Source organism: Culex quinquefasciatus, chromosome 3 (genome assembly GCF_015732765.1).
Source record: "Culex quinquefasciatus strain JHB chromosome 3, VPISU_Cqui_1.0_pri_paternal, whole genome shotgun sequence".
NCBI classification, from domain to species: domain Eukaryota; kingdom Metazoa; phylum Arthropoda; class Insecta; order Diptera; family Culicidae; genus Culex; species Culex quinquefasciatus.
Genome location: NC_051863.1, coordinates 120,016,546 through 120,083,914, shown reverse-complemented (window position 1 = coordinate 120,083,914; position 67,369 = coordinate 120,016,546). Strand labels below are relative to the sequence as shown.

The window sequence follows — 67,369 nt, the reverse complement described above, 5'->3', positions numbered from 1 at the left end:
AAATACAAAACATTTTTGTCTACGTATTTTACGCTTTCTGCGACCTGAATTAAAGTTGGTGATTGCCTGTTACAATATCAAATGCACTTTCTCAATTTTTCATCATCTTCTTATTACCGGATTTAGTTCTTTTATGATGTTAGAAAAAAAAAATTACTGGAAAAGTTACATAACATCAAGATAGTGATAAAATTACAAATTTTAATAGGTAAATAACACTTTTTTTTTTACTTAAAGGCTGTACCAACATCTAGGGTGAAACGAAACATATGGGGTGAATTGGGACAGCTATATCAGCCTTGTTACTGCAAATTTTTGGATATGTTTGATTAGCTTCGGATAGAACAGATACAGACCAACATAGACATGTTCATCGTTTTCAAATTTTCAAGCTTTTAAGTGCTCTAAAAACATCGCTAGACTGTAGTCCCGATTCATCCCAGATGACGGTACGCCTTCCCAGATGTAATATTACCATAGTTTTTTTTTACTGTGAACCATAAATAAGGCAGCAAAAAATATTTTTTCGTGATTCAATAATCTGTAGATTCGATTGTCCGAAGTATTTTTGCAGTGGGACTCATCTCATCTTCGTTCGTCGGTTTTCACTAAGGATGAACTCAAATACATGGAAAATAAACACAAAAAATGACATTTTGGAGGGAAAGAAAAACCACTTTTTTTTCTTTAGATCTCTCTGAGATTTCTAAGAAAAATATTTTATGCATGTTTTCAAAGCTACATGAAAAGCAGAATATCTATATGGATTAATCCACCTCAATCGTACAAGTTCAAGTTCAAAATAAAAAAAACCAACGTAACAGTAAAAGACAACTTTTGGAACAAGGAAAAGCCACGAAGGCATTTGTTTTATTTTTTATAATCAAACTTAAAAAAGATTCCCAAACTGCTCCAAAGTGATTTAGAATTTTTATTTCCGAGATGGCGGCAAATATGACGGTGATGAAATTTAATGGGCAATCCACTACTCAAATTTGACTAAAATGGGGTCGCAGAACTCGAATTTGGTGTTAAAAATTTGTTTTCTTACCGCCGGAAATTTTGATTTTTTTTCCAAAAATCACTATTTAAAAAAAACTGCACTTTGGCTCAAAAGTTGCGGATTTTTATCCCCTTAAACATATCAAAAAATCTCGAAAGTCAAAAAATACTTATTTTGGGAAATTGAGTTTTGGTAGAAAAAAAGTTAATCAAAATTAAAAAACTAATTTCTCGATAGTCCTCAACTACCTACAACTTTGCTGAAGACACCAAATTAATCAGAAATATCACTCAATAGTTACAGCTGTTTGAATATTTACGTACCATTTTTGTATGGACAGCTGCCAAAATTGTATCGAGGCTTGTATGGGTGAACCAATGACATAAAATAGCTTCTTTTGTCATAGGGAAGGCCCCCACAAAGTTTGAGCCTAATAAAAAAATACAAATAAAATCCATTTCCGGTTTTGACAGACAGGTCAATCCATATACGGATACGTATATCCGCATACGGATTTTGACCGTTTTGGTATCATTCGAAGAAAATCATCAAAATTCATTAGCACTGAAGTGTTATTTATACACTTTTTAGATGTGGGATCTCGGATACGTCATCAATATCGCCAGCAAAGGGTCATGGTGTTGGGACTCTGGGAGACTTTTTCGCTAACAATAAATTCATTTTTGGTCTAATTTGAGCAGCTGTGCCAGAAAGTTTTTCTGTAGTGTTCGTTTTTTTATGTTTTTGTGTTAAAATCTAGCATGGTTCATTGTGGTGATAAAATGTTTTGGTGGTGATGGTGATGGTGTAAAATATAATAATCATTCAATTTACTAACATTGAGTTCAAAACCTACCTGAGCAGTTCTCTCAGATTTCGGTCATTCGATTTTTTTTGTATTTTTTAATCCGCCTGAAACTTTTCTGGTGCCTACGGTATGCCCAAAGAAGCTATTTTGCATCATTAGTTTATCCATATAATTTTCCATACAAATTTGGCAGCTGTCCATACAAAAACGATGTATGAAAATTCAAAAATCTGTATCTTTTGAATGAATTTTTTGATCGATTTGGTGTCTTTGGCAAAGTTGTAGGTATGGATATAGACTACACTGAAAAAAATGGTTTACGGTAAAAATTTTTTGGTGATTTTTTATTTGACTTTTTGTCACTAAAACTTGATTTGCAAAAAAACACTATTTTTCATTTTTTTTTTTATTTTTTGATATGCTTTAGAGGACATAAAATGCCAACTTTTCAGAAATTTCCAGGTTGTGCCAAAAATCTTTGAGCGAATTATAAATTTTTAAATCAATACAATTTTTTTTTTAAATCGGAATATTGGTCGCAAAAATTTTTCAACTTCATTTTTCGATGCAAAATCCAATTTGCAATCAAAAAGTACTTAAGTTAAATTTTGATAAAGTGCACTGTTTTCAAGTTAAGGCCATTTTTAGGTATTTTGCCTTCCTCACTGAGGTAAGGCTATAATCCTGCTCTTAAAATGAACTTTGTATAAAAACGTCGCAGACCCACCATCATGTATATATATCGACTCAGAATCGAAAACTGAACAAATGTCTGTGTGTATGTGTGTGTGTATGTATGTATGTGACCAACAAACTAGCTCATGTTTCTCGGCACTGGCTGAACCGATTTGACCCGAACTTGTTGCATTCGACTTGGTTTAGGGTCCCATAGATCGAGTTTTATACAGATTGAAGTTTCGATAAGTAGTTCAAAAGTTATGTATAAAAATGTGTTTTCACATATATCTGGATCTCACTTAAATGTATGTACACTATGTCCGGATCCACCACCGAACCCATCGTTGGTTAGGTTATCAGAAGATCTTTCCAACGAGTACAAAACATTGAAGGTCTGGCAACCCAGTCTCGAGATATGGCCACTTAAGTGATATTTATGTACTTTTTGGATGCTGGATCTCACTTAAATGTATGTAAACTATGTCCGGATCCACCATCCAACCCATCGTTGGTTAGGTTATCAAAAGACCTTTCCAACGAGTCTAAAACATTAAAGATCTGGCAACCCTGTCTCGAGATATGGACACTTAAGAGACATTTATGTACTTTTTTATTCCGGATCTTAAAAATAGATGAAATTTTTGTACAATTCCATCATATCAGCCATTGTTGGTAATAAGTGAGGAAGGCTCCAACCACATAGGTGGATTAAGTTTTTTTGAATATTTTTGAAGTGCAGAGAAAATTCTCTATATTTTGCTTTTAAAACATTGTTGATACGACCCTTAGTTGCTGAGATATTGCCATGCAAAGGTTAAAAATACAGGAAAATTGAGGTTTTCCAAGTCTCACCCAAACAACCCACCATTTTCTAACGTCGATATCTCAGCAACTAATGGTCCGATTTACAATGTTAAAATATGAAAATTTTCCGGTCTTTTCGAAAAAAAAATTAAAAATTTTAAACCGAGACTAACATTTTCAAAAGGGCGTAATAATTGCGACCAACATTTCGATTTTAAAAAAATCAGTATTGATTCAAAAATTCATAACTTGGTCAAAGATTTCTTGCACAACCTGTAAATTTCTGAAAAGTTGGAATTTTATGCCCCCTAAAACATATCAAAAAATAAAAAAATAAAAATGGTGTTTTTTGCAAATCAAGTTTTAGTGACAAAAAGTTAAATAAAAAATCCCCAAAAAAATTTTTACTGTGTATCATTTTTTTCAGTGTAGTCTATATCCATACCTATAACTTTGCTCAAGACACCAATTCGATCAAAAAATTCCTTCAAAAGATACAGATTTTTGAACAACTTTAGCTTTATTTTCAATATAATTAAATAAATAAAATAACATTAAAAAATAGTATAGACAAAGATTAACACCTGTGAATATAAAATAAACCACACAGAAAATAATCGACCAACTGAGGCAAATCGAATCCAAATTGCCACAACAAATCGATAACCTGTAGCATGTTTGGGGACTTCCCCCAATCCAATACATACCCCGCCAACGATCTGTGGAGCCAATAATTCTCCCAATTTATCGCGAAACCAAAATCTTCTCATTACAGCCAGGCTGCGCGTCTATTCGGCAGTTGTGGAATGCTTTCCAGCAGCTCCTGGACGCCTTCACGCGCGAGTGCCTTGCACGTACTACCAGTAGAATCGAAGATCCTTGTCGCGCTTCGTTCGTTACAAAATCATTTCCGTCTGTTGTCTTGGCGCTGAGAGGAGAGGTACTTTTACTTTTCGCGACATCAGACTGGATATTGAGGGAGAGTGGGTGTGGAGATTTCAAATAAAGAGAAAAAATACTATTGGCGAATTGTGATGGGACGATTGGGGTGAAAAGGACTCGAATAAAAATTCTAAGAAACTATAAATTTAATACCATCTTTATGAATAAAAAAATAACTAATTTTTCAATAGCAGCAAACTTTTTATTTAAAAAAACGCATCAACAGGTCATCTCACCCCCACGGCGATGCTCGACAACAAGGAACAAAGGACCACCAATCACGGACACAATCTTCCGTTACTTCCCGGAACGTGCCGCACATCCCGGACGCAATCGAGGGCCAAACTTGACATTGGAACGACCTCGTGGCAACTAAATTTTGTGATCAGCCACCGCTCCACTTCGTACAAGTTGTTTCCCTCTTGCCACCAAGGTGCGACATTTTAATTTTTGCCTTTTGCTCCTGTTCTGTTGCGTGGTGTTCGTCTGGTGTACGGAGAGACATTCGCACTTCCTGTCCGCGTCTTCCTACGCATCCTAATCGCAGCCAGTTCCTGACTTCAAGTAGAAGCCAGTTCAAGACAAGTAGAAGACGCTTCTAAATTTCATGAGTTGTGATTGTGACAGAGCTACGAAGCATCTTTGCGATAATTTGAGCCACCCTGGAAGCGCAGCTTTTTATTTCTAATAAATTTTGCTTTTTTATTCTTGTCGGTACGTATGGGAAGAGACGATTCCTTAGTGTAATTTTTTTCATACTTTCTTTTTTATTGAGTCATCCTGCAAATTATGTTTTTTTAAATAATATAATTCATTTGATTACATTTTATAGTATAAAACATACATGAGCAATTCTCTACCAAAACCGGAAATGGATTTTATTTGTATTTTTTTAATTGGCTCAAACTTTGTGGTGGCCTTCCCTATGACCAAATAAACTATTTTGTGTGATTGGTTCATCCATACAAGTCTCCATACAATTTTGGCTGCTGTCCATACAAAAATGGTATGTAAATATTCAAACAGCTGTAACTTTTGAGTGAATTTTATGATCAATCGGCAAAGTTGTAGGTATTGTTGAGGACTTTTGAGAAAAAAATAGGTACACGGACAAAAAATTTGCAGATTTTTTAATCAACTTTTTTTTCCACTAAAACTCAATTTCCCAAAATACGTATTTTTTTATTTTCGAGATTTTTTGATATGTTTTAGGGGATAACAATCCGTAACTTATGAGCCATAAAGAAACATGGTCAAAAAATCTGCCGCCGAGTTTTGAATTTTTGAAAAAATAGTGATTTTTTGGAAAAAAAATCAAAGTTTCATGCAAAAACAAGTTTGACATTAAAAATAATGCAAAATTGAATTTGCAATCGAAAAGTACTTTACAGATTTTTTGATAAAGGGCTCCGTTGTCAAGAAAAATAGTGACCATGAGTGACCATTTCTAAAAATATTTTTTTTTTTTTGAAGATTTCAGAAAATTTGCTATAAAATTGTTTAAGAGACATTGAAGTTTGGACCTCGGGATGCTGAGATAGAGCCGCTTTAAGAAAAAGAAACACGAAAATTGGAGTTTTCTAAGTCTCACCAAAATAACCCACCATTTTCTAATGACGATATCTCAGCAACAAATGGTCCGATTTTCAATGTTAATGCATGAAAAATTCGTGAAATTTTCCGATCTCTTCGAAAAAAATATTTTGAAATTTTTTAAATCAAGACTAGCATTTTAAATGGGCGTAATATTCAGTGATTGGACTTTTAAAATGTTAGTCTTGATTTGAAAATTTTCAAAATATTTTTTTCGAAAAGATCGAAAAATTTCACGAATGTTTCATGTATTAACATTGATAATTATCAATGTTCACTCAAAAGTTACAGCTGTTTGAATATTTACATACCATTTTTGTATGGACAGCAGCCAAAATTGTATGGAGACTTGTATGGGTGAACCAATGCACAGTGTTCGGAATGGCAAAATTAAGTGGAATAAATTGATAACTCCTTTATTTGACGTCCTAGCCAAATGGTGTCTTCGGAAGAGTTGTTGTACTTAATAAGGGCTATCTTTTGAAGTTATTGACAAACAGGGTGACGACCTTCCAGGGTGTCAACCAAAAACTAACTTTGTTGGATGACGTTGTAGGGCTTTGGTGTCTTGGGCAAAGTTGTAGAGGAAAAAATTTCATGAAAGTTTGTCGAAGGCACCAAATTTGTAGCTCTTAATCTACTCGAGATATACGCCATTTTGCAAAAATGGTTCAAAAAAGCACTTTTTTGGTGATAATTCAAAATGTTAGCATTTTAGCGGCCTACTATGTTCTGAAGAAATGTTTATGACATAAAATTACACATCTTTACCCAAGACAGCAAAATGTTTTGAGTCTTTATTGAAGAGTTATAACCATTTTTATGTGATTTTGAGCCTATTTTCAAGTTGCTATGTTTTCAAAATGGCGCATTTTGGCGCAAAACCGAACAATGCCCGAACCGAAATATTTTGTCTATAAAAAATATGACAACTTTTCTAAACTGACTAAATATAAAAGGAAATTCTTAATTTTAAATACGAACAATTATTTAAAATTTTAATTTACATTATTTTTGGGCTAAACATGTATTTATTCATAATTTTAGAATGTGTGTCATAATTTTAAGCATAAACAATGTATTTTCCATAAAAATCGATCAATTTACCGATTATTACCACGTTTTCAATAAGATTCCGCCTTAAAATATAAATAAATTGATTAAAAACCGTAAAATTCAAATCAAGATTTCTAAAAATAGACACGGATAGACACGGAGATATTTTCAGGAAATGTAGTTGAAAGTGTGTACTTTCAGGTGCATTGTTCGGTTTTGCGCCAAAATGCGCCATTTTGAAAACATAGCAACTTGAAAATAGGCTCAAAATCACATAAAAATGGTTATAACTCTTCAATTAAGGCTCAAAACATTTTGCTGTCTTCGGCAAAGATGTGTAATTTTATGTCATAAACAACTCTTCAGAACATAGTAGGCCGCTAAAATGCTAACATTTTGAATTAGCACCAAAATAGTGCTTTTTTGAACCTTTTTTGCAAAAATGGCGTATATCTCGAGTAGATTAAGAGCTACAAATTTGGTGCCTTCGACAAACTTTCATGAAATTTTTTCCTCTACAACTTTGCCGAAGACACCAAAGCCCTACAACGTCATCCAACAAAGTTAGTTTTTGGTTGACACCCTGGAAGGTCGTCACCCTGTATGTCAATAACTTCAAAAGATAGCCCTTATTAAGTACAACAACTCTTCCGAAGACACCATTTGGCTAGGACGTCAAATAAAGGAGTTATCAATTTATTCCACTTAATTTTGCCATTCCGAACACTGTGCAATGGCGCAAAATAGCTTATTTGGTCATAGGGAAGGCCCCCACAAAGTTTAAGTCAAATAAAAAAATACAAAAAATAAAAATGGTCGAAATCGGCCGATATCGTAGAGATTTGATTTCATGATGACAAAAACAATTTAAATAGCATCGAAAAACTTTTTACGAAGAATTGTTCTTAGATAGTTTACTATCATTTCCCAATTGTGTGGAACACCTGAATTCAACTGATATATTCACAAAAAAGTTAACAGACCATTCATTAAACATTACTAAGCATGGGTTTTTTTTGGTTTCAGAGTGTGAAGTCATTATTTTGTAAAAAAATAAGTACTCCTGGAGAGAAAAAAAAAATGTTTATATCGTAAGAAAAAAGTGTTTCGAATTTGTGGATTTCAAGGGTCAATGTTCTTCTTTGAAAACTTGATATAAAACGTAAAAATGTACAGCCGGTCAATACATCAATCGAAAGATCGCAAGAAAAGCTTTCACATGAAGGCAAAAACAAATCATTATGTTCAATTATCGATTTTCCATGATTTGTTGAACATTGGCCGATCTATAAACTGTTCCGAACATGAGGGATGACTGTATCTTAACTTAAGAGGGCTGCCAAAATGACAGAACTTGTTCTAGCAACGAGACCAATTCAAATGAACCGGCTCCTTGTTCAAAATTCGACATGAAACAAGTTGAGTCTAACTAATGTCATTCGTCCCAAGGACGGTGAAAAATACGTAGCTCTACAGGAGGATCAGATGTTTTGTAATGAAGTCCATTCCAGCTCAGCTTCACCTTCGTCTTCATGCAAACAGTTTGAGACCCGTAAACAGAGTGCAGTTGGGACGGTCTCTGTGGCCCGCAAATGTTGCAGACATTCTGTCCGACACCATCGCTGGAGAGATGCACCACATGCGGGAGTCCTTCTGCAGAATTGGGGGTCGTTAAACTCCTTCGATGTTTCTGTACGAAGTTGAAGATTTCTTTTTTTGTTTTATTTTCTTAAGGCTCGTCCGTCACATGTTGTGATTTAAAATAAAAACCCTAAATTTTTGACATACGAATCGGAGATTTTTATTTATCTCAAAATACAAAAATTTAAATCTCAAAATAGACGGAAATTGATCAAAATTTAACCATATATTTTAAAGCAAAATTTTAAAGCAGCATATGCATTTTCGTCATCTGTCATCCGCATCAAGTTGAAATCCAAATTTGGATAGTCTTATGGGCCAGAACTTAGGACTTTCAAGTCCAGACAGAAACAAAAAAAGAGGCCGAGAAAGGCGTGTGGTCGAAGAATTTAATTACGCTTTTATGGTAATGTGCAGGTTATTTGGCTTGGCACGCGTCTTCCATTTCGAAGAGTTTTTCATCTTTTGTTTTTGTTTTGCTTTGTGTGTGTGTTTTTTTTCTTTTGGAGTTTCTTTTCTTACGGCTTTTCTGAGCTATTTGAAGAAACTCCTTTTTAAGAAACAGGGGATTAAGTATCTTGCTGACAAGCCATCAAGGGATCATAGAAGAACAGATGGGACAAATGGTAATTTCATATGAAAATTAGTTTAGTTTGCACTAGAACGATAAGAAAATTTTAGTGTTCAATGATAAGTTAAATAATAAGTGTAAAAATAAGAAGATGTTTAATGTAGTTTTTAAATGGTTAAAACGAATGATAACAAAATTGCCTCAGGAACACGAATTTGATAAAATTATCACCAGAAAATGGGATCTAAAAGGTCCCCAGAGCAAAAATTTACAACCAAAAAATTCACTTGAAGAAAAAGTGACTATTTTCTGTATTAAACTGCCTTACTCAACGCGTTATCAGTCTCAGATTGTAGTCCCAGATGTCCCCTACAAGCTCCAGGCCGAATCGAGTTGATATCTTGATGAAACACATTTTTATTTGAGTTTGAAAATTGTAAAAATGCCAACAACTCCCTTTAGATTTAACCAATTGGGATGTTTCACCCTGCATTTTGTTGCATTTTTCAAGCCCTTTCAGATGCATTTTGAAATTTTATTAAATTTTGTCTAAGCAACAATTTCCAAAAGATTTTTGACGTTTTTTTAACTTTCAAACTTTGTGTCCCGATTTGCCACACTTCCCGTTGACCTAGAGTGCTCATATTTTAGCCAGATGCTAGTTTCATATGTACAAAGTACCCCTGAAAATTTCAGAACTCGCTCTTAAAACACTTTGAAGGCACAAAACGCAATGCCAGACCACGTTGGACCAACACTTTGAAGACATGTTGGCCATTTCCGGTCAACCTTGAACCAGTTCCCAGATATCTCAAGAACGGTCAGCTCTTCTTCCTTTACAGAAATCCCACGTGATGAAATTGAAAGATGTGACTGTATAATTTCCAATTTCATGAAGCAGCTACACAGTAAAAAATTGTGTAAATTTGGAAGGTTTTTGTACACCCAGTAAATTTTGCCATTGATCAGGAAGATGTATTGAAAATCTGTACATGTCTTTCCCTTAAAAGGTCACCTCCATACGATTACCGAAATTACTTGTACAAATATGTCCCTACCTAGGGTGCGCAAGCTTTGCTTTCCTCAAATTTAGTTAGGGCGCTAAAAAAGGCTCAACACCGGAGGGGAGACATTCCTGCACAATTCCAGAGGGGGTGGTGACAAACGGCGTAGGTATACCACACAGACACTTGTCACTCAAAACATTGTCCTAGTCCATAAAATAGGGAAGGGATGATATTTCCCGAAAAAAAGAACTTTCAAGGTCGGAAGTTGTCGGATTTTCCCGGCGGCAGGAATAGCGGTACACCCGGCCCTAAGAAAGTAAAGGAAGGTCCCGTTTTGTAGGCAACATCATCAGCACACAAATTTTAGGGGGAAGCATCGATTGAGAGTGCATGTAACATAATGAGGGGGTAATTTGCTGCCACCCTTGGCATGTTTTTCAGTTTAACCGGTCGAGTGCAGGTGAAAATCACTGGTCAACGACTGACGATAACAATAATGATGATGATGATGATGACGGCAAAGCTTTCAGCTTGAGGACTAGTACGTACTTGAAAGAGAACTGAAAGAAAGGATATAACAATTACCGTTATTTCTTACTTTTGAGTGTTCGGGAGTGCAAAAACCGACCAAAACGCAAGGATAACACGAAAAGGATAAGGTTGTGAGGAGTGCCTTTTAATACTTGTTTTTTTTTTATCGCAATTGCAGTGAACCCCCACTTGAGGATGCTTTGAACTGCACACATAGAAAGGAGAAGTACAAAGGGCTACAAAATGTGCTTAAGCTGGCTCGTTTCGACTTCAGGATTCTCGGACATCCTGCTGTCGTGGCCAGCAGGTCATCAATGTGGGGAAGAATTAGAGTCTGTCCAACAATTACGGACTCTTTGTCCTAATTGCAAGACTAGTCATTACTGCCTGATTTTCATCTTTTTGTGAAATTTTAGTTAATCAACACTATGATTATGCAAAAAAGTTTATAAAAAAAAGGTTAAATAGAATATACTCAAACTTCCAACCTTATACCCATAATTCATCATTTTACAACTTTTTGCCAACGGTCGTAGAAGGTGTCATTTTGTTTTGGAGCAATAACTTTCAATGATGATTCTGAATTCAGGGTCAAATCAAAAATCAAAATCAAATTATTCGCTCTACAGCATTGCCTTGGCGTTCTCGATAGCGAGGTTCCTACTCGAAACTAGGTGTCCGAAGGCTTAATTGTTGAGGCAATTGCAAACCTCTTTTTACACTTTAGCTTCCATCCACCCGGGATTCAAACTGACGACCTTAGGATTATGAGTCCAACTGCCTACCAGCGACTCCACCAGGACAGGACCCAGGGAGACGACTCCTACACCTGGACTGACCTAACCTTTTTTAGGTTATGCCGGGGCCAACATTTACTTCCCGTCCGACGGAAGGCGTGATCAGACAAATCTCGTCTCAAAATTTGCCACCGGGACCTTCTGGGATCGAACCCAGGCAGACTGGGTGAGAAGCAATCACGCTTACCCCTACACCACGGTCCCGTCAGGGTCAAGAAACAGTAAATTGATCACGATATGTAAAATGCTCATAAAAACAGCACAAAGGAAACCAATTTTTGATTGACGCATTGATGATTTGATTGAATCAAGATTTAAATGATTTTCTAAATCAAGCATGGCCGCCAAATGGCCGACCAAGAATGAAATTAAGGACCTAATATTCCAGAAATATTAAGTCTTTAAAAATATTTCATTCAAAAAATTATAAGAACATCTCTTGTGCTCATTTAACATGATTTCAAAAAGTCATAATATAAAAAATAAATTCCTACATAAAAAATGGCATAAAACGAATGTTCAAATCTTGTTGCAATGAAACCAAAGCAATTCTAAAATGCATTCTTCCACTTGAATTCAAGCATTTGAATCTTCAAATAATGAGCTTGTCATTTGAGGCAAACAAACCTGCCTCTTTCAGTACATCAGTCATTCATCAGAAACAATGCATTTTTCACAGCGCAATGCTGCGGGCCAATGCAACCAAATACGCAAAACTGCATTCATCTGTGCCACCGCTGCTCCGATGGAAGCAAATAAAGCAACAACAAGGACAACAATCAGCGCGGGAAAAGCAAGATTCAAAATGCAAAGAGAAAGAGCACTCACATAAAATTAACCATGCGGCCCCGAGGGAGGATAATTCCACCCACATCTGTACCACCCAACAGCGCACACACTCGAGGAGGGCTTTCGCATGTAAGAAAGTTTTTTTTAGGAAGCATCGGGACATTTTGTGCACTCCCTGCTGCAGTTACGCAATATTGTAGTGCTTACTTTTTTGAATATAGGGAATCGTGCCCATTTTTTGGGAATTTCATTAAACTTTTAACGGTGCTTAGTCTTTATGATTATTTTTTACAGTGTTAATCACGAATAACAAAGACCAACAAAATTTCAGCGCAGGCTTAACTTGAAGGGAAGCATGAACTTTGGGGTCCCCAGAAACACGTTCAGTTTGAATTTTTCAAAAATATTTAAACATATATTTCAAATTTCATTTGGAAAAGTAGCAAGCCAAATTTAAAGCTATAATTAGACCAATCCAAATATGTTTGCATAGCTAAAACATATTATCATTCCAAAAAAATCAGAAACGTTTTATCATTTGGGAAATGTAAATGTAAATTTTTCAAATTAAATAAAATATTTTTTTTTGCAAAAAAAATTAAATAAATTAAACATTGAAATAACAATAAGCCATAGTTTTATCATTTGCATGGAAAAAGTGTTATACATTCGACTCTCTGGCTGTCGATCTTCTCGATATCAAAATTGCTCCATCTATCGATGAATTCTTCAGTCCCTTTAAACTGCATACTTCGATTGACTTTATTCCTCGATATTTTCTCTTGCTTGAAGGATCTCTTCCTCGACGGTCCCTTGGATTCTGTTTGCTTTAAGAATCTCTTCCGGTTGTCAATATTCTCTCCCATAGCTGGGTACCAAGAAAAACCTTTTTTTTTTAGATTAAATATGTCTTTATTGAACATTCTTATAATAATTACATTTCTTTTACATGATAAGTGGTATGGCCTAATGCTCTTCATCTTTGTTGTATTATTCGTTTTATTATTAACTGATCACATTTATTAATTTGCTTCAAATTGTTTTACATTATTGCATTGAATTGAATACATTTGGGTAAAAAAGAAAAAAAATCACTTTAACAGCTAATCCTAACCTAAAACTAAAAAAAATAAATCCATTGAAATATTCAAAATCACTAGAACGAGTAAACTACAAACTGTAGTTTGCTCCAAGAGTTCTTACTTGTTCCTGGCGAGTTTTGCACCCACGCAGAGTTGTTGTCATCTCGATGAAAATGTTCAGAAGTTCTTGTGGTGAAAACAGGTCACTACTGCCTTCACCCGTTGATGTTGGTTGGTTTTCCCTCGGTTGTTGACTGAAGCCTGGAGATGTTGTATGCTCTGCAACTCTTTGCCGCTGATTCAACGGCAATGACTGCAGATTTGGAACCACTCGAGTAGATCCTGCTCCTGGTGACGCCAAAGCAGGAAAATCCACGTCCGTGTATGCTGGTGGTGTTTTGCGACGATTTGGTTGGTGCCTCGTCGTCGCTTGCTGCCGAATTTTTACAAACTCAGCACGTTTTGGGTAGCTTCGATTCTTGGTCGAATGGTCGCCACCGCAATTGAAGCATTTCGCTTCGATGTTCTCGTTGATTGTTTCGCAAGCTTGTGTTTTGTGCTCACCTCCGCAGGTTGCACAACGACTCTTGATGAAACAGTTCCTTCCCCCATGTCCAAACTGCAAACAGTTCGAACATTGCGTCACGTCACGGTGCACTGGACGCTAACGTTCCCAAGTCACGATGATGTTGAAAATTGCCCGAACTGCTTTCAGCTCAGACGGCGTTGTCGATCCTCTCTCGAGATGAACCAGGTACAGTTGATCACGAAACTTGATGTCCTTGTTGTGTCTCGTCATCTTGAAGACTTCGATCACGTTCAACTTAAGAGTTTTGAGCTCTTCTTTCAGCACACCCACATCCATGTCGTACAGGCCTCGGAGGACCTGTTTCATGGGGCGTTTATCTGGATCGTCATGGCTGTAGTATTCAATCTTTGTGTTGTTCAGGAAATCCCGAACGTAGTTGTAATCCTTTCTGGTAGGTAGCAGAATTTTGAGTCCATCAGCACACAAGCGAATGGAAGCTCATAAAGCACCAGATTTGATAAATCCGGTCAGCCACTTTCGCACCGAGTCCGATGACGATGTTTTCACAAAAATGGGTGGCAACTTTTCCCGTCGTTCAAATTCTTCCTTCTCGCTCACGTCCACAGGGAGGGTAGCGAACTGGTTTCCAGACAATTTTTGAGCGTCCTTGCTCAAACTGCCTGGTTTTGCAGGTAGCGCTTCGGCATTCTTTAGCTTCTTCAAATCTGCCGATCCTGCTGGTGAGGACCGCCTCTTTTTCTTGCCGTGAGGCATTTTTGCACTTTTTAAGCACCTTTCAGGAGCTAAAATCCAGGAGTACCTCACTGAATGATGATCCACAAAGGAATGACCAAGAAAAACATATTTTCAATCGAGTCTTCATTTTGCATCGTTCTGTAAACTGATGATTCTCTTCCTCGACGGTCCCTTGGATATTGACAACCAGAGAGTCGACTGTAAAATGCATTTTACACTAGTTCAGTTGTTTTGCAATCATTAATATTCCAAAAATGAAATATGTGACGAAAACATTTTTTTTTGCAAAAACACCCAAAATTCCGAGTCGAGAGAATCGTTACCTCAAAATTTATTGAGGGCTCAGTGCCAAAATCGAGAGAATAATTTTATCAACTCACACCACCATAACAAATGAGTTCATTCGTTAATTGATGCAATAAATCTCCAACAAGTGTCATACATCGACATCTGACCACTCCTTAGCCACCAAGCTGTGGTGGCCGAGGCAGTAAAGACCATGGGTTAGTATGTCAAAGGTCTACGGTTCGATTCCCGTAGTCGACACTTTTGGTTTTTTGTATTGATGGATGAACTTTTTTTGCAAATGAACCTCGAGAGGATAATTCTTTCACCCATGTCGAGCTGTGTTCTCTGTGTCCGTAAATGGTAACACTATTCTATCGTCTCGATGCCATTATTCTCTCGGACAACCGCTGCCCAGTTTTGGGTGAAAAAACATAAACACCGAAAATTTTAAAAAAAATTAAATACTTTTGAATCAACCCAAACATGCTAAAAATGATTCTAAACGCAGGGAAACGCAATTTAAAATGATTTCAGCTGAGCTTAAATTGCCTATGAAATTTTGTTGTTTTTTGAAAACATATTTTTTTGCCCCCTGATTTTTCGAGCCCAGTTTGAAGGTGCCAGCCTAATGGACAAAATTACAATATGAAATGACCTTCATTTTTATAAAATATATGGATACATTTTGGTTATTCAAATAAAAGCATAAAAATATCCTGATTCCAAACGAGACTCAAGATATATTCATTTCTTCAAGAGGTCCTGAATTCCATCACACCACCCCAGAAGCATAATGCATCAAGCTCCAATTAGCAAACGAACGCCAGGAAAACAAAGGCAGCACGCACTTTTCCTCTTTGCTCGGCTCTCCCACCCTATAAAAAACAAAACAAAAAAAAAGGAAAAACCCGGAAAACTCAGTGCGTAGAAAAAATATCGATTTTTTTCCTTGTTTTCTTCTTTTTGCGTCTTTTTAATTCAACACGTCTTGCTGGCCAACTCCTCGCCCTGCACCTCCCACCCCCCAGCAATTCATTCTGAAAGGTTTGTCACGCAATTCGAACATGTATTCAACAGCACACTTCTAGGCGCTGTAGGTATGTGTGTGTGCACCGTGCGTTCTATGCGTCAAGAAGTTCTGTACCGTTGGCGATTTCCTTACGCACAAGTGGGCACCTTCTCTGGTCGTGCAACTTGTTATAGAGTGAAGCACGCTCATCCTGGTGGTGTTCATCAGAAAATATGGGGGGAGATGTTTTTGTGCGTTCTTTGGGCTGCTGGAGTGCAAAAGATGCGTGCGGGTGACACGTTAGAAATCTTTACTGAAAATTTAAAAAAAGGTAAAATGTGATTAATAATATTATAAATGAAATAAACATCAAAACAATGTGTTGTGTCCACATAGTACATGGACTTTATTTTTTTACGGTGTATTATGTCGAGGACACTTTTGGATCCTTACTGGCTCTGTGTGCACACTGAGGAAGCGTAATGATGCGTCATCGCAAAAATCTCCTTTCCCTTTGATAGGAGGAATTGGGCTTTGGTGTGAACCAATCTCCTCTTATGAGGAAAATTATATAATACTCAAATTTAGTGGCTTCCCTAGCAATATCTTTTAACTTGGGTTAAACACAGGTTTTATCATGTTTCTGATTGTTGTGGCCACTATTGCAACACAGCAAAAAGCCGAGCGGGTTGGGGCGCAGACTTGGTAATCTGAATATGACTCTCACCGGATTGATGTTGTTTTTGGGGTTAGCAGACCTGATTTATTTTTCTTCGGTACATGCTTTTTGTGTTCACATTTTCTCATACAATATAACATGCTTTTTCTCACAAAGGTGATGTGTATGCTTTTGCAAGCGATTTTACAAAGTTTTTTTTTACTGCGGAGTTTCTGCTCGAACCTAGGAGTCCTAAGGCTTGAGTGGGGAGAATACCCAGACCTTTTTACAGCAGCAAGTCACAAGAGAGCACACAGACGATAGGAATTTAACATAAAAGCCATTTAAACTAAAAAAAATCACAGAAAAACTGTTCAGCTTAAAGCAGTGTTGGGATGCGAGTGAGAAGAAGGAAACTCGCGAGCGAGGGAGAAAACTCCTCTCCTCGTTCGCGCTCGCCTTTTTTCTCGCGTTATCGCTCGCGAGCGCCTCGTTCTAGCCATTCGTTCCAAGATAGCCAACACTGAGTTTAAAGGAGGTTTGACACAGTATTTTTTATGATTGAAAGCGTTCAAAAACTAAGTTAAGGCAAATACAAATATTTTTAAAAGTTTTTGTCACTATTTAAACTCGGCACTTCAAATCAGGGGGCAAAAAAATGTTCAAAAAATTTACAAATTTCGATGGAAACTCAAGTGCATCAGCTAAAATCGATTTAAAATGCATTCCCCTTTTTTGATCTCGTCTAGAGGTGGGCAAAAAGAGAGAGCCGCTCAAAGAGCCGGTTCACTAAAAAGAGCGAACGTACCATATAAAATGTAAATCATTCCCAGTTCCTGAGGGGAACACCCTTGAAGGTTCACTAAAAAGAGCGAACGTACCATATAAAATGTAAATCATTCCCAGTTCCTGAGGGGAACACCCTTGAAGAGTATCGGGGACAGCATTTACAAAGCGGATTCTCAACTTAATGTTAACATGTTAAGGTTAATGTTAACATGTTAAGGTTAATGTTAACATTCCACAGGTCGCCTCAATAAGGTGTCGTGATAAGGTCCAGTTTCTGACGATACACTACCTTCCCTTTACTAAGCAATCGATTCCAGTTGAAGGGAAAAGATCACCAGTTGTGTTGGTTCGAGCCGGGATTTGATCCCCGATCACGAAAAAACCCACGGTTCTTTTTGAAACTCCGGTCTGTTGATAGAACCATTCCAAGATGGAATAATGTTTAAGCCTTTGTATATTTTAAGTTTATGATTTATTTGAATTGTATTTCCAACAAATTGTAGCATAAAATTTGTTTTTGAGAATTGTGTACACGGGTTCCTTTGTGTACTCAAATTACATTAAAAGTGAATGATTTTCTAAACAAAATAAACAAAACTTTCCATTGTACAAGGGTAATTCTCTACCAACTCATACGAAATCGGGAAAAGTTGCCCCGACCCCTCTTCGATTTGCGTGAAACTTTGTCCTAAGGGGTAACTTTTGTCCCTGATACCGAACCCGAGGTCCGTTTTTTGATATCTCGTGACGGAGGGGCGGTACGACCCCTTCCATTTTTGAACATGCGAAAAAAGAGGTGTTTTTCAATAATTTGCAGCCTGAAACGGTGATGAGATAGAAATTTGCTGTCAAAGGGACTTTCATGTAAAATTAGACGCCCGATTTGATGGCGTACTCAGAATTCCGAAAAAATCGTATTTTCATCGAAAAAAACACTAAAGTTTTAAAAATTCTCCCATTTTCCGTTACTCGATTGTAAAAAAATTTGGAACATGTCATTTTATGGGAAATTTAATGTACTTTTTGAATCTACATTGACCCAGAAGGGTAATTTTTTCATTTAGAACAAAATTTTTCATTTTAAAATTTCGTGATTTTTCTAACTTTGCAGGGTTATTTTTTAGAGTGTAACAATGTTGTACAAAGTTGTAGAGCAGACAATTATAAAATTTTGATATATAGACATAAGGGGGTTGCTTATAAACATCACGAGTTATCGCGATTTTACGAAAAAAAGTTTTGAAAAAGTTACTTTTTGCGTTTCTCTTTGTTTCGTCGTCCGTGTCTTTCGCGGGTGACAATGAACGGCCATGATCAACGACGACCAACATTTTCAAAACTTTTTTTCGTGAAATCCCAATAACTCGTGATGGTTACAAGCAAACCCCTTATTTTTATATATCAAAATTTTTGTAATTGTATGCTCTATGCTTGTGCCGTTCCAACTTTGTTGGAGCCTTGGGCGTTGGAATGTTAAAAATCGTGTTTTTAAGTACCTTATTAAATAATCTGAAAGAAGAAGAGGTGATAATTATCGAATCATCCAAACAAATGACATTTTTTTACCACCATATCAATATCAAAAGTATTTATAAGTGAACAATTCAATTTGCTTAATTTGTTGCACCACACTTTTCCATCAACTTAAATTCACATTACCAATTCAACTAGTAATTTTCCAGCCCAAGGATCACCACCGCCTCCCTTCTTCCTCCTTTCTGGACAAAGACAATTGCGCGCGCGTTCGCTGACCAATCCGCCGGCAGTTGCTCCTGTCACTGCCAAACACGGCCCAGCTCCTCTCCCGGTTGAGGCGGTTGACGGCGGCTGTTCAACTTGCCAAAAGAAGAGATGAATGGCCACCGCCATAAAAATATGCGCATAAAGGATAATAAATTTTGTGTTTTAATCAGGCCTCGTGCAGGCACCTTCGACTACTTTTTTCTCTTTCTTTTTTTTTGTATTTTTGAAACCATTCTGTCTCTGCTATTGTTGTACGGTTGTCGTCCTGAGCATGCAAATATCGCCGGGCTCGTCAAATAACACACACACACACACACAATCTGATATCCTTGAAGCCTTTTATGCTGGTTTGCTTTTATTTTTCATTATTTTTCTGTGTCGATCCCGACAGTAACAACGGCAGTTGTAGTTGTGTTCGCACGCGGGAATTTATTAATCCTGTAGTAATTCATGCGATTCGGTTTGGATGAATTAAACTAAAATAAAAATAACTACCTTCCACAGAGTATAGATTTTCACCTTCAAATCGACAATAGAATCTCTGGTTTAATCGCATACTGCCAAAAATTAAAAAAAAAAAAAACATAAAAATCCCATCGCAAAAGATCCTTCCTAAAGGATTCTCACATTGAGCAAGTCATCCTCAAAGGAGATCATACGCACACACACACACCAGGGCGCGTAAAGCGTATACGCATCGGAGAGTGCGACAGCAAAAGGTAACAATCTCTCACCCTCTCCCTCTCTCCAACATATTAAGCAAAACGACAGCGGAAAAAAAGAGAAAGAAAAAGAGCTAAGCGGCGCGCGACGAGGTGGAAGAAAAATCAACATCTGCTCCTTTTTACAAACATCAAACACAACACATTGAACCGTATACCATGCTGTCTTGCTGCTGGCTTGCACACACTATTAACTATGTGCGCCCAACAACAACAACGACGACAACGCCAGCAACAGCTACGCTACGACTGACGAATGAACGAATGGCGCATTTAACCGACTGCCAGGACAGGGCAGACACTATTGCTGGGACTTTGGACAATTCATGCAGAGGGATGTTCAAAGTAAAAAAAAGTTGATTTTTTTGTTTGTGTAAATAGTTTGTTACCAAAACATTGTATTGCATAAAATAAAATAAAATCAATCTTCATTTATTAAATTAAACAAGCAAACAAAAATGGTATTACCGAAAGTGTGACAAGATGTGACGAAGGGAGGAGGGGGTTTGCGAGATTGTGACGTCACGCTAGGTTATTGCATGATTGCATAATATTAATTTGAAATAATCACAATTAAATTAATTCTTCTTTTCTAAAATTGTTTGCTTACTATTATTTAGAAGTACCGTCATCAGGGGTGACATTGGGTCTGGGGGGTGAGATTGGGTCATACAAATGTCTGCATTTTTGTATGACCCAAACTCACCCCCCAGATCCAATGTCACCCCTGATGACGGTATCACTTTATAATGTATTTTATAGTCACATTTTTTTCAGCTGGAACTTCAATATTTTGCAAATTCTTGCTTGATAAAAATAAATGCTTTGAAAGCAGGGTGTTCATAAAAAACTGTTACAAATGGTTTGAACTTATTAGATACAAAGCTGTGAAAACCATTTTTCCAGTTTTTTTAATACTTGAATGTTATACCAGGTCTTCTAATTTTTAAAAGATACAAAACTGTTTTTTGTATAGCAATGTTTATTTTAAAAATGATTAATTAGAATAATTTAACTTTTTTTTCATACATTTAAGTTTAATTGCTGACAAAATACCCGAAAACTTGTGAGGTTAATAAAAGATCTTATAAAGTAAGAAGTACTATCAGTTAAAATTTTCCAAATGGGTTGCCAAAATTATGTGAAAATTACCGATTTTGGACATTATTTAGCCATGAAATGTGGTCTGTATACCAACACATTTCCAAAAAATGAACAATTTGATAGTTGATTCTTTTAACTATTGATATACCCCCCAATTGCTAGAACTTTCAAACATAGCAATAGGGTGGCTCGATAAGCAGAACAGTCATTTTTTGGTCAACAACAAACCCCAAAACAACCCCCTAAAATTTGGGGGCATTGGATGCAGACCCAGCTTTCCATTTAAAATTTGTTGTGTAACAATTTCTATGGATGAACCATTTTTTTGTTAACTTTAGAGCGTCCAATTTCCCGTCCCGGGAATTCCCGAAATTTCCCGGAAAAAAATATTTCCCGAAAAAATATTCATGAAGACGGTTTTCAAGCAATTTATTTATAAATGTTAATCGAAATCATATTGAATACGAGTTGAAAATCGGTAAATTGAAGGGTAAATGATCGATTTTAATGGAAAATACATTTTGCTGTTTTCGGCAAAGATATGTAATTTTAGGTCATAAACAACTCTTCAGAACATAGTTGGCCGCTAAAATGCTAACATTTTGAGTTATCACCAAAAAAGCGCTTTTTTGATAATTTTTGAAAAATGGCGTATATCTCGAGTAAATTAAAAGCTACAAATTTGGCGTCTTCGACAAACATCCACGAAATTTTCTCCTCTACAACTTTGCCTAAGACACCAAAGCCCTACAATGTCATCCAACAAAATTAGTTTTTGGTTGACACCCTGGAAGGTCGTCACCCTGTATGTCAATAACTTTAAAAGATAGCCCTTATCAAGTACAACAACTCTTCCCAAGATACCATTTGGCTAGGACGTCAAATAAAGGAGTTATCAATTTATTCCACTTAATTTTGCGATTCCGAACATTGTGAACTGGGATATTGCTTATTTGTTAAGCAACAAAAAATTACGATATTTTGGAATGAAATAAACTATAACGATTCTGGTTAGTTTTTAAACGAAAATTGATGTTATTTCATTTGAAAATTGGGCAACCCTTTTCGCCAAGTTCAAAATATGTTTTTTTATGATTTTATTTACCATGGTCAAGTTGTAAGCATGAAAAAATATTATTAAATGTCTCATTTTGTGCAAGAAGGATTTGGTTGATTGGTTTAAAACTGTTCGAAAAATTACAGTTTAGAGTTAAAATTTATATAGCACATCAGCTACCAAGGGCATACGTAAGAGGTTTAAATATGAACCACTAAATTACTTTTTTTGCTTTGAAAATTCCTTTAAACGAAGACTATTTTGGTTGAATCATTAAAAAAATAATTAAAAACTACTTCGTATTATATAAAAGGTGTCCAAAAAATGCAAATCTCGCTCCAAATATTTAAAATCTTTGAATTGTGATTTCATAAAATGTAAAAAAAAAAGTTTTTTAAGGTAAACTCAATGCTTATCTATTCATTCATGAACTCAAACAAGTGAGATTTGTTCAGGATAAAAGATTTGCCAACATATTCTTCATGATTTGTTATTTTCATTTCAACTTATCATCTCAATATTATTCTTTATCATATTCTCTCAAACTCTTCACAGAGCCATATGGTTTTGAAGCAAGGATTCATTTTACTCGCTGTCCAAACACTGTGATTAGAAATAAAATACTTATTAAAAAAATACTAATTTGTTGATATTTTGTACGAATAGATAAACAGTCTATAAATTTAGAAAATTTTGATATTTTCTTTTTTTTACAAGCCATTCGAGCATTAACTGATCCTCGCACTTATTTTGATCTATGTTAAACAATTTTGTTGAAGAATTTTAATCAGAACCAAGATCTGAAAAATTTTCGACAAATTTAAAAATTTCCCGGGAAATTTAAAATTTTTGAAATTTTCGGTATCCCAGGAATTTTGTAGCCCCTGGAAATTGGACGCTCTAGTTAGCTTAGGCTGGTACAAATATTTTTAAAAGTTTTTGTCACCCCCCCCCCCCCTTCAAAATTGGCCCGAAATATCAGGTGGCAAAAAAAATATTTTTACAATAAACTTCAAAATTTCAATAAAAATTCAAGGGCAACCAGCTGAAATCAAATTAAAATACATTCTCCTGCGTTTAAAATCATTTTTAGCATGTTTGGGTTTATAAAAAAATCTTAAGATTTTTTGAAAATTGTCGATGCAAAATCTTTTTTTTCGATACAATTTTTGTTTTTGTCAGATTTTTTGAAAACTAATGATTGCAAAACAACTGAACTAGTTTAAAATGCATTTTAAAACACTTTTTTCATTGAAATGTTAAGATTATGGCTTGTTATTTAAATTTTTATATTTTTTTATTTTTTTGCCCCCCCCCCCCCTTGACCTCGGCAAGGCCGAGGGACAAAAACTTTTTTAAATATTTGCATCGGCCTTAGAAGCTTTTCTGATTGAATTAAATATTTTTTGAAGATTTTTCACATAATCGTCAATCTACCTTAATAATTATCTTACGCAAAAAAACCTTAAAATTGTCTTGTCTTTACAATTATTCTTGTTAAGCCCATGTGTTTCGTAGAACAAACTTAATAAACAAAAATCCTCAAATTTCTCCTCAATATGCCTTGTAAAGACTACGAACGTTGCAAAAAAAACTTTTATAATTTTTTCAGAGACGTTTACCTTCGTGTACAATATAATTTTAGCGAAAAAAACTTTTGCTATGATAAACATCGTAAATTTTCATAAGTTCAAAAAAATAAAAAATTTTAAGCTCTCCGAAAAAAAAAATTTGGCTCATGATTTTTCGGGCCAGTTTCGACGGTAACTTTTAATTATAATTGAAATTAGTTTGCGAAGCAAAGCTTCTGAAGTGTCGGATAAGTCGTCGCGAAATCATTTTTTTCCGGAACCACATTAGCGTCAAACTTTTAAAATGCGTCGGAAAAAATAATGTTGACCAACTCAAAAGATGGCTAAAAAATGTTATCTTGCACTATTTAATTTTGTGTAAGAAAAGTCCAATTTCTGAAAAAAAATTTCAGTTTTTTTTAACAAAACCTATTACAACTTTGCCGAAGACACCAAATCGATCAGAAAATCTTTTTTGAAAGATACAGATTTTTGAATATATTTATAATCTTTTTGTATAGACTATTGCCAAAATTGTATTCACACAAATTGTTAACTTTTTTAACATCTCTACCTAACCATTTACATTTGGCTAGGGTAAAAAACTACAGAATTATAAAATGAACATACCGACCTGCCGCCGAAAAGGAGCAAAGCATAATAAAAATGCCTGTGTGTATGTACGTCTGTACGTTTGTAAATGTTTCGTGCACTCTCGGAATAAAATTATGCTCCTTGCACCGCACCGATCGGATCGAGTTCACCGTCCGTCGGTTTGCAGCCACATGTTTACACACGGTTACTCGAGTTGTACAACTTCCAGTTACTCACAACCACACGCAGTCATTCGGCATTCGTCAGCCCACCGTTGGAGGACTGCCTGAATTAGGGAAATGAGGTCCTCGATGTGTAGCAAGAATAAATTACAACCCCCAAGAGTGGGACTAGCTGATAAAATCTAAACAAAACGGATAAAAAAAAGCTGGGCGTTTTCGCCACATTTGCAAAAATGTTCAAAGGGCGCCGTTTTGTTGCATGTTCTGAACCGTCTTATCAACATTCGAGTCGAAGTCGGAGTCTTAAAAGTACTGGTTCGATGATAACACTATGTAAACAAAACAAGGTACAAATTGTACCTGAACGGTGTAGTTCACCTTCCTTGAAAGCTTAAAAAATGTGAAAAAGAAAATCAATTCAATGGTTTGCAGCTGCTGCTGCTGCACCAGTTTAAAAGGACACCTTTTTATTGGACGAGTCTCCTTCGAACACCTCCTGGAGGAATTCTCTGTACACAGGACGATGCAGAGGATCCTTGTGGCGTTCCTTTTGCTTCGATTTGGAATCTGTGCGTTCAGGTCTTTTGCCTTCCACTGCAAGAATGGCATACCTGTTGAAAATTCTAGAATTGCAGGCGCCTTATCTGTCCGACTTAGTTAATGTTCGTTTTTAAATAACTGGTTTGAAATTTAAAAGAAAAAATCAAACCACTTTTAAACTTTTACTGAAACTGTTGAATAGCATTTCAAAATTTTAAGGATTTGGATATGATCAATAAAGGCGGACTTGTAAACATTTGCAAATGGGTGATTCTCGACCAACTCACGCGAAACCGGGAAAAGTTGCCCCAACCCCTCTTCGATTTGCGTGAAACATTGTCCTAAGGGGTAACTTTTGTCCCTGATCACGAATCCGAGGTACGTTTTTTGATATCTCGTGACGGAGGGGCGGTACGACCCCTTCAATTTTTGAACATGCGAAAATAGATGTGTTTTTCAATAATTCATTTGCAGCCTGAAACGGTGATGAGATAGAAAATTGGTGTCAGAGGGACTTTTATGTAAAATAAGACGCCAGATTTGATGGCGTACTCAGAATTCCGAAAAAAACGTATTTTTCATCGAAAAAAACGCTATGTGTTGGAAAACACTTTCGATACGATTTAGAAGTCCGATTTATTTTAACTGATGAATTCAAAAAGTTTCTGCGCGTCTTTATATAGGCCAAGTTTTGCACACGTCTCTTAAAGTTTTTTATTTGTTGTGTTAGTACAATATTATATTTCATGTATTTGTTTCATTTGTTTGTGGAAATTTCCATAGAGATTTCGTTGAATTTTTATATGTGAAATTGGTTTGTGTCTTGAGTCCATGCGCGTTAGCATTGGTTTGTGTCTCAGGTCACGCGTAGGTGACCAGTGCGTTTATTAATTCAAAGTATAATATTGGTGCTTCCCTACCGCGAGTGAGTGTTTCTAGGGTGTGTGTCTTAGCTGTGGGTATTTTACTGTGGGTGCTAGTGAGTTCTCCGTGTTTGGTTTTGATTATCTATTGGTAGCTGCTGAGTGTTTGTGAGTGTATCTATCAGATATCTCTGAGTGGTAGTGAGTGTTCTGTCAAATTCATGTTTGTTTATTTGCGCCGCAACACACTAAAAAAGTTTTAAAAACTCTGCCATTTTCCGTTACTCGACTGTATTTTTTTTTGGAACATGTCATTTTATGGAAAATTTAATGTTCTTTTTGAATCTACAGGGGTTATTTTTTTATTTAGAACAAAATTTTTCATTTTAAAATTTCGTGTTTTTTCTAACTTTGTAAGGTTATTTTTAGAGTGTAATAATGTTCTACAAAGTTGTAGAGCAGTTATTTATATTTGATACCATAATGTTATTTAATTTTAGTTTCAAGAACAGTGGAAAAATATGCCTTTTTTATTATTCAATAATGTAACAAACTTTCATACAAATCGAAACAAACTTTCATTAAAATCGACGGACAACAGCTAAGTAAATGATATCCATAAAAACTTGGCAACATCATACTAGGCGAGATTGACCCCAGTTTACGGTAGTTAAATAAAATGTTCCAATTTTTCAAACAACAAAATTGAAATTTACTCAGAAAATTGATGTGCTGAAAATGCGTTTTTGCCTTCCTCGCCTTACTGAGGAAAGGCTATAAAATCACTCGGAAAATGAACTTTTAATTAGACCTCCTAGACCTACCTTCATTTGTACATATCGACTCATAATCACCAGCTGAGCAAATGTCTGTGTGTTTGGCTGTATGTAGACATGTGTACCAAATCAATGTCACTGGAATATCTCGTCACAGGTTCAACCGATTTTGGCCGGAATGGTTTTAATCGATTCGTCTTAACGTCCCCTAAGTTGCTATTTGAATTCATGCAGTTTTATCATGTATTTGAAAAGTTATGTTAAAAAACTGTTTCATATTAAATTAAAATTATGGTAAAAAGGGTGTTTTTTTCATGAAACTCTCACATGTTATTTATTTTTAGAAAGCATATGAGAAGACCTTTTAGGTGGAGTAAAAATTTTCAAGATCTGACTTACCTATCCTAAATTACAAGCAGTTTAAAAAATGGTCTGAAATCACATAACCTCAACTGGTCGGGTCTGATCGCCACGAAAAAGCCGTGTAGAGGGATGCCATTTTCCTCAAAGGCCGTGTCTGTATAATCTTGACAAAAAGTCTGTAGGTAGTCTGTTTTTTTACTCATCACTAATTTTTATTAGGACCTCTTAGGTGCTGCGAACGTTAGGGGAGATCCATAAACATGTGAACACTTTAGAGGTTGGAATCACTATAAATGAGAGGAAGGCACCAACCACTTAAAGGTGGATTAAGTAACGTTTTTTTATATTTAAAATACAGATTAGGTGTCAGAGTCGGAGTCGGACCCGGAGTCAACAAATATTGGAAAGCTGGAGTCGGAGTCGGAGTCGCTTGAAATATGACCAAGATCCTAATTGCTTACTCCAAAGTCGAAAATATCTAATGGATGTTACTTTTACAAGAATAATCTTTTAAATCTTTTAAGAAAATATCAAAATAGACTTGTTAAGTTAATTGGGTACTAAAGCCCTATGTAAATTTTTATGTACAACGGTAAAAACACGATAAAAACCATTTCTGATCACTTTTTTTCATTTTAATTGAAAAAAATATTGACAAGACAACATTTTTTCGATGGATCAACTATGGTCCCCTTGGAACGAGCTGTCAAGTAGGACCGTTTCTGTCAAGAAGGACCGCGAGGTTGATTTTTCAAAATTGATTTAAAAATCCATTTTAAACTCTTTGTGGTCGTACAAAGGGTCATTGTACTCAGAAAAATAAGCTTTATCGCTGTAAACAATAATATCAGCAATCTAAGCTTCATTTTAGGACCCAATTTAAAAAAGTTTTGATTGGAAATGCTGAAATTAACTGAAATTGATACTATTTGTTTTAGAAATAACTTTAACACTGGAACGCCCAACGCATGTCCAACTTACACGGACGCCCAAGCCTACCAAAAAAGTTGGAACGGTAACTTCAACACGCCCGTTCTCGGGCATAACTCAACCAATCGGGACGATTTTTGTTCCCAGTGATTTGTAAGAATGATGATCCTAAAATTTTGAAGAACTTGATTTGAACAAATCTGTAATTTCTACGACCGAAAACATCGTTCCAACTTTTTTTAAACGACTGCCTCCGCGGAATTTTTGGCGAATTTTATTTTACACGCGAAAAAAAAAGTTGGAACGATGTTTTTGATTGCAAAAATTGAAATCATATAGAATTAACATTAAGGCTTTGTGGATGAAATATTTTTTCTGATGTTATTATAAGATTTGGTTTGAGAAAATGAGTTTATTTCACGGTAATACAAGTAATTTTTTAAATATCACGAATTCAAATCGCGTGCATAAGCGATTGATGTCTGTCTTTTAGAAATTGGTTGCCCTGTTTACACGCGTTTTTTTTACACGTGTGTTTAAACGTGTTTTTGCTGAAACTGGAAAAGATCTCCATAATTTTATAGTCTAAACCCATTGCAATTAATCAATCTAATTTTGATCAAAATCTGGTGTCTAAGCACAAATATTGCAACTTGACAGAGAACCCATCGAGACAGCCAAATGGTGTACGGTTTTACTTGCTCCTTGGCGTTGCTTTTTCAGTTTTTTTCATTCCTTATCCCGGATGCAAAAAAAATCTAGTTTTTGGCCAAACAATACGTTCGTTGCTTTTTACGGATCCTTCGTTTTTTGGCCACCGAGCAATAAGACACATTTGTTCAACTGGATGAATTGGTACCTAGGTTGTTTCTTCTTATTATTATTTGGAGGAAAAAAACTCGCAGAGAAAGGTGAACTTTTGGCTATTGTTTGCAATTTTATGCTCAGGTAGTTGAAGGCCCGTAATTGAATGTGCACAAGTTGAAGAAGGAAATATAATGCAAAGCTTATGTGCATGGTGGAAAATTGGTTGAAAAGTGGTGTCACATTGTAAAATGGCTTAAGATATGTTGAAAATTTAAGCAACAGTCTTATATATACTTAAACATTTTGATTGAAAAATTAAAATTATCAAACAATGCTGAAAGTTGATCATTTCCCAAAATCAACTCCGACTTCAACAAGTGGCTTCCCAGTGAATCATCTGGAAGGTTTAGTGGGTGAAATATTGCACCCAACGCTGTGTAGCACAATCAAACACCCCACTGGTGGTGGTTCGCATATTTGCGTTTCTTCCGTTTCGTGGTGGTGAGTAACGCAGCCAAGAACTTAAAACGCAAAACAAATGGCGAAAACGCGTGCCAGTTTTCCCCCTTCTAGAACATTTTGTTTTTTTGCAAGGACTCGGCCAACACCAACACACGTAGTGGTCGTCAAGGCAACCCACGGGGGAAATACCAAGGAAAATGCGTTTTATATTGTATTATTTGCAAGTTCTATCCCACTACATGTTGCGATGCGACGACCCTCATCGCAAACGAAACGCACTTTTGCGTTGGTGACACGGTGATGTTACGCGCAGAAGAGTCCTTCAGGCTGTCACTATGTGTGTGCGTGTACTTGTGCAGTTTTATATGGACTCAAAACATTTCCGGTGATGAGGGCGCCGCGAACAAAGTTGTATGGAAATTTGCGTTGAAAAATTAACAAATTGGACACAAAATCGTTAACAAATCACGCAAAACTTAAACACCTCTTTTATAATTAAATTAATATCACGTTGATAAAATAAACAACAACAGTTCTAATTAAATAAACGAATTTTAAGACAACAAGACAACATGAGTCCCAAGTCAACACAAACTAATGCAAATTTTACCAATTGTAAAATTAAAAATTTTCTCACCAGAAATCATTCATGAAACTGTCATCCGTTTCTGTACAATTATACTTTTTCACACATTATGTTTTGTTAAAAAAAACACGAAAAGATGGAATACTCAACAATCCCATTTAAAAATTTCATAATTGATTTAGTGAATTTTTAATGTGAAGTAGGGGAGAGTGGGGAGACTTGATCCCCTTTTTTGTGTATCGCACATAACTCTGTCGATTACTCACAAAACTATGAACTTATTGCATGAATTGAAAGCTTAAACATTCAACTATGTTTGGCTGATAAGGGTATTTCATCAGAAAAACTCTTCGAATCATGCCAAGCATTTTTAAAAAAATATTTGAAACCGGCACACAGTGGGCGAAATGGAACCCAAAATCGAACTTAATTGAATGCGGCTGGTTCCCTGGTATGAAAAATAGTGTTTTTTCGAAAAAAAATCCGGGAAATCGATTGGTGATGGTTTCATCCACCGCACGAAACGGTGAAGAGTCAATTTTGCCCCAATTCCCAATTATTTTTTTTACATTTTTTTTTCTTGAAAATCGGTCTGTATTTAGACCGGAGGCTTTATGCGGCCATCCACAATTCACTTAACTTATGTGAAAATGTCCCAGAAATCCAGTAAAAATAACCACTTGCACCGCAAAAACAAGCATTTTTGGCCGTTTTCAAATGTTAGGTCAGATTTTGGAAATCTGAAAATATTTTTATCATAAAGATCAGACAATTTTACATAAGAATGACGATTTGCACTTGATAGTTTGACACATTTATGATGGTAAAAATAAAACTTATGTAAAAAGCAAATAAATTCTGCGTTTGGGAAAATTGGCCCAAAACTGATTCTTCAATCTTTTTATTTTGTTTAATTTCTATATCAACATAAATGTGTCAAACTAGGTATCAAGTGCAAATCGTCATTCTTATGTAAAATTGTCTGATCTTTAAGATAAAAATATTTTCAGATTTCCAAAATCTGACCTAACATTTGCAAACGGTCAAAAATGCTTTTATAGCGGAATTGGTGTTAAATGGACCCTTGATGATTTTTGCGGTGCAAGTGGTTATTTTTAACGGATTCCTGGGACATTTTCACATAAGTTAAGTGCATTTTGGATGGCCGCATAAAGCCTCCGGTCTAAATACAGATCGATTTTCAAGAAAAAAATGCAAAAAAAAATTGGGAATTGGGGCAAAATTGACTCTTCACCGTTTCGTGCGGTGGATGAAACGGGTGTACCCCATTTGGCATAATGGACATTTGGCATAACGGGTTTTCAAGATGGACGTTTGGCATAATGGACGTTTGGCATAATTGGTCCAAGACATCAGGGACGTTTGGCATAATGGACATTTGGCATAATGGACGTTTGGCATAATTCGTTCAAAACCCATCAAGGACGTTTGGCATAATTTTTGCTACATTTTTTTTGTTCAATAAGTATTTATTTTTTGTAAAGAATAATAATTTATAGTTTTTTTTTCTTTTTTCTAAGCAGATAACTTTACTTTAAAAATGATTTTTGTTTTCAAGAAATCTAGTATCTTTGTCATTTTCTCCCAATAGATGTGACCGATTCTTAGCGAAGCTACACCAAAATGTCACATTTTTCATTTTTCAATATGATTTTTAATATGAAAAAAATAATTTTTATTATGATGCAATAATTGCAATGTGCTTTAATTGCGTTTTCTTACCTTAAAAGCCAAGAACATTGACCAAAAGTGGTCTGCAAGCCATTGTACGGGAGAGGAGTTTTTTCATAAATCTGCTCCTTTCGTTGTCCCGTCACGAAAAGAAATGGCTGGCAAAAACTCAAATTTCATCCAATTCTTTCAGTTCAAGGAGCAAAAGATTCGTTTTTAATTTGTGATAATGTGTAGAAGAGCAAAAGTTTTTAAAAATCAAACTGGCAAAACTGTAGCGATTTTTGTAGTGTGCCTTTTAAAAGTCCAGTTTTACGATGTTGTCCCGTCACGCTACATTTTTATTTCAGGGGAAGCACAGGTACTATATGGTTCACTCTGCATGATATTTCATTGTAGGAAAATCAATTATCTTTCCAAATATGTAATAACATTGGGGGGTTTCTTCTGTTATTTTGCCACTACAGCCAAAACGCTGAAAAAAACTTGGATTTTTTTTGAAAAGGAGCCGAAGAATCGGTCATGTAATTTTTTTTTTTTCCTTTTTTTTCTTAATAAAGCTTTAAAATGCAATTTTGCATAAATATAAAATGCATTTTTTCATAAATGTATAATATTGAGATTTGTCTTCTTTTGAAATATTTTGCAGCTAATTTTTTGTATTCAATTCATTTTGCTTTTCTTTAACGAAATGCATTTAAATTTTTTAAAGCAATTTGCTCTTCTTTTATTTTAAAGCTAAAATGAGGTCAAATCTCTCAAAAAATGTGCAGTTTGTTTGCCATTTTTTCTTCTTTAATATTCATCCTTTGATGTACATTTTTTTTTTCTTTAAATATTTGACAAATAAGTTATAAAATTTTCACTTCTTTTATTTTAAATTCAACTTTTAGAAGGGAAAATCTCTAAAAACTACTTTTCGAATATTTGACAATTAACTTCGATTATGAATTTTTTTATAAAATTTATATTTATTTATATAAAATTCAACTTATGGAAGGAAAAGTAAATTTAAAGATTCACATTTTGACACTCTTTAAATGTTTGACTATCGCAATATTTTTATGTTTTTCACCTACCACTCTTAAAAATAACATTTATTCAGCATTTATTTATTTTTTTGGGCAGTTGTCCCTTCTTTAAGATTAGTATTGAATAAATAAAAGAAGGGAAAATTCCATAAACATCTTTATTGCAAAAATTAATCAACAGAGAAAAAATGTGCATAAATTATATAAATGTTTAAAGACAACATCTATAAGAGAATTTCCCTTCTTCAAGTTAAATAAAAAAAATGATGGGAAAATTGAATAAAAAAACTTAATTGCAAAATATTTAAAGAAAAGCAACATCGACATCCATTCGCCCAAAATACAGGATCGAGAGTATAATTCCACCAATATTTATAGAGAGCTCAATGCTAAACTCGATAGAATAATGGTACCAACTCTCACCGGCAAAACAATTAATTTAATTAATTAATTGAAACAGTAAATCTGCAACAAGAGTCATACATCGAAATCTGACTACTCTTGTGTCACCAAGCTGCTGTGGCCAAGGCAGTTTAGTCATTGAGTTAGTCTATTAAAGATCTCTGGTTCAATTCCCGTAGAGAACACTTTTTGTTTTGAAGGATGAACTTTTTCTTGAAAATGGACTCGAGGGCATAATTCTCTCGGTCATCTAGAACTGTGTTCTCTGTGTCTGTGAATCTTTCCGCTAGTCTCGTGTCGGATGAGTGCTGCCCAGTTCTGGGGGTTCTTTAGATTAAATTAGAAAAAAGAAGGGAAAAATGTAAATTTATTTAGAGATTTCCTTCTTCAAGTAAAATTTTGATCAAAAGAAGGGAAAATTGCATTATAAAAGCTCAATTGTCGAAGATTTGAAGAGGTTTTTCTCATCATGAATTTCATATAAAAGAAGGGAAAATTTCATTTAAAAAATTACTGCTAATTATATTGAATGGGAAAAAATCTTAAGCTAACAAGAGATATTTTCTTCTTTATACTAATTATTTAATAAAAAAATCAAAATTTCATTGAAAAGATTTATTGTGAATTATTCAAAAACGAAAGAATTTAATATTGGGGAAAAAATATAGAGATACCTAATTTTTTATAGAAAAAAAAGGTAAAAAATATACATTTTCATTCGTGAAAATGACAAATACTTAACAAAAAAAAACAAGCTTGTAATAATTATGCCAAACGTCCACTATGCCAAACGTCCTTGATGGTTTTTTAACGAATTATGCCAAACGTCCATTATGCCAAATGTCCATTATGCCAAACGTCCCTGATGTCTTGGACCAATTATGCCAAACGTCCATTATGCCAAACGTCCATCTTGAAAGCCCGTTATGCCAAATGTCCATTATGCCAAATGGGGTACACCCGCATTCAATTAAGTCCGATTTTGGGTTCCATTTCGCCCACTGTGCGGTATTTTCAAAATGTAGGGGGTAATTTGATCCCCCTTTCAACATTTTGAAGAAATCTTAAGCAAAATGTTTCTTATTCATACAAACTTTTAATTTTCTATAAGTTACAGCAATTTAACATTAAACATGTACGTTTGTTTTCAAGTATAACAAGTTTAGCATGTAAAATATTTAAAAACTTATAATTTTCTTTTTCAGACCAAAATTGGGCATGTTTACAAAAGCTGTTAATTTTTGTTTACAAATCTTTTGAAAAATAGTTCAAACTGCAGTTAGTTATGTACAACTATACTAAAGGAAACTTTGTACGAAAACCCAGCCCAATTATTTAATCTTGAGGCTGATTCCAGTGACTGCAAAAATGTAGGGATCAAGTCTCCCTAAACGCACTTTTTTAAACAATTGATTGTAAAAATAGTATGACGATAAATTTAACGTCAAATGCGTAAGGGTTTTGGAGTTGATATGTTTATCAAACAATTCATGCATAAAAAATATTTTTTTGAATAATTTTTGAGTGTTATCTATACTTATCAAAATAAAGAAAAAAGATCTCTTGGAAGTTTTTTTGCAGCACTTCTTAGAAAAATGTGTGTAACTCAATCTAAACATTTTTTTTTTGCAATTCCGTCGTGAAACTACTTACTTTTCCTGTCATTCTTGAACGACGAAATAGCCTACTTTTCTGTACCAAAAATAACAGAATCGAATAGCAACACTTTTCAAAATAAATGCTGAAAAATTCTTCTTTTCAGCACTCAAATGGGTGCTGAAAAGTTGAACATTTCAGCACATGTTTCGAAAAGTGACAATTTTCAACATTTTTTTGATTTAAACGATTTATTGAAAAAATACATGAAAATTTGACATAAATTTTCACTCAGTGTGTGTTTTTTGGAATTGCAAAAAATGTTGTATGGCACTCATTGCAAAACTTGATTTTTTCAGCACTCTTCGTATTTATCCAACTCGGTGAACCTTGTTGGATAAATGTACGACTCGTGCTGAAAAAATCCTCTTTTTGCAACTTGTTGCATAAACTACTATTAATTCATCAAGTCTCCCCGGGGATCAAGTCTCACCACTCTCCCCTACGCTAAGAGAAATTTTCACACCCGCTAAACGCAAATTAAAAAAACTCAATAAATGTTAAGGTATTCAATAATGTAAATGAACAGCTCCTGTCTCAACCAATCAGCTGCAAAGCCGTGTCCTGAAATTCTCGCCAAAAAGTGCCATTTTGTATCATCTTAATTAAACAAAGTGAATTTAATAAAAACTACTTCGGTGGAGTCACTGGTTGGCAGTTGGACTCACAATCCAAAGGTTGTCAGTTTGAATCCTGGGGATGGAAGGAAACTAGATGTAAAAAGATCCATGTCATCGGACGCCTAGGTTCGAGTAGAAATCTTGCGATAGACATCACCAAGACCTGTGAGTTGTAGAGCGAATTGTTTTGTTTTTAGAGTTTCATTTGATTTGAAACAACGGGTTTTTTGCTGGTTTCATTTATTTTCTTCTTTGAACATTATTTTTTTAATAAATTGGTTATACATGTTAAAATGATTCAAAATAAATTAAACTGTATTGTCTAAATTACTTACATTTCAAAGCAGTTTGGAGCATTTCGTAGAATAAAATAAAATCTTACATTACAGTAGCATCTAAGCAGATCTCCTTACATTAATATCATACATCACATTTGCGTTGTTTGCTCAACTCTAATCCTTAAATCTACTAAATTCCGATCCCGTTCCGATCACTGATCCCCGCTGTCATTATTGGCCAGCGTGCACACGCAGCAGCTCGGGAACCAGTACGTGTCCACGTACAGCGATTGGCCGTCGCTGTCCAGCGTCAGCAGCCGTTTCTGGGAGAACTTTTGCTCGCACCGGGAGTTGTACCCGTTCGGCAGGATGCACAGGTTGGAGCACTCCGTTGACCTGGATTTTAAGTAGAGGAGGAAAAAAGCAGGAATATATAGGGGAAAATTATTATTGTTGGTATGGATTTGTGCGAGATTAATTGCGGAGTGCTGATGGGGGAGCTACCCTACATATTTGTTATGAATCTATGCTCGTTTATTCAAGTGGAAAATTTCGGTCTTTGGAACATCAATGGACCCCAAAGTGTTTGTATGAAAGTTAAGGGAAATAGGGAAAATAAACGTTTAAAATGCCGAGGGGTTCGCCAGTGTGTCACTAGCGTACCCCTTCGATAAACGGGCTTTCACTCAGGTTTTACAGGTGAGGTGACAATTAACGCTAGCATTTTTTTTCTAGGGGAATGCCCAGCCCACCCGAAGGACACCTGATTTTGTTCCGTGGGGTTCGGTCCGCTGGAACCCCTAACTTGAGGAATCGGTTACGTAACTCTCCCTTCTTGAAGCGCGCGCGCGCTCAAACACATGAACGCTCGTGTTTTCCCAAGGTGGTTCTTCCCATTTTGAATGGTGAACTTGAAAATTCTCCCTTAATTTTGCATGAAAACACTTGCACACGCACTTCTCGTTGCGGACAGGATGAAGGAATTTTTCGATGAATAAATGCGGAACGCATTCATGGTTTCCCTCTGCAATGGTTTAAATGCGATTGGGGATATGTTTTGAATGTAGAATGTATTATACCGTTAAGGTAATATATTTTAGTTATTTCCGGTTTTATAATTAAAATTGAGAATGTTATTTTCAACACAAACATTTCAAAATAAAATCTCGAAAATCAAAGATTCAACAAACTTTTAGCAACTCAATATTTTATAATTTATTCAAAAAAAATATAATTCAACAACAATTTTTATTTCCATTTGAAATCATTAGTTTTGATAAAACTCAACCCAAATTAAATCAGGATCCAAAAACCTCTACTCGACGGTACTTATACCCTATATTCATAATTTACGACCGCATCGCAAAAGCCAAAGGCCTCCCCCTAGTTTTCGCGGTAATTTCTCTCTCTCTCTCTCTCTCTCTATCTCTACAGTAGGTACCTAAGAAAATTAAAACTGGGGCTGGACCCTCTCGTCAAGTGGCAATGCCTGAAGGGGTTTATTGCATGAGTTTGCATATATCTAGCATAGCATTCTAGCAAATATAAAAGCCATCTCGGATTTTTTTTAACGTTATTAAACCGCAGCAAATAATAAATCGTGTGTTTGTGTGCTCCTAGGTCAGTAATGTTATTAAAGAGAGATAAGTGACATCGGAGGGGAAAATATGTAAGCAACAACGATCGAATTAGAGCGGCTTTCCACTTCTCGTGGAATGGATGACTTCGACGAGCAGAAAAGCGAGGAAGGAAAGTCAGAGCGGTATGCTGGGAAAAAGCACTTAGGGCAGCCCTCTGTCACTGCCGCCATGTTTATGAAACCAAAACATTCGATAGCGAACATAAAAAACACAAAGAAGAAAACCACGGTGTCTACTGTCAGATTTTGAAAAATAAACAAAGTGCAGAGAAGTTTTTTTTAAATAATGTTCTTTTTCACAAGTTACACTTGCTGCATGTCCAGGACTCTTTAAAGAATGTTACTTCCGAGTGGAAATTGTCAATCCCCGGTCCCAGATTTTCCCGGTCGAATCGGATTTTTGCTTAAAATTGGTTAAAACTACTCCTGCTTCTCCGGCTGCTCATCCCGCCATCCGATTCAAGAGCTCCTTCGACTCCGGCCTCATACACACACATAATATGTCCGGAAATCTGCCCTAGATAAACAGGACCACTCACGTGACCACTTCAACCGAATTTTGTAAAAAAATTACACCAAAATATTATTTTTGGTTAACCTCTTTCGCGTTCACCATTTCCCTATTTTGATGTAAACAATCAGAATACACCAATACTACTTCATCCAAAGCTTTGTTGATGGTGGGCTCTTCACACATACTAATGCACATTCTCTATCCAATGCATTGTTTATGGTGGGCTCTTCACACATACTAATGCGTGGGCTCTTCGAGGTTTTGGTGACTGTCAAACGTTCCAGACGTTTACAGTGGTGCCAGAGGGCTGACTTAGGGAGAGTCGAAGAGAGTAATGGAGATTACGCTAGTCGCCACCAGGCTGCGAGCGCGGTGAAAGCTTAGGATGCAGTTGGTTTCATTTGGAACTGGTCATTCGTTTTTGAAAGAAAAATAAATGCTTAGATTTTCATTGAGAGCTTACAAGATTTACCCTGTTAAAAAAATAAGATTAGCTAGATTAAATGTACTGAATTTTCGATCTAACTATTCCTACATTTTCCTAAAATATTTTCATTGAAATGTTGAAATTCTGACATGTTAACCCTCTACTGCCCATTTTTTTCGAAATTTTTATTTTTCCGAAAACTTTACTTCTTTTGTTTTATGTTTTTCTTGTTTCATTGTTAGTAATTTAATTTGCATTTATCTTGATTACTTTATGTTTGTTTTGGTAGTATTTGGGCTATTCTACCACCTCTACCAACTCTTGTCATGTTTTTACAGTCACTTTTTCAATTTTTTGCTTGTTTTTCACATTTTTTGCTTTAAAATGGCACCATTATCGTTTAAATTGTAAAAAAAATACGTAGAGGCATAATCTGGGACGCAAGAAAATTACTGCACTTCTTTTTACTTAAAATATAGGAAATGTTAGTAAAACACAGCCAAAGCTGACCCCTAAAAAATACACATTCAAAAACATTGGCAAAGTTGCATAAAACAAGTAAAACCTCCAACCAATAATTTTTCTAAATATTAGGAGTTCTTCTTTCCAATGCTTTTGAGAGATAAAAAATTGATTCTTGGCGATTTTTAAAATGGAAGCTTGTCTAAAGGCGGGGTTGGGTTGAAGAGGATTTATTATTTTTTCATTTTATTTTTAAAATTTAATAAACTCTAATAGGGAAACAACATCTAATTCCTGCGTGCCTGTAATGTTGTCATAAAAAATATATAAAAAAACATACACTGGGTGAGAGGCAACCATGCACAATCCTATTTAACATAATTAATGATATCTCTTCAATTCCAATCCAATTTCAATTCATCCAATTTGATCATGGTGAGCAAAAGTGTAAAAAAAACTAAATTTTGCTTAAGTTTTTTGTCTTCCTCAAGGTGCCACTGTGGTCGAGAACGCGAAATTAAGTGGAAAAGTATTTTCAAAAAAATGTAAGGTTTTAGAGTTTTGAGTCTTCAGAAGAGTTTTTGCAATTAGAAAGGGGCAAAAAATCGAATTTTGGACATATTTTGGGTTTATATAACTGACTTGTCAAAAAATAAAAATGTTTGCTTTATTGAGGTTTTGCATCGCGACCGTGTTTCAAATGTAGGTGGCGCCAAAATGAGGTTACTTGCCAAAAATCGCATTCCTTTCTGCTGAATTAAAGAACAAAATCGCTTATTTCTCATGATTCCCTGCATCAATCTTAATGAAACAAGTTTCAAAAGACGAGAAAAATGTTTTGCTTTAAAATAATGAACATCAATTTTTGGGCGCGCAAAAATTTGTGAACTTTTTCTTTAAAAAACATGTTTTGGAACACGAAAAAATGAGTTTCGCCGTATATAAAAATGAAATAAACAGTTATATATAGGGTTAGTGAATTTTCACGATTTCGCGGACAGCGTGAAATTCGTAAAATTTGAAGATTTCCGTGAAATCTCGTGAAATTTGTCAATTTTCTCAAATCAATTCTTTAAAATAATAACATAATCAATATTTTTTTCATTAATGACTTTTTAAGTAAGTGTTATTAGTTTTCAATTGAAAATGATGATATGAACCATTTGGAAAATTGTTGGAAAACCCTACATTAACATGAAATTGATAGAACATTTACTAAGAAGTGAATGCAGCGAAAACTAAAATGATGTTAACAAAAATCAATAAAAGAAAAAAATATAATCTCGCATTTTTTTATAAATTCTGTATTTTTCAACCGAAACTTGTTAAAAAGTGATATTTTTTTAGAAATTATCTAATAGCAAACATGCTTGTGAAAGTAACATCCAGTTGAAAAACTTCGTCTTTCCCTTTTCCTCCGTTCAATGATCTAACCGGAGGAGCAAAAAAAATGGATTGACAAATTGAATTTCATCTGAGTAAAGAAAAATATTAAGTAAATAGATTGCTATTTATTAGGTAAAGTTTATCAATTTTACTAAGAACTAACTTGATTTAGTAATATTTTCATGACCCCTAATAACAATTCAATTATTATTTAATTTGATATTTGAAACATAAAATTTTATGAGAAATTCAAAGAGTCATCCTTGGTTTATTCAACATTAAATTAATATTTATTTGTTAGTTTTTTTTCGATTTAGTTCTTTTTATCTTTAAAGTCACCTCTTAAGAACATTTCACCTCTTTAATTTTCACGATATTTCATTATTTGCGTGAATGGCTCCCGTGGAAATTAAAACAAAATGTTTGTTTTCTGTTCGGATTTTTAATAACATTTTGAAGATTTCGTTACAGATTAAATTATTTTTGCCTATTGATTTTAAATTTATTTTTTGAAAAGTGAGGTGAAAAGTTCATTGAAAACTCAAAAAATATTTTCAACTGGGCAAAATGTCGCAAAAAAGTTATTTTAATTATAAGATTGTTTTGTTGAATTTGGATTTGATATGAAATTCAATAAAATGTAAAGGATAAAATAGTAGCAATCAATGGCCCACGTGGATTTTTTTAAAATTACTATAAGTTTTTTTAGTGTCACGTTAAAATAAAGCTATGATTTGTTAAGTTTATTCAGTTTAAGTACTTTCTGAGATAGTTATTTTAATATTTCTCATGTTCCGCGAAATTTCCGTGAAATTTGGTGTTTTGAAATTAAGGTCCCCATGAAATTTGCAATTTTTGAGCGTGAAAAATCACTAAGCCTAGTTATATAGTTGATAACAGATGTGATAACGTATATCTAACAATTTTCATTGATTTTTGACAGACTTTCTTGCCAAATAGTCCAAATTACTATCTTTTTCTAAATATACAGTTTTCTCATAGAAAAATCAAACAAATATTGGAAATTTATACACCAAATTGTTGGAAATAATTTTTCTCAACCGAATCCTGCATAAGTTTTATAAAAATGTTGATTATGAAGGAAAAAACACATTTTTTCAAAAAATCATAGGTTTACGCTATTTGATCATAGGTGGCGACATGTGTCTTTTAGCTTTGCTGCAAATCCTCTATAAAGCTCTAAAAATGCTCCGAACATCACTTTTCTCTAAAACTTAACCCTGGATTGCCTCGTTCAAAATAAACTGATTTTTGTAGGTTTTCTTAGATGCTTTCTCTAGTGGCAGTGCGTGGCCGAATGGTTACGCTGTCCGCTTTGTAAGCCGATGATTCTGGGTTCGATTCCCATCTGCTCCAACCTTTCATCGGATGAGGAAGTAAAATGTCGGTCCCGGCCTTGGTTGTTAGGCCGTTAAGTCATTCCAGGTGTAGTAGGAGTCGTCTCAATGCCATAAGTACAAACAACATACCAAACCAAGCCTACTACGGTGGAATCGCTGGCGGCGGTTGAACTCGCAATCCAAAGGTCGTCAGTTCAAACACTGGGATGGAAGGTTCCTTGGAAAGAGGTCTGGGTGCTCCCCCCATTTAAGCCTTATGACTCCTGGGTTCGAGCAGAAACTTGCAATAGAGACCACAAAAGACCCAGGGGTCGTTAATGTGGATGGTTTGATTTTTGAGATGCTTTCTCTATATTTGGCTTATAACTGACAATAGAATATATTTTTCAGTGTGGTAGAAACCAAGATAGTAAATTTGATTACGTAAATATAAAAACGACATAAATCAAAAAGCTGTCAAAGGCAAACTTATGGGAAATTGGACGAGCTTTCCGGTAAAAATATTTACGAGACTGAAAAACCAAGTCTGTCAAAAGAAATTGCCAAAAACCACAAGAAAACCGTTTTTTCAACATTTTGATTTTTAAAACCGCTATATCTTCCCAAGGATTGGACATAGGACAATGGTCAATATGGAGACTTTTATGTAAATTTGTCTAGAGAATCGATTCCCACTACCGGTTTTCAAAAATTTTGAAGTTTATACCACTTTTCAAAAAAACAGTTTTAGTAAATGATTTTTGTATTTTTTTTAGGAGAGACATACCATCCTGCATTTTTCGTCAGTCTTTTGGTTATATTTTAGGCTATTTCCTCAAAAATTTTGAACGAAAAAAAATCGTGACATTACCTTTAAATTTAAGTTTTAGACATAAAAATAAAAAAATCTCATAGATGTGGCGTGTATTTTTGTTTCAGTGTATGTTTTCAGAAAGCCCGTCCAATTTCCTACAAGTTTGTCTTTGACCACTTTTTGATACGACGCAACGGCTTCGAGATACAGTAATTTTAAAATTACAAAATACAAAAATATTTAAATACCTTACGCCCTTCTCAAATGTTATTTTCGAGTACTATTGGCTCCATATACACAAAAATGGCTTATATAGGCCTAGGATAACATGTCTACAAAGTTTCATTGAAATCGGAGAGGGTCGGGTACAAAAGTACCAGAAAAAATCCTGATTGAGCTGGATTTGCTCATAGAAAACGTAGATTACGAAATAAATTTGTGATGTCTTCGACAAAGTTGCTTCGATTGCCAAGCCCATCAACTTTCTTGAAAACGATAAAATATTCCTGAATAGTTATATTTTCTAAATCACCCTAATCGTGAACCACTCCAATTTAAAATCTGTAACCACTGTGCACTGAGGTAATGCTACAATCCTTTTTGTAAAAAAAACTTTTTATTAAAAGCTTGGAGACCCACCTTCATGTATACATATCGACTCAGAATCGAGATTGAACAAATGACTGTGTGTATGTTTGTGTATGTTTATGTATGTGACCAGTTTTCTCAACACTGGCATAGCCGATTTTAATCTAACTAGTTTTATTCGACTTGGTTTAAGGTAAAATATAACATAATGCACAATTTAATTGTTTGGAGTCACGATAAGTAGTTCAGATAAGTGGCCAAAAAACAACTCAAATCTCAGTATGTTGTACATCTTCAGTTAGGTCATCATAAGACCTTTCCAATGAGTCCAAAACATTGATGATCTGGAAACCCTGTTGACCACTTAGGTGCCATTTATTTTTTTGATTATTTCAGATGAAATTTGTGTCCCCATTTGTTAAAAATTAGGGGCCCATTTCAGTTATCCTTCGGGCAATCTCATCTACTTTTTGAGCTATTTTTTAGCCGGGCTACTACACAGTTAAAGATTGTATAATTTCGGAAGGTTGAATATTAACTCTTTAATGATGTAATTTTACCTCAATTAAGACTACAAAATTACATTACACCCGAAAAGTGGTAAAATTACATATTTCCAGAGGCAAGATTACACTCTTGTTTTTTTTTTTTTTTTTTCATGAAAGATGTACCCTTTTCCAGATGTTATATTACGATGATTTTTTACTATCTAGATATAAAGTTTTCGAATCTCCCCTTATATTTTGATTTTTTTACTAAGCTACTATTAAGCGTCGGAATTGTTTTGTAGATGGTTCAATACTCACGAGCAAATCTCCGCTTTCACCAACTGTCGTGAATCCTCGTGGTTGACCACGTACATCCAGTTTCCTAAAAAAATAAATAATAAAAAAACAAAACATTTTTCATTACTCAACCCAAGGACATCACATATCAACTCCACAACTAACCCTTGGTATTGAGCGCCGCCTGGGGCGTCACGTACATCTCCCTCGTCTGGCAGAGCTGTGACCGGCCGGCGGTGACCTGTCGCTTCTGGCGTGACCGTGCCAAACTGTCCCGCAGGGCGGTTTCGTTCAGAAGTGGCCGGAATGGGGCCGGTCGTATCTCCAGCTCGGGTGCTAACCGGAACGGTGCCGGTCGGATATCACGCGTGGACGGCTGGTGCTGGAACGGTTGGCCCCTTCGTTCGCTGAGATCCCGGGCAAACCGTCGGAGCCATTCCGCTGGGCTGTACTGGGTCACTGGGGGTGGGTAAAAGTATCCGGTGGCTTGTTGGACCTGCTGCTTGTGGACGATCGGCGCCCGGACGTACGTGTTGAAGTTGAACGAGTTCTGTGGCTTTGGGATGTAGATGGGTTGGGGCACCGGACTACGGTCGTACGACACGACGGTGTTGTCGGTGGGTTGCTTGGTGAGGTCGTACGAGTAGCCCTCGTGGGTCGATGAGGACGGCGGGGGAGGTCGGTATGCCGGAGGTCCGTAACTACCGCCGTAAAAGTGGTGATAATGATGATCTTCCTCCCAGCTGCGGTGCGCGTTGAACTCAACACGTGCTTCGTCAGCCAAGATGCGATGGAAGCCGAACTTTTCCACCAGATTGGTTATCAGCGGTCTGTGGACAAAGACAAGTTGAGAAGATCGTCAGCAGGTTTATGGAAACAGACAAAACGTATTTGAACTCCGCTTCTCACCATTCAATGAGCATGATCTGCGTTGCAGAGTGCTCAAAGGTTAATAAGCCTTTCGGAGATTTGTTGTTATTTATCTGTTTCAATTGAATTATGTCACACCGTTTCGATTCCAAGAGGCATGAGATGTTTAAAATGATCATAATTACATTATATATTATTTTACAATGAATTGGATTCGAGCTGACTTGATCAAATAATAAAACAATTTTTTTTACGCACAAAAGAAATGTAAAAAATATACGATTGGGAAACTGATCTGCTTTATTTCTTCAAGAAAAATTCATTGGTTAAAACATCTCACAATTATAGATTGCTTTTTCAAAACCATCAATGCACCATGGGTTTCCTATGTACATAGGACCTTTTGAAAAAGTAAGCGAGAATTAAGAGCGAGTCCCCGTACAGGGCACTCCCTTTTGTTATGGACGTCGTTAAGACCTCACCAATCTGCCAGAAATTTTGCAGCGGTTGTTTGGACAGATATAAATAGCTTCTGGGCCTAACATGAGTACTCTAGGTCAATGTAAAGTGGGGCAAATCAGGACACCGAGTTTGAAGGCTTAGAAAGCTCATAGATATTAAACGTCTATACAGCAATTCCATTTGAAAAGAGCCTAAACCAAAAAAAAAGTTCTCCGATCGGGCTCAAAATTTTTCTGGGGGTTCCTTGGCCAAAATAATTAGACCCGTATTTTTTTGTTTGGCCATTAGGGTGACCTACGCCGTGTTAGGGTGGTTCGAAAAATGGCAATTTTCGTCGATTTTCGCAAAAACCACTTTTTCTAAAATCATATCTCGCGCCATTTCATCCGAATTTAGCTGTCTTAGACGCAAAGAAAAGTGATGAGTTTGGCTATTTGGGAAAAATAGTAAAGTCCCAAAATCTAGCTTAACTATTGAAAAAGTCATATGAAAACTTAAAATGGCGTTTTGACCGTGTCTGAACCAAAGAGCCTATGTCTGAAAATATTTTTATCGGATTCCTCGGAAAATTTTACATAACATGTCTAAAAATTGGCGATGTCGAACCGTACGTTTCGAGATATGATTTTTGAAAAAAACTGCGTTTTCGACGCGCCACGCGCAAAACGGAAAATTACGAAATCGGCAAAAATCAACTTTTCCACTAAAACTGCGATAACTTTAAAATTTCAGCGATGACCTATAGATGTTATGGTACCAAAAGTTGCGTCTTTCAATTACAAAAATTTTGATACCCAAACATCTATAGGTCATCGCTGAAATTTTAAAGTTATCGCAGTTTTAGTGAAAAAAGTTGATTTTTTGCCGATTTCGTCATTTTCCGTTTTTGCGCGTGGCGCGTCGAAAATGCAGTTTTATTTTCAAAAATCGTATCTCCAAAACGTACGGTTCGACATCGCCAATTTTGATATGTTATGTGAAATTTTCGAGGAATCCGATAAAATATTTTCAGACATAGGCTCTTTGGTCCAGACACGGTCAAAACGCCATTTTAAGTTTTCATACGACTTTTCAATAGTTAAGCTAGATTTTGGGACTTTCTACTATTTTTCTCAAATAGCCAAACTCATCACCTTTCTTTGCATCTAAGACAGCTAAAATCGGATGAAATGGCGCGGAGATTTTAGAAAAAGTGGTTTTGCGAAAATCGACGAAAATTGCCATTTTTCGAACCACCCTAACACGGCGTAGGTCACCCTAATGGCCAAACAAAAAAATACGGGTCTAATTATTTTGGCCAAGGAACCCCCAGAAAAATTTTGAGCCCGATCGGAGAACTTTTTTTTTGGTTTAGGCTCTTTTCAAATGGAATTGCTGTATAACTAACGCAAAATTCAATTGAGAGTCAAAATTAAAAAAAAAACTAACCTAATCCACCTATGTGGTTGATGCCTTCCTCACTTTTTACCAAAAATGGGTAATATGAGTGGTTTGGACACACATTTCAGCTTTTTTTAGTTCCGGAAAAAACACAGATATAACTTATGTGGTAATAACTCGAGACAGGGTTGCCAGATCTTCGATGTTTTGGACTCATTGGAAAGGCCTTTCAAAACCAACCAACTAACCAACGATGGGTCGGATGATGGATCCGGACATAGTTTACATACATTTAAGAGAGATCCGGCTTCAAAAAAGTACATAAATATCACTTAAGTGGTCATAACTCGAGACAGTGTTGCCAGATCTTCTATGTTTTGGAATCATTGGAAAGGCCTTTCAATTGAATAACCAACGATGGGTCGGATGATGGATCCGGACATCGTTTACGTGCATATAATTGAGATCCGGATATTTGCGAAAACACGTTTTTATACATAACTTTTGAACTACTTATCGAAACTTCAAACAATTCAAAAGCGATGTAAGGGACCTTAAACCAAGTCGAATGCAACTGGTTCGATCAAAATCGGTTCAGCCAGTGCTGAGAAAACTCAGTGAGAATTTTGGTCACATACATACATACACACACACATACACACACACAGACATTTGTTCAGTTTTCGATTCTGAGTCGATATGTACACATGAAGGTGGGTCTAGAAGCTTTTAATAAAAAGTTCATTTTCAGAGCAGGATTATAGCCTTACCTCAGTGAGGAAGGCAAAACACCTGAAAGGGCTACAAAATCCAACTAACTGAAGTGTCGTATAGTTGATTGCCGAGCTTAAATATGTCACTCTAAAGTGATTTAGACTTTTTAGATCCATGACTGCGGCCATATTGTGGTGATTGAGAATTGAGAGCATTCATTTGGTAATTTAATAGGCAATCAATCATTTAAATTTTACTAAAAAGGGGCGCAAAACTCTTATGTGTCGTTAGAGCACGAAAATAAAAAAAAATATACGAGAAAACCCAAACTTTGAATTCCACAATAGTTTAACAAATTTTCTATAAAGTTTGTACGCTAATCTAGCGTGTTTTCTTATATCAGTGACGTTTTTCGCACACTTGACCCAGAATTGTCAATACGATATAGGAAACAAAATCACGTCTCATTGCTTCTTGCACTTTTCGGGCACAAAACTCCCACGTGACAATCTCTCAACAAGAGTTTACTCCCGTGCTGAATCACGCAGCTCGTCATTCAGAAATCTTCACCCGAAACCATACAACCTGGCCATGACATGACAAAATCTACTTTTTTCAACCGTCGCAACCATTCACCCGTAAATAACTCTTGAAACAAAAAAAAAAAATATCAGTCAACTTACGTCGGATAGTCTTCGTTCTGAGTGCAGAAAGTCTTCCCCGGTGATGCACATTTTGGCGTCATTCCGGGTGGAGCCGGAACAAACGTACACGGAGCCTGCCCGTAGAGGCCACACTTTTTCTGCTGTTGATAGGCCGATGCCAGGGCCAGTTGCTGCAGCACGCAAAGCTGTTTGAAAGTAGAAAAAAAGATTAGTTATAAATACACATTGACGATTAAGGGTTAACCGTAGGAAGACTTACCGCGAGCATCACCGGTGCCAAAGTGCTGCTCATGATCAACGCCCTAGCTTGCGTCGCGTGCCAACGCTTTGTTTGTGATAAGCTGTTTATGGGAAACGGAATTTGCTGTTTTGTACCCGCCAGTGCAACTACTGTTCAATCAAAGCTGACAGCGTTTTCCCATTGCACTACTTTACTAGTGGTAGCGGGCGATTATCTAAAACAAATAAGAGAACACTAATTTTAAATAAGAGCAATTCTCTACGAAATCGGTCTTTTTTCTTCAATTTTAATTTTTGTATTTTTTAATCCGGCTGAAACTTTTTTGGTGCCTTCGGTATGCCCAAAGAAGCCATTTTGCATCATTAGTTTGTCCATATAATTTTCCATACAAATTTGGCAGCTGTCCATACAAAATGATGTACGAAAATTCAAAAATTTGTATCTTTCGAAGGAATTTTTGATCGATTTGGTGTCTTCGGCAAAGTTGTAGGTATGGATACGGACTACACTGGAAAAAATGGTACACGGTAAAAATTGGTGATTTTTATTTAACATTTATCACTAAAACTTGATTTGCAAAAAACACTATTTTTAATTTTTTTTATTTTTTGATATGTTTTAGAGGACATAAAAAGCCAACTTTTCAGAAATTTCCAGGTTGTGCAAAAAATCATTGACCGAGTTATGATTTTTTTAATCAATACAAATTTTTTCTAAAAATCGAAATTTTGGTCGCAAAAATTTTTCAACTTCATTTTTCGATGTAAAATTGAATTTGCAATCAAGAAGTACTTTAGTGAAATTTTGATGAAGTGCACCGTTTTCAAGTTATAGCCATTTTTATGTAACTTTTTTCAAAATAGTCGCAGTTTTTCATTTTTTTAAATTAGTGCACATGTTTGCCCACTATTGAAAAAAATATTTTTGAAAAGCTGAGAAAATTCTTTATATTTTGCTTCATCAGACTTTGTTGATACGACCTTTAGTTGCTGAGATATTGCAAGGCAAAGGTTTAAAAACAGGAAAATTGATGTTTTCTAAGTCTCACACAAACAGCCCACCATTTTTCAATGTCGATATCTCAGCAACTAATGGTCCGATTTTCAATGTTATTATATGAAACATTTGTAAAATTTTCCGATCTTTTCGAAAACAATATTTTCAAAATTTTTAAACAAAGACTAACATTTTAAAAGGGCGAAATATTGAATGTTTGGCCTTTTTGAAATGTTTGTCTTGATTTGAAAATTTTGAAAATATTGTTTTCGAAAAGATCGGAAAATTTCACAAATGTTTCATATTATAACATTGAAAATCGGACCATTAGTTGCTGAAATATCGACATTGAAAAATGGTGGGCTGTTTGTGTAAGACTTAGAAAACATCAATTTTCCTGTTTTTAAACCTTTGCCTTGCAATATCTCAGCAACTAAAGGTCGTATCAACAAAGTCCGATGGAGAATTTTCTCAGCTTTTCAAAATATTTTTTCAAAAGTGGGCAAACATGTGCACTAAAAAAATGAAAACTGCGACTATTTTGAAAAAGTTACTAAAAATGGCTATAACTTGAAAACGGTGCTCTATCAAAAAATCACTAAAGTACTTTTTGATTGCAAATTCAATTTTACATCGAAAATGAAGTTGAAAAATTTTGCGAACAAAATTTAAATTTTGAAAAATTAGTATTGATTAAAAAATTCATAACTCGGTCAATGATTTTGCACAACCTGAAATTTCTTTTATGTCCTCTAAAACATATCAAAAATAAAAAAATAAAAATAGTGTTTTTTGCAAATCAAGTTTTAGTGATAAAAGTTAAATAAAAAATCACCAAATTTTTTTTACCGTGTACCATTTTTTCCAGTGTAGTCCGTATCCATACCTACAACTTTGCCGAAGACACCAAATCGATCAAAAAATTCCTTCAAAAGATACAGATTTTTGAATTTTCGTACATCATTTTTGTATGGACAGCTGCCAAATTTGTATGGAAAATTATATGGACAAACTTATGATGCAAAATGGCTTCTTTGGGCATACCGAAGGCACCAAAAAAGTTTCAGCCGGATTAAAAAATACAAAAAAAAATCGAATGACCGAAATCCTAAAGAACTGCTCATAAGCCTTTAATGTGTTACAGGTAATTCCGGTAAATTAAATTGATCCGCTAGCTAATTAACAAATATCAACCTAAATGCACTCATTCTCACTTGTTCCAGAACCAGGATTTTGTGAATGAAATTTGTACGCGACTGACGCTGATTTATTGCTTTTCATCACGGTACGAACAGTTGAGACGCGTGAATTATCTTAACTCATGGAATATATCTGGCACTTATCAGTCATTTTGCTGACAGAATCTTTTAAATAGTATTTATTAGTCGAAATAAATCTAGAGGGTGCACTAATTGGGAACATATACGCTTCTAAGCTGGATGACACGGAGGTTAAGGGCACGTGCCATTTCTATTATAGATATTATAGAGCAGGCCTGCCTAACCTTTTTGGCTCAATTTTAACATTTTGATCGTCAAAATTGCAATTGTCATTTTTTTCATGATTTATTTGAAGGAATCGGTTTACAGATGACAAGTGAACATAACAAAAGCTTGAACAAATATTTCTGCAGGTCGTTTTGCCTTCCTCACTGAGGTAAGGCTATAATCCTGCTCTAAAAATGAACTTCGTATAAAAACGTCGTAGACCCACTTTCATGTATACATATCGACTCAGAATCGAAAACTGAACAAATGTCTGTGTGTATGTGTGTGTGTATGTGTGTGTGTATGTGTGTGTGTATGTGTGTGTGTATGTATGTATGTGACCAACAAACTAGCTCATGTTTCTCGGCACTGGCTGAACCGATTTGACCCGAACTTGTTGCATTCGACTTGGTTTAGGGTCCCATAGATCGAGTTTTATACAGATTGAAGTTTTGATAAGTAGTTCAAAAGTTATGTATAAAAATGTGTTTTCACATATATTTGGATCTCACTTAAATGTATGTAAACTATGTCCGGATCCATCATCCGACCCATTGGTGGTTAGGTTATCAAAATACCTTTCCAATGAGTCTAAAACATTATAGATCTGGCAACCCTGTCTCGAGATATGGCCACTTAAGTGATATTGATGTACTTTTTTACTCCGGATCAAAAAAAGAGAAAATTTTTGTATCTGAAAGAGTTGAAATTTCATATCAACCATTGTTGGTAATAAGTGAGGAAGGCTCCAATCACATAGGTGGATTAAGTTAGTTTTTATGCATGTTTCTATTGTGAAATTGTCTCAGGAACACGAATATGATAAAATTATCACCGAGCAAAAATTTACAATAAAAAAATTCACTAAAAGCAAAAATGTATATTTAATATGTTAAACTGCCTTATCCAAAGCGTTCTCAGTTTCAGATGGTAGTCCCAGATGTCCCCTACAAGCTGCAGGTCGAACCGAGTTGATATCTGGATGAAACACTTTTTTATTCGAGTTTGAAAAATATGCTATTTTTTCACTAAAATGTCAATAACTCCCTTCAGATTTAATCAATTTGAATGTTTCTCCCTGCATTTTGTTGCATTTTTCAAGCTCTTTCTGATGCATTTTGAATTTTGAAAATAAATTGAATTTTGCCTAAGTTATAGCCTTTCTAAGATTTTTGACGTTTCAAACTTTGTGTCCCGATTTGCCCCACTTCCCGTTGACCTAGAGTGCTCATATTTTGGCCAGATGCAGGCAGATTGGTGAGGTCCAAACGACGTCCCATACAAAGGGGTATACCCTGTTCGTGGACTCGCTCTTAAGTGCTTCGCACGTGTTTTGTTTATAGAATAAAAGATGGGCGGCCAAAAGAGGCCTGTTTTGTTTTCAAGTGACGAAAAAATGCCTCAGAAGTGGGTGAAATTTAGTGAATTTTAATAGCAACCCGAGTTTATGAATCCTTGAAACGCAGTGATAATATCGGAGTAAGATTATTCAATATTTTGTCGCAGATGCGATTCATAGTTATTGATAATTCGTCTTAAACATTTCAAAATGCGTCATAAACATGGGCTTTGCGGGAGATAAAGCGCTAACTGAAATGTTAGAAACGAATTATGCCAATCTCGATTTCAACCCTCTTCTTAATACTTGCTACTTCTTGGGAGCATTTTGCGAACAGTAAATTGGTTCCGATTTGACAGTTCTAAATTGAGGCCGCTTTGCAAACAACTATTCAGCACGCAGGTCATTAGTCTTGGTTACAATATTCCACTACTCCCAAATATAATACTATCAAGACGTCAAGACGAAAATTATGGTTTTCTAATAAAAAAATATAAAAGTATTCTTAACAATAAAAGTCAAAATTCAAATAAACCTTCAACAATAGATTTCGGAACTATAAAAAATATTCCCATAAATTTTTAAACAGATTTCTCATTTACTAGTGTCAAGTCCACTAATAAAAACTAACTTAATCCACCTATGTGGTTGATGCCTTCCTCACTCTTTACCAACAATGGGTAATATGAGTGGTTTGGACACATATTTCAGCTATTTTTTTAGGTCCAGAAAAATAAGTACACAGATATAACTTAAGTTGTCATAACTCGAGACAGGGTTGCCAGATTTTCAATGTTGTGGACTCGTTGGAAAGGTCTCTCGATTATCTAGCCAACGATGGGTCGGATGATGGATCCGGACATCGTTTACATGCATTTAAGTAAGATCCGGCTTCAAAAAAGTACATAAATATCACTTAAGTGGTCATAACTCGAGACAGGGATGCCAGATTTTCAATTATGTAGACTCGTTAGAAAGGTCTCTCGATTACCTAATCAATGATTGGTCGGATGGTGGTTCCGGACATCGTTTACATACATTTAAGTGAGATCCGGCTTCAAAAAAGTACATAAATATCACTTAAGTGGTCATAACTCGAGACAGGGTTGCCAGATCTTCAATGTTGTGGATTCGTTGGAAAGATCTCTTGATTACCTAACCAATGCTGGGTCGGATGATGGATCCGGACATCGTTTACATACATTTAAGTGAGATCCGGCTTCAAAAAAGTACATAAATACCACTTAAGTGGTCATAACTCGAGACAGGATTGCCAGATCTTCGATGTTGTGGACTCATTGGAAAGGTCTCTTGATTACCTAACCAACGATGGGTCGGATGATGGTTCCGGACATCGTTTACATACATTTAAGTAAGATCCGGCTTCAAAAAAGTACATAAATATCACTTAAGTGGTCATAACTCGAGACAGGGTTGCCAGATCTTCGATGTTGTGGACTCATTGGTAAAGTCTCTTGATTACCTAACCAATGATGGGTTGGATTATGGATCCGGACATCGTTTACATACATTTAAGTGAGATCCGGCTTCAAAAAAGTACATAAATACCACTTAAGTGGTCATAACTCGAGACAGGGTTGCCAGATCTTCGATGTTGTGGACTTGTTTGAAAGGTCTTTTGATTACCTAACCAACGATGGGTTGGATTATGGATCCGGACATCGTTTACATACATTTAAGTAAGATCCGGCTTCAAAAAAGTACATAAATATCACTTAAGTGGTCATAACTCGAGACAGGGTTGCCAGATTTTCAATTATGTGGACTCGTTGAAAAGGTCTCTTGATTACCTAACCAACGATGGGTCAGATAATGGTTCCGGACATCGTTTACATACATTTAAGTGAGATTCGGCTTCAAAAAAGTACATAAATATCACTTAAGTGGTCATAACTCGAGACAGGGTTGCCAGATCTTCAATGTTAAGGATTCGTTGGAAAGGTCTCTTGATTACCTAACCAACGATGGGTCGAATGATGAATTTGGACATCGTTTACATGCATTTAAGTGAGATCCGGCTTCAAAAAAGTCCATAAATATCACTTAAGTAGTCATAACTCGAGACAGGGTTGCCAGATCTTCGATGTTGTGGACTTGTTTGAAAGGTCTTTTGATTACCTAACCAACGATGGGTTGGATGATAGAACCGGACATCGTTTACACGCATATAATTGAGATCCGGATAATTGTGAAAACACATTTTTATACATAACTTTTGAACTACTTATCGAAACTTCAAACAATTCAATAGCGATGTATGGGACCCTAAACCAAGTCGATTGCAATTGGTTTGACCAAAATCGGTTCAGCCAGTGCTGAGAAAACTTGGCAAGATTTTTGAACACATACATACATACACACACACACACATACACACACACACACATACACACCCACACACAGACATTTGTTCAGTTTTCGATTCTGAGTCGATATGTATATATGAAGGTGGGTCTTCGAGCTTTTAATAAAAACTTCATTTTTAGAGCAGGATTATAGCCCAAGTAGCACTCATAACTTGTCGACTGTTGAATAATAGTTAGACAATTGTTTTTGATAAACATACGAGAAAAAATCTGAACATAACTTAAATAACAGTTTGTTTCACTGCTTGTATAACTGACTTGTGTAACTATCGTGTTTTGTGCCACAAAAGTGTTAAAACACAGTCAACTTCACTCTTTTCCAACAAAACACAACATAGGAAAAATTCTCACCTATTTGGAGGGTTCCATCCAATTTGCTGATTTACACTGTTTAAACAATTTATTTTGGAACACCTTCGATAAAAACTTGCTTGCTCACTTCCGTTTGAGGTATTTATCACTTGATTTCAGTCGAAAACGCTTTTTATGAGCTGTAATTAAACGTCAAAATCCTGAAATGCCATGATGCTGTTCCCTCATCTGCATTGTTTTCCTCGAAAACAGTTTGTTGAATAAGAATAATATTGCACTGTTTGTTTCACTGCTTATCTAACATTGTCATGTGACGCATCTTCTGAAAAATGGGCGTGGCCAACCATTCTATAAATAACCTTAGGTTTTCTCGCTTTGTTACACAAATATTATCGGAGAATAGGTTATATAACTGATATTCAACAAACATATTCAACTTGACATTGCGTGTTGTTAGGTGGTGTTAATTTGTACGTGAGGTATTTAGAGTTTCAATAATGTTTATTTATCAAAGATTGCAATAATTTTAATTGTTGACCGATTATTTATAAAAATATCGCCGATAAAAGCTACAAAAAATATCAGCTTACGGAATTCATGATAGAGAAAACAACAAATTAAAATCACACCAATTTTCAATGTTACTCCGTGGTACGGTAATCGAAAAGACAGTTGAAACGGTTTGTTATAACAAAGTTACATAATGGAGTTATAACAACTGACTTGAAACAAACTTATGTAACTTTATTTCCAATGACAGCCTTTTCTGGAGTTAAATTGTATAGCTCACTGCAGTATAACAAAGCTGACAGCAGCCTTCTTATTGACGTTTAGGCCAGCTTGTTAACTATGAAGCCTCGTGGAGAGATGTGGAAGCACGCCTGGACCTGCTGTGGAGATAACAACAAGTCGTCGAAGTCATCGGATCGAATCTTGGGAAAGACGAAGTTCATCAAAAAAATTAAAATCTAAAAGTTTAAGAGGGTTTCAAGAATCACAGTTAGAGAGCGCGAAAATATTATTTTTTTTATCATACAATTTCAATTTTTTTCTAAATATATCGGGCAGAAACAAGCGTACCAAAATAGTCAGAGATACTATTCATATTGGCTTCGTCTTTGATTGAAATTCTGATAAGAACTGTTTGTTTACATGTAAGTTGGGTAACGGTTCGACAACTGTTTTCAATCTATCTTTCCTTTTCAGTGTGCGCTTTGATTTGACAGCACAGCCTTTAACCACGCCCCCTTTTTTCGTTGAATCTCTTGTTAGCTAGCACAGTGTTGTCAGATACATTTGTACAACTTACTCTGATAACTTGTATCTTATTCTGGCAAGTTATACAACAGAAAAATGTGCGCTTTTTCCAATGCACAAGAGTTGTAGAACAAGTTGTGGTAACGAGGCCGTTCGGTTATACAACCAGTTGGGAAACACGTTTATCTGACAAAGTGTGTTGCTTGGGAGCCTTACCTCAGTGAGGAAGGCAAAACTGATTTATAGTTCGACAAAATCAAAATATAACATACTTAAAAATATGTTTTCAAACAAAAACATAAACTTCCTAGTACCCACCTTTTTTTTAAATTATGGAAAAAGATGTTATTAGAGAAAAAGTTAAAAAAAAAGATATTGCGTCTTCAATCTTCTTTAAAAAATGTAGAAAAGCATAAAAAGTTAAATCAAGCAGCAAAACCATTTTAAAAACAAAATCTGGGTAAAATTGGTCAAATTGTCGATTTTTATAAGAAAAATGTTTTCTGTTGAATATAGACCTACACACTCTTTCAAATTTCAATGTACAAAATAATTCAAACCTTGAGGATTTTTTTATATATTAAGGGGTTACATACATGTACATCATCAAAAATGTCAGAGGTTGGTCGTTGGTTTTTCATATAAAAAAATCGTCAGTTATTGATTTTTGTGTCTTTTAAAAAAGCAAAATTTCAAAATCATGCTTCGTCATGCACACGGGATATGTCTTGGGAGTCTTCACCCCAAATTTCAGCCAATTTGGTCCATCCCATTTTGAGATAACGTGGCACCCGTAAATTAACTCGGTGGGAAAACGTTCACAAAGTTTGACAGTTCGCTTTGCGCATGGCAAAATTGTGAACTTTAATCGTCTCTTACTCAGTTCAGCCACGAATTATCTTCATGAAATTTTCAGGAGTGATAGAAAATCATCTTTTTAGTGAATTTAGTGAACTTTCTGCAATATAAAATTTTATGATTTTCTACATGTATGTAACCCCTTAAGGCATATCAAGGCATTTAAACAAATCGAAACATCTAAGGGTTAAACTCAGTGCATGAAAGCCACCGCTCAGATTTACGGTAAATTAAAAACTTTAATTTGTCTTCTCCCACGAGACACAATACTGTCGCGAGGTGCTAATTGATTATACCAACATTGCAGATTCTGTGTACGTACAACACTAATTGCACTTTAAGTCTGCCTACTCTGTAGCGCACTGCAAAGCCATGTACAAATGTTGTAGTTACAGCTCATTTGCATTACTTGGTCGTAACTAAGGTCTCTTGCAGATTTAACATTTCTGGATCTCACATTAAAATGTTATCTCTGTGCACAAATAGATCACTCGGAGATGATTTTCGTCTTTTCTGCTACCAACTTTATTACCATATTTTACCACTCATTGAACTGCATCCTTTAACGGCAAGCCCCCCTCGCGTAATGAGCCACAATTGTTATGCATAGGAATTCACAGTCACACGAACCAGTTTCTCAAGATCAAAGTGCGATGCATCGATGACCGTTTGTGGAGGAGGGTTCGTCACCTATTTTCCTGAGCCCAGCTGGGCATTCAAGTCTTTCTCAATCGTCATCGTTAAAAAAACGGTTTTACGCTGGCATTGTTTCGAGATTGGGATTTCACAAGAATCACTTCTTCGACCAAATCAGCTGCCCCGAGCAGGGGTAAATAACACGGGAATATCAAATTTTGGTATTACTTGGGCAAATAACAGCGACCAAAATGTGCCCTTGGTTGCCCAGTAATAGATGGTAAAATACCATGAAATCATACCAAAATCTTGTATGTGGAAGGGCACAACAATACCAAACCATGTTATTCCAAGGGTAAAATAATACCTCAAAATAAAACCATTTCAATACCAAGTTGAGGTCTTCTGGATTTTTGAACATTGCTTGAATACCAAAACTTGGTGTTGCCATGGTTTTATTTTTAGGTATTCCCGCGCCCTTGGAAAATCATATTTTGGTATTTCTGTGGTCTTTCACATACATGATTTAGGTATGATTTCATGGTATTTTACCATCTATTACTGGGCAACCAAGAGCACATTATGGTCGCTGGTATTTGAACAAGTAATACCAAAATTTGGTATTTTCATACCATTTTTAGTGCAGCAGTTGCAGTTAGTGAAAAACGGAAATTATTTATATGCAACAGCCAAATCTACTCACCTGATGATTCCATGTTGTTATTAGTGATATTCTTCACCACACCGAATGCATTTGTCATTGATGAACGGTCTGTGCTTGAAAATCTTGAAGCTTCTGAAAAATAACAAGATTGAAAAATAAGTATTATTAAAATGAAACTGAATTGAAATTCACCAAAATTCATTAATCTGTCGATTGACTCGTTTTTCAAAGTATTTGGTTATCCCGACTTAGAGATATTTCAACGTTTTTGAAAAAATATTAGTGGGTATATCACACTAATTTTTAAAATCATCTTTAACATTTTTGGGTTTCAAGTCATTTTAGCGCAAAATTAATTAACTCGTAAAATTTTTTTAACAAATTTCCCATAGTTTCAGAGAAAATTGATGAAACCTTTCAATATTCAAATAATACCAAAATGTGCCATCCTGACTAAGAAAATTTTCCACAATTTCAAGTCATTTCTATAGGGGGTATATCAAAAATGTTTAAAATCAAGTTTGAAATTTCCGGTTTTGAATGAATGCATTCGCTTTGAGACATCATTATAGAGCAAAATTAATTATTTTGTCAAAATTGGTCAAAATTTTCCCATAGTTTCAGAGGAATTCGATAAAATACTGTAATACCAAAAGAATACCAAAATGTGGTGTTCGATCATTGACAAATTCTGCAATTTTGCAATATCAAAACAATACCTTAAATTGGTATGATACCACATTTTGCTCTTGCATAATCCTTAAGACAAATTTTAAAGGGTCCAGGAATACCAAAATTTGGTATTGATACCAGAGAAAGGTATTATTACGCATTTCCCTTGTTATTTACCCATGCTCGGGGCTCTTCAAGAAGGGGCTATCACAAGTCTTGTGAATGCGCGGAGATATGTATATTGCACCTTGGCGAAGGACCATTAGCGTGCGCGATTTTGTTTGTTTTCGAATGTTGACGACGCGACCAGAATGCTCGATGAGTGTTGTTGCTTGGTCAATTGCGAGGCATATTTGCGACAGTAAACCGTCAAACGGGATGGTTATTAACCCTTGACGACTGAATTTTGATTTCAATTTAATACCAACGTTATGCAAATTGAATTTAAATCTTTTTTCAATCAATTGCTGAGGTTTTACCAAAAAAAAATAAAGTCTTTTTCAAACCATTTATTTTCAGAAGATGCCAAAAAATTAAAAAGAACATTTGTGCAGTAGAAACAGAAGGTATATTTGAACTAAAAAAAAGAAAAATAAACCATTCTTAAAATGGGCAACTCAGGGTTAGTTACGTAACAGTCCGTGATCAGCTGTTTCTGGCCAACATAGATAAAAATGGGTTCCCGAAGTCACGCGTGCTCATCGTGCGATGGGGTATCGCCCTCAATGGGTTTGGGAATTCCGTCTGTTCGTTTGACGCGTTTGACGATCAATGAGCTCCTCCTGTCTGTGAACGGATTCTCGGGTAATAAAACTCAACTGCTCTCAGCTGATGGTCGCGAAACAAAGTCACCAACCGGTGAGCGACAAACGTCAATGGTTTAAGGTGACCGGAAATTTTCGATTGTTTTACTTGACTTTTTTCAAAATTTTGAATGTTCGACAGAAAATTCTCTGCAATAATTATAACCAAAGTATGAAAATTTAAAAAAAATAAAGACAATTCAAAATCAGCACATTTATTTTTCACAACCATTGAATTTGTTTTAAATGTAAAAAAAAATGAATTTTTGATAATTCTAGCAATTTGATTACCTTTTAGGCTGACTTCAAAATCAGAAATTTAAAAAATTAGCCAATGATTTATATAACTCGCGATCAATTTCCCATCATTATCCTTTAAAAAAATCAGTCTTGAAAGGAGCAAAGCGAAAACTACTTTTTTAACAAACTTGTCCCTGTTCAGTATTTTCCTGGTCACCCTAGCGTATCGATTAATTAACGACGATGACACTCAACTTGGCTTAGCCACCCAAAAAGATGAAAGTGACGCACGTTCAACGGTCTGCTGATTACGCGTGGGAAAGTCGATAAAAATAGCTCAACAGCTGGGACTCAAAATTGCGCAACTGGATGCAATTTCTAACAAAAGAAGTATTAATTAATGGTTCGCAAAAAAAATATCATTTCTGCGAGTATTGCCATTCAATGGCATCGCAAATTCAGTTTCCTCTTCCCAGGTGTGTCAAAAAAAAATCGTGGAAGAGGTTAACGAGAGGTTTCGCACAAATTTTTATTGCTGTTGTGGGTGCGGAATGGCCACTTCAGGAAGAGTCGTTCGATGCTCGCATAACTGCCAGAGCAAGCCAGGCCACCGGCAGTGAAAATATTAAGATCGTTGCACCTCACCCAACTTGCAGCAGCTGTTGGTAATCGTTTTGTTTTTTTTTTTTGCCTTTGCTGCTCGTTGTTGAAGGGTATCGTGTGTGTAAAACCTTGTTTCTTCGGTAGTTTACAATCTTGAAGAATTTGAAGAAACTAGAAATAGGCACAGCAATTGCAAGTAGATTAATTCATGGTAATTTTATAACTAGGAAAAACTCTCCGATGTACTCCTGAACTAACAGTATTGAGCTATTGAGCTACTATATATGTAACACAATAAATAAAACAAGATAGGCGTCATCCATAAAGTATGTCACGCTCTAGGGGGAGGGGTCTGAGCAAGTGTGACATTGCGTGTTATACGTGAGCAATTCCAGCTCAAATCGGGAATTTTCTGGTACTTTTTGTACCCGACCCTCTCCGATTTCAATGAACATTTGTAGACATGGTATCCTAGGCCTATATAAGCCATTTTTGTGTAAATGGAGCCACACAGAAAAAAAATCATGGTAATATTACATCTGGGAAGGGGTACATCTTTTATGTCAGAAAAGAGGTGTAATTTTACCTCTGGAAATGTGTAATTTTACCAATTTTCTGGTGTAATGTCACTTTTTCAGTCTAAATTGAGGTAAAATTACATCATAAAAGAGGTAATATTTAACCTTCCAAAATTACAGCTTCCAAATTTACATTATTTTTTTCTGTGCAGTTTCACTCGAAAATAACATTTGAGAAAAGTGTAAGTAAGTTAAATTTTTATGTATTTTGTAATTTGAAAATGACTGTATCTCGAAGCCATTGCATCGTATCAAAAGTGGTCAAAGACAAACTTGTAGTAAATTGGACGGGCTTTCTGAAAAAAATACACTGAAATAAAAATACACGCCATTTCTATGAGATTTTTTATTTTTAAGTTTAAGAGTCAAACTTTAAGGTGATGTAACGATTTTTTTTCGTTCAAAATTTTGAGGAAATAGGCTAAGATGTTACAAAAAGACTGACGAAAAATGCAGGGTGGTATGTCTCTCCTAAAAATACAAAAATCATTTACTAAAACTGCTTTTTTTAAAGAGGACTAAACGTCATTTTTTTTAAAAAAATACCGATAGTGGGAATCGATTTGCCAGACAATTTCACTTAAAAGTCTCTATATTGATCATTGTCCTAAGTCAAAACCTTGGGAAGATACAGCAGTTTACAAAATTAAAATGTCGAAAAAATAGGTTTATTTTTTCCGGAAAGCTCCTACAATTTCCCATAAGTTTGCCTTTGACCTTTCAATTGGATGTATGGTCTTTTTGTAACATCTTAGCCTATCTCCTCAAAATTTTAAAAGAAAAAAAATCGTGACATCACCTTAAAGTTTGACTTTTAAACTTACAAATCAAAAAATCTCATAGAAGTTGCGTGTATTTTTATTTCAGTGTATTTTTTTTTTTCAGAAAGCCCGTTCAATTTCCTACAAGTTTGTCGCAAACCACTTTTTGATACGATGCAACGGCTTTGAGATACAGTAATTTTTAAATTACAAAATATAAAAATATTTAACTTACTTACACTTTTCTCAAATGTTTTTTTCGAGTGAAACTGGATCCATATACACAAAAATGGCTTATATAGGCCTATCTTGATGATGCAAATATTTTTCATTGTTTTGTGTTGGAACGAAAACATTGAATAAGCAATTTGTTCGAATGAAAACTCCATGAATTAGACATTTTAACACTTAAAACTTGTAACTGAAAAACTAATTTTATCTGTTTTTAGTGGAAATTCTCCAAAGAATCTGAGAAAGCAATCCGCTTTCCAATGTGAACTCTTTTGAATTCGAAAATAATGGCACTTGAGATTACTATCTTATTTTGGGTAATTCTCTGCCAACTCACACGAAATTGGAAAAACTGTGTGATCTACAATTTTGTAGAACAATGTTACACTCTAAAAAATAACCCTGCAAGGTACAAAAAAACGAAATTTTGAAAAGAAAAAAAAACAGGCTGCAAATCATCGAAAAACACGTATTTTTCGCGTGTGAGCAATTCTCTACGAAATGTGTCTTTTTTAATTTTATTTTTTTTTATTTTTAATCTGTCTGAAACCTTTTTAGTGCTTTCGGTATGCCCAAAGAAGCCATTTTGCATCATTAGTTTGTCCATTTATTTTTTCATACAAATTTGTCCGTACAAAAATGATGCGTAAAAATTCAAAAATCTGTATCTTTTGAAGACATTTTTTGATTGATTTGGTGTCTTTGGCAAAGTATAACTAACTAAGGATAACTAAGGATAACTGAAAAACAAATGATACACGGTAAATTTTTTTTGGTGATTTTAAATTTAACTTTTTGTCACTAAAAGTTGATTCTAATCTAATCATCTAATCAGACCCTAGCGCAGCCAATCTTTCGAAGGGATCCTGGAGAGTGCCTTAGGTTAGATGACGCCTAGCACTCTCCTTGTCATTTATTAACATTTGTAGTGCACCATTGCATCGGAATGCATTGAAACATCACAAGCGTTAAAGCGGCCAGGCCTACTGCGTAAAGCCGTATCGCAGAGATGATTCGTAGTAATTGAGTTGAGTTTGAGCACTGAGTGTTCGAACAACAACACAATTTTGAATCGACAGGGGAGGAAGACCATACGCTCCGAGATTTTGGTTGTATTCGTTGGGAGCACCATGCTATAGAAGGTTTGGTACTCCGGGACCCTCTGGGATGGGACATTGTATTTCCACGAATGCCCTGGACACTATTTGCCGTGGTTATAGCGCCACAACTCGCTCTCTGTAACAGTAGTCCTAATTCCAGTCCAAGCTTACCAAGTCGTCATGGCCTAGTGGTTAGCATTTTTGCTTACCAACCCAAAGGACGGAGGATCGAACCCCGCCTCGAGCGACTTAGATTTTTCGTTCATATTCACCATTTCAAATTTATGTGTTCTTAACTTTCTCGTTGGGAGCAGATGGGAATCGAACCCAGAACCATTCGCTTACAAAGCGAACACCGTAACCAGTCAGCCACGGCCGCTCCTCTTTTTGTCACTAAAAGTTGATTTGCAAAAAACACGATTTTTTCGATATGTTTAAGGAGACATCAAATGCGAATCAAATGCATACCGAAGGCACCTAAAATGTTTTAACCGGATTAAAAAATACAAAAAAAATCGATTGACCACAATCTCAGAGAATTGTTTATGTTCGAAAATATAAGGGATCGTACCACCCCACCGTCACGAGATATCGTAAAATGGACCTCGTATTCGTGATCAAGGACCAAAATTACCCCTTAAGAAAAAAGTTGCATGCAAATCGAAGAGGGGTCGGGGCAGCTACTGTGATGATCCATTTATCAACAATTTTTTTTATTTTTTTAGGTATTTTCTGAAATTTCCGGCAAAGCTCTGTATGATTCTATACCATTCCATTCCAAAATATCTCTAAATTTGTCTGTTTACAGAAAAAATTGTGAAAATTAAGCATTCAATTTTAATATGTTTTGCCTGATCGATATTGTCAGAGAAATTAAAGAAAAAACTGGTTTAAAATCATTATGTTTGTTAGCAAGCTAATTTAAAGAAAATCACACCAAATAATCAAGTATTCCAAAGAAAGCTTCATTTTTAAGAACTATCGTAATTTTGTAAATAAAATAACACACTCACACACAACATATTCACCTGGATCTTCAGTTCCACAAAATATCAACACAGTTCAACACGTTTTACTTTAATTTATTATTATATTCTTTCATTAGTTTTCACTTGTTCTTCAATTAGCTAACTGTTTGAATCTCCTCACTACAGTCACGTACTTTTCACCAACTATTCACTTTTCTGCAACCGGCAACTCACTGCCGCGAAATTAAAAGCACGTCCACTCGCGAAAACGCTCAACCGTCAACTGCACGCGGTCAGCGCCGAGCTTTGCAACTTAATCGACTTCTGCCTGTGCAACCGCGAAAGCGTGGAACTTTATGGATTCTCAAACCCCGACTTGGCGCCCAGCACGCCGGTTCTCAGAGATTTATACCCTCGCGCATGAGTGCGAGAGGCACGCTCTTGAATGAGAGTCACACCCCCTCAGCCAGTTTGCAGCTTTAAGCTCCCACTCGCTCTCGCGCTCTTTCTCTTGCCCGGCTTTGCAATGGCTCCACTGACCAATGGGCAGCATCCATGCAGATGAGCCCACCCACCCTTGAAGAGGGGTTCGAAGATCAAGATTGGCAGAGGGTGATCTTCTTGAGGAGAAAATTTCGGGAATCAAGAATTGGATTCAAAATGGGGCTGCATGAAGCTTTAAGCAAGAGAGAGAGAGCGCAAGCTTTGCGCTCTTTTAAATTTCTCGCGCGAGATAAGTGGCCAAACAAACTACTGAATGGATGATCGCGTAAGTTTTAGGGTAAGTTGAGAAATATTTATGAATGGAAGCTCGAAAAAGCCGGAGTCCAATTTTGGGGACTTGTTGAGCGGTACTCCAGTACACTTTACTTTCTAAATGTTGTTTTTTTTTAGTTACAAGTGCAAGAAGGATGAGCTCAGCGTTGGTGAGTCATTGCTTTGTAAATTTCTATTTAATCAGTTCATATAATTTTTGCATTTCTAAACATGTTCTGAACCATGGTTAACCTTCAAACAATTTGTAACGAATTGCACATTTGGAAGTGTCCTTTGTCATGGACCGAGCCATGTTAAAACGCTTCCGCCTCGCAAGCGGACAATCTACAACATTGTCGAAGAGTGCGAAAAGATTCGTCAACTGTTAAGAATGTTACACAATTTGTAACACCGCCACTGAAAACATTAAGAGATTGTTGAAGTTTTCCGCGGCGGTTTTAATAATGCTGTAATAAAGTTGTGGTAAAGTTGTTCCCTGGAACACGAATTATGAGCTTATGTGGTTTTTTGAAAAATGCAAAGTGGACAAACATGCAAAAATCATAATTTACCGATTTCACGAGTTAAATGCTATTTAAACTTCAAAGTCAAAGCGCCAGGTCCTGTCGCAACCAAACAATCTCATATCTGGAAATCGGACTCAGTACACCTAGCAAGCCCTGAAATGTCTACAAAGTTGACTCGTTTTGTTACATCCTAGTGCTCATATTTTGCTTATTTTAGAGTTGGGTAAAAAAAGAGCAAGCGAACTATGACTCTCAAAAAACAGAGCCACGGTTTAAAGAGGAGCAATTTCTCGACATTTTTAAAGCTGAATCGTCATTTTGCATTGGGAGTCTATTGCAACTTTCTCATCAACATGTATTGAATTACTCTAAATAGCATTAATGCCAATATTTGAACACCACTTTCAAACTCATATTTTCAGTTTCCTACTTTTATTTGAATTTCTAAAAAGTAAATAATTTTTTCAACAAGATAAAAAGAAACTTTTCATTGAACAAGTGATCTTACATTAAAGTACTACCCTGGGTGCTGAAAAGACAGAATGCGTAACGTGTTTTTCGAATGCTCCTTACTGCTCCCCACTACTACAACTGCACTACAGATGTAAACATAAACAAAGCAGATGGCGATGTTCAAGCTCAAGCGTGACATAGTTTTTGCTGCTAAAGTGAGTTGTTTTGAAACATTTTGGATCTGTTGATTTTGAAGTTTTCGCAGAAAAAATAAGTTCTTCGCGCGTTTTTACTAAACGATGAGGACGTTTTTGTTTGCCACATGACAAAAAATTGCGTCAGAAGTGGGTGGAAGAGTAACCAAATAGAAATTCCGAGATAATGAATCTTTGAAGCGCAGTGATAACATCTGAGTAAGATTATACAATATTATGTGTTAGATGCCAACTAAGCTTCCAAAATGGCTTGACCATAAATCCAAATGGTTTAAATGGTTTTTTGACACTCCATTAGATTTATGCAGCAGACAATCAATAACCTCGCGTTGACAGCGGATCTATGAATAATTGTCGTGCATTTTCTTATTCAGGTATTCCAGTTCTGCATGGTTCATAAAATTTTTCCTTTTTTTTTTATTGCACCCAGCTCAAGCTCATATAACCCAAACGATTCCAATAAATCCCTCCCAGTTAAGATTTTTTTTTACTTTGAATACCTCAATCGACGACATCGATTTTGTTTATGCCTGACAAAATAAATTGCAGGCCAAGGGCGAATGATGCTGATGATACCTCTTCAGTTGACGCTCAGGCGAGGAACATCCTGGGAGGAGCGTCACTGACTACGTCCGTAGTCCTGTTAGATCATTCTTGATCAAGACAGTATAGCTCTGGTTCCTTGCAAGTGTCCTTTTTTCTTACCTCCACGTTGGCTTGGTTTTCATGATGACCTAGCTGGTGGCCTGTGGAAACGGATCGTAATCCTTTGACCACCGCGGGTCAAAGTCGAGACGGCTAAAAGAAAAGGGTGCGACAATGTGGGAAAGGGAAGTAATTTGTGATTGTAGACGGTATTGTTTTGATTCGCAGTATGTTGAGTCAACTGCTGTGGCTGTACCTGAGACATCGCACAACGGGGTTTCTCTTCTTTCCATTTCAGCTACCACCTATCTTCTGTTTATTTTGTTTCACTGATTTTCTAACGCGGCTTCTGTTTACTATTCTCTATTTGATTTCGATTTTACTCATTTGATTCTCTTATTTCTCAACGCTTTTTCACTCTTTTGTACCAATTGATGCTGATGTAACAAACTGTCTGCTTTCCTTTAATTTGGCAGCGATGTCAATTTTGTTTATCATGTGCCTTTTCTTTATTTATCTATTTGAATAATTTCTCATCTTCCCTGTAAATTGCCCTCAATACAATCTAAGCTTGTTTGTTACCTCTATTTATTAATTATTGTTAATTTCTTTGCCTACTTCATAAATTACTATCTTTCTTTTACTATTGATTCTTCAAATAGTATATTTCTTTCACTGTCCATTGTTTTCAATCTTCACCCTTTTCTTCAAAACAAATGAGGTTCAAGCCCTTACTCAATTTTTGGAATGATCAAAGAATTAACACAAATATTACTATTGTACTTTTGAAAAACTTTTATAAAATGCTTAGGACCAAAAATTGTAACAAAACACCGCGACAAAAGAAATAGCAACAGATAAACAGACTCAACAATAGGGAAGATATCAGGAGAAAACAATACACAGTGAAAAACATTATGTTTTTGAATTCAAACTAAAAATAAAACAGTTTTTGCTTTGATGAAAGTTGATAGGCACACTATAAATGGTTAGGCGCTTATACTTACATCAAACCCTACGCAATGTACCACCCCCGGCCGAGTTAAAATGCGTAACCGGAAAAGAAGGTGTGCATGCCTGGCACGAACACTCAAAGCGTGTTCTAGCGTGTTGCGCGTACTGACTCAGAGCAAGGGTGAGATGTAGGTGTAAGGGCAGTTCGTGTTCATCGGGAACCTAGTGCATAAGATCGGTCAAGGCCCGTTCCTACACTGAAAATTGCGAATTGCGAATTGCCTGACAAAATAAATTATTGGGCGATTACAATACTTCCTTCTTCTTGGT

At 35.6% G+C, this 67,369-nt stretch overlaps 1 protein-coding gene across 1 annotated transcript; it reads right to left on the bottom strand.

Annotated features, from left to right (window-relative positions):
- Window positions 1-35,307: 35,307 nt before the first annotated feature.
- LOC6042329 (protein spaetzle 5) lies at window positions 35,308-63,761 on the bottom strand. The gene is made up of 6 exons (XM_001851408.2): window positions 63,535-63,761; window positions 47,616-47,811; window positions 47,375-47,541; window positions 43,431-44,095; window positions 43,287-43,350; window positions 35,308-35,706 (listed from the first exon to the last, which is right to left on the bottom strand). The coding sequence occupies exons 2-6, from the start codon at window positions 47,646-47,648 to the stop codon at window positions 35,523-35,525; spliced, it is 1,113 nt and encodes a 370-aa protein (XP_001851460.2). The 5' UTR covers window positions 47,649-47,811; window positions 63,535-63,761; the 3' UTR covers window positions 35,308-35,522.
- Between the last annotated feature and the right edge of the window lie 3,608 nt (window positions 63,762-67,369).

What these genes read in the sequence shown, in the direction of transcription:
- LOC6042329 (XM_001851408.2), bottom strand. Translation starts at nt 47,648, where the DNA reads ATGAGCAGCACTTTGGCACCGGTGATGCTCGCG. An exon ending in TGGCACCGGTGATGCTCGCG is followed by an intron (nt 47,542 to 47,615) that starts GTAAGTCTTCCT and finishes ACTTTCAAACAG; the next exon opens with CTTTGCGTGCTGCAGCAACT. An exon ending in GGCGGCGCTCAATACCAAGG is followed by an intron (nt 43,351 to 43,430) that starts GTTAGTTGTGGA and finishes TTATTTTTTTAG; the next exon opens with GAAACTGGATGTACGTGGTC.